Source organism: Clarias gariepinus, chromosome 25 (genome assembly GCF_024256425.1).
Source record: "Clarias gariepinus isolate MV-2021 ecotype Netherlands chromosome 25, CGAR_prim_01v2, whole genome shotgun sequence".
NCBI classification, from domain to species: domain Eukaryota; kingdom Metazoa; phylum Chordata; class Actinopteri; order Siluriformes; family Clariidae; genus Clarias; species Clarias gariepinus.
The window spans coordinates 1,340,116-1,412,204 of record NC_071124.1 but is presented as its reverse complement, the minus strand read 5'-3'; the positions used below and the strand labels follow the sequence as shown (position 1 = coordinate 1,412,204).

Here is a 72,089-nt window from a genome sequence, read left to right as displayed (position 1 = left end):
CAATCTCCGCCACCACTGGTGATTCAGGGAATAGGGGTCTCTAGCGGAATGTTAGGTATTCGATTGCCTCCTGCCATGTTTCAGGACGCCGAACATCTAACACCACCCTCCAACCCTCCGAACTCCTACGTCTAGTCGATCCAATTCTAAATTCTCGCAGGTGGAACTGCTATTTAAATGTTTCAAAATGTTGACATTCAAGATGATTGTTTCTCAAATCCAATCAGAGGATTGGTTTGTGACAATCGACCTGAAGGACGCATATTCCATATAGATATACTGCCACAACACAGGAGGTTCCTGAGGTTTGCTTTCGGGGGCGAAGCTTACCTGTATCGGGTTCTTTCATCCGGCCTAGCAACCCGCACATATACAGGAGATACGAATGCAGCTTTGATTTCTATATGATTCCAGGGCATCCGTAATCTAAATTATATACACGACTTGGTCAATCTCTGGAGCTAGCGATTCGACATCGGCATGTTGTCCTAGATCATCTCAAATCTCTAGGGTTGAGACTCAACGCCAAGAAAAGCGCTGTCTCTCCCGCTCACAGGACAACGTATTTGAAGATCGTATAAGATTCAATCAGAATTCAATCAAGCACAACTGTCTTCTGTATGTATCAAATCCATTTTAAATACCATAAGGAACATCAAGCTAGGCCAGAAAGTGACTGTTCATTACTTTCAGAAAATCCTAGGTCTCATGGCAGGTGCATCCATGGTGATACCCTTGGGCCCTCTGCATATGAGCCAGGGGATTTCATTTAAGGGCCAATCCCCTGAGGCAAACAGGGGATTGGATAGAACCCGGTTTCTGACCTTGGGTCCCACTCTAGGTCTGTGTTGTCATCGCAAGATGCTAATGACAGACGTTTTCCTTATGGTTTGGGGTGCGACCTTAGATGGCCGTCCTGCCCAAAGGATCTGGAGAGGTTATCTTCTCGCATGACACAATGTCCCCTGAATCCTCCGATAGCTCTGCTCCCCGGAGTCCTAGCGAATGTCTGTCAACAGGGACATCGCCTCTTATTGATAAAGCCTCGTTGGCTGAACAGAATATGGTTCTCAGATCTAATATCCCTCCTCGACGGCTCATCATGAGCAATTCCGGTCAGGAAGGATCTTCTGCCTCAGGCGCAGGGAACAATGTTTCTTCCCCGGCCTGAGCTCTGAAACCTTTACGTTTGGCCCCTGAGGGGGCCCAATTAGGAGATGCTGGTCTTCCAGCCAATGTAATAGAAACTATTCTTTGTGCTAGGCTCCCTCTACTAGAAGAACCTATGCCCTCAGATGGAATGGTTTTAAAAATTGGTGTATGGCAAACCATGTAGACCCAGTCCACTGCCAGATTGTTTCAGTGCTGGAGTTTCTGCAGGAGAAACTGTCCTCAGGCATATGTCCTAGCACTCTCAGAACATATGTGGCCGCCAGGGCGGCTTACCATGTTCTGATTGATGGGGTTTCTGTGGGAAAGCACCAGTTAGTTGCCCGCTTTATTAGTGAAGCTAAACGGTTGGGTCCGCCAACTTGAACAACAGTCCCTTCATGGGACCTAGCTATTGCGCTTGAGGGTTCGGCAGAGACCCCTTTCGAACCTCTAGAGTCAGCGCCTGTTAGGGTTCTGACCTTTAGGTGGTTTCTTTAATAGCCATTATTTCTCTTAAGAGGCAGGCTCTGTCAGCCTCGTCATCCTTGCCCCTAGGCTGGTCAAAGCTATTCTGCATCTTCATCTGAATTATCTTCCGAAAGTCGTTCTCGAAGCCTTCTGTCCTCCGCCAGTTAATGCTCCACAGCAGAAAAGACTTGACTTACTGTGTCCAGTATGTGCTCTACAGATTTACGTCCACTGCAATAGTCAGTGGCGCAAATCGAAGCAGCTCCTTATAGGTTATGGGGGGACTGCAACCAAGGGGGACGGTAACCCTGTTCCCTAAAAAAGCGGTAGCGAGATGCTGCACTCCAATGCCGCACTGTACACATGACTGGATGTCCTTTCAGACAAAATTGACCTAAGGATGTTTGCGGTTCATGCCTATTTATGACCTCCAGGTTAACCTAATCAAAGCATGTCACCTGACCGAGGATATATAAGCCAAAAATTTTGGCATGTTTGACACACATGCTTCAACAACCGGTCATGCAGAGAGCGTTTCCATAGCGTTTTCACACATCTCATTCCCGCTTTTTCAGGAAACAGGGTTACAGCAAAGTAACCCGAGACGTTTTTTTATATTGATTTTTTTTTGCCCAAATCCAAATATTTTAACATTAAATAATAAGAATAAAGTAATAATGAATTCTGACTTTAGGTTTTTGTTCAAGCATTTAAATATAAAAAATTATTGAATAAAACACTGCTGTAGTGAAGATGTACGAAAATTATTTTATTAATATATTTACATGTCAGTGTTACATGATCATGTGTGTGTTAAAGGGGTTAAATGTAAACATTAAGACTCCATTCAGCAGGGAGCACCTCATCAGGTAAGACTGCAGCACTGTACATGCACGTTATTCACAAGTTCTGACGCGTGTCTTTAGTTACACAGTGTCACTGACGACATCAGACGTTTCGTTGATTTCTTTGTCTCTTGTTTATTTTCAACATCAAAAACAACGGTTGTTACAGTTTCTTGCATAAATCCACTGTAGTCACGACAAGTCGCTTGCTGTGTTCTGTAGCTTCGATAGATTACAGTTATGACAACTTATTTTACTGTATTCCTTTTAGCTTACTGTCTCACGGTCCAAAGCTTGTGTGCTCCACACCTTTCTGTATCCTTCCGTGTCTTAACAACAACTACAACTAACGTGCGTGATAGACATGGAACTGCATAACTGTGGGATGATGTCACAGAACCATTCATGAAATGATGTCACAATACAAATTATAAGTATGATACTTAATGCTTAATGCTTAACTAATAAACTGAAATAAGATAAACATAACAACAAATCACAAGAATGAAATATGGCCCTTACATTTCCAGCCCCTAATTGACAGGCAGGAAGACTGACAATTACACACATTTTTTTGTTTTGTTGTTTTTTCTTTTTTTTTTTACAATAGGGCCACAACAAAAAAAAAAGAATTAATTCGAATTAACTTTCTTAACACTTTAGAATTAACTTTCTTAACACTTTAGACATTTATTAACGGTTTAACTTAAGGTATTCATATCGCTGCGTATCAAATGAAAGGAACATGACTACTTTATAAGGTAATTAACAGTCCATTTTACATATCAGGCACAGCTTATCGATGGGTCTTTCCAGGGTACTGGTTTTAGTTTTGACCAGTACACGTCTCACAAGTCCTTTTTTATCAGGGAACACTTTCGTGATCCGTCCGATGACCCATGAATTTCTTGGAGAAGACTCATCAATTATTAGAACTACGTCTCCAATCGAGAGTTTTTTTCTCACCTGAGACCATTTTTGGCGCTCCTGAAGCAAGGGCAAGTATTCACGCACCCATCGTGAATAGGTGAATAGGTCAGCAAGGTACTGAATTTGCTTCCACTTGCGACGTGCGTAAATGTCCTCTTTTTTGAAAAGACCAGGAGGCAAGTTTGGCTGTTTTTTCATCAGCAGCAGGTGGTTAGGTGTCAGGGGCTCCAGGTCTGTGGGATCATCGGTAGCGGTGGTAAGGGGACGGTCATTCATTATAGCTTCCACCTCACACAGGAATGTGTGCAAGCTCTCATCGTTTAGTGTTTGTTCTTTTAGTACAGACCTCAAGATTTTTTTAACTGACCTTATCTGCCTTTCCCATATTCCACCGAAGTGAGACCCAGCAGGAGGATTAAATATCCATTGTATCCCCTTTTGCATGAGGACGCCTTCAATTTTTGACTGATTCCACTGTTGGATAGCTTTACGTAATTCAGTCTCAGCGCCTATGAAGTTTGTTCCATTATCACTTCTCATAACTGACACCTGGCCTCTTCTGCACATGAAGCGTCGAATAGCATTTAAGCAGGAGTCTGTATCTAATGACTGCGCGACTTCAATGTGCACGGCTCTTGTTGTCAGACAAGTAAACAATACGCCATATCTTTTAACATTACTTCTACCCCGTTTGACCTCGAAGGGTCCAAAATAGGCTTCCCCTACGTTAGTGAACGGTGGGTTATCTGGTGTTATTCTATCGCGTGGCAGTTCTGACATTTTTTTTTCACTATTCTTCGCTCTGATCTTTCTGCATGTCACGCAACTGGACAGAAACTTTCTCACAAGGGAATTTGCTGTCGGAATCCAGTATTTCTGCCGCAATTTTGAAAGCATATAATTCCTTTCACAATGTCCGACCTGTTCGTGAGTGTTTCTTAAGATTAGAGTTGTAATGTGTGAGTCTTTGGGTATAATGACAGGGTGTTTTGCATGCTCAGGCATTGCAGAGCTACCAAGACGTCTTCCAACTCTTAGCACTCCATCCTGCAGTACTGGATCTAGTTTGAAAAGACAACTGTTTCTTTTTACGGAAGCATTACCTTTTTGTAACATGGAAATTTCGTCTTTGAATTTTTGGTTTTAAACGAACTTAAAGGGGTCATACAGCACTACATGCACTATTTTAAGCTGTTTGGACTAAACTGTGTGTTAGGAGAGTGCGTACACAACCACTCTACGATGATAAAGAGCCGCCCATTGGTTTTCTTTTCGTTTATTACAGTAACATCCCCCTTCTGAAATCAGGCCAATCGCAAAAGCCTTGCCTTGTGACGCCACACCACAAGAGGGCGTTCCTACACAAGTTGATTGACACTGGTGTTTTAGCAAAGACCCGCCCCGAGTGAGAAGACGCTGTCGGCCATTGTTTTTTCGCCGCTGGAGCAAAATGGCGCCTAAGCGAGTGTTGTGTACAGTTGTTGGGTGTAATAGCGAACACAGCAGTCATTCACTACCTAGGGTTAGTGACCTAGGGTACCTACATAGGGTTAGGTATCTGAGCCACTGAGGACGCAGTGGCTGAATTTAGTTTTTAAAGCTAACGTCCCCGCTGATTTACCTAAATGCGTTCATGTTTGCGATAATCATTTTTCACCAGACTGCTTTATAAACGCGGGTCAATATAAAGCAGGTTTTACTAGGAAGCTGCTCCTAAAAATCGGATCTGTACTAACGCTTCGTGTTCCTGCTTCATCTTCACCAGGCTCGGTGAGTGTAATTTATTTTACTATGACTCTTTGCAGATCGCCTTTTCTAATAATCACGATAAATGCGGAGTGTAAGTTAACTTATACTCTCATAGAACATGGTTATGGCTTCTTCTCTGTGTACATCCGTCTCTATATAATCCCTAATTGCCTGTTTATAATAAACAATGCATTAAGGTGATTGTCTAGTTGCAAACTGTGTACGTAGTCGGAAAACTATATTATGCTTAGCTTTGTTACTTTAGATGGTTTATAACGATGTCTGTCGAAGATTAAGAAGTCATGTAAACACATCAGTAAACACATCGCGTCCGTATCTCTCTCAGTAAGTTTCTCCGCTTTTGTTGTTGTTGTTGCTCGCGGCAGCGCAACAGCCCGTTAATTCATGCACATGCAGTGATGAGAAAGACAAACGGGTCGATGCATGTCCATTCTTTTAATTTCTGCGTTGTCAGGCGATATTACAAACTTCCGCGTAGGTTCCGTACTTAAATCAAACCAAAAACGACTGCAGAAAACAGGCTCGGGCTCTATAATCCATAGTTTTCCAGTTTGGACTGCATTACCCACAAAGCACTGCGTTGTGGCAATGCTTTGTGGGTAATGCAGTCCAAAGCATTGCCCGCACTGGACTACACTTCCGTCGCTATACCCTACGTGTCACGCCCCACAGAACGGGGGGGGCGGGCTCAGCAGAGGTCATGAGCATTTAAATTAGCATGTACTGAAACAGGTTGCTGAGAACAGAGCTAGTTTTTACCAGGTAAAAGTAGTGTTTTTTTTTACACAATCCTTTTAAATTTTTAATTAACGTATAATACAAACTTTTCATTAGGACCCTAAAGATCATATTAAAATTTAAATGAAAAATATAATGTGTAGGACCTTTAATGACTTCGTTTTCTGCCCTTGGGTCAGACAGGTCCGGAGGGCAGAGGGAGTCTGGATCACTGGCAGCTCAGGAACGACATGTGTAGCTCGACAGAGAGAGAGAGAAAGAGTGAAAGAGGGGGACAGGAGGAGAGAGGAAAAAGAAAGAGGGGGGGAATGAGAAGAAGAGGAGAGATGGCAGTTAGGTATGGTCACAGTCACACAATGTATAATGTGAATGTATATTAACTGTAGAGTGCAAGCAGAGACTCCGGCAAGCAGAGACATTAAAGGATATATGTGCTTACTGTTTTGTTTCAAGCATTAAACTACTGTAACCTGCATGGAAGTGAATAACCTTGGCAAAAAAAATATTTCCGCACATAAAATTATTTTCCCACATTTTGCTGCTTCCACTTGTGGGCTTTTGTGTCTTTTCTCCCGCAGCTTCTCTGCACCCCCCTTGCTCTTTTCTGTCTGCCCCACTCTCATGTCAGGACTGATTATCTACCTGTACATCCCTCACCACTAATTAAACTTTTGGATGAAATTATTTTCTACCCTCCACTGGATCCCTGATGAAATGCAATGGATTGAGGATGCAGGAAAATCACTGATCACTGATTAGCCTTAGAGGTCAGGAAGAACATGAACTGATGTTATTTTGGAAAAGACATTGTATTAGATAGTGAAGATTTCTAGAAAAAAGTCTACAAGGACGTTGGCTCGTTGGCTCACTAATGAACAGAGGAACAAAATGGTCCTAGACATATACTGTAAGAGGGCTAAAAACACAACTTTAGTTAAGTTCAGCAGCTGGACCTGAAGTTTCATCTGGCTCAGAAAACCGACTTCTTTTTATGCGTTATGACTCAAATAGTGTGGGAGACGTATTACACACCTGGCTCTGGGGTATAACCTTTACAGGTCTTTAAACCATTTTTGTTGTAAGAAAATAAGGGGGTCCAACTTGTTTTCTTATATAAACTCCCCAACAAAACATTTGAATAAATAACTTCCCAAACATTCACCCTCTCAATTGCTACACAAAACCAAAAAGTAATAGAAAGATAGGCATCAAACTCACAGCTGAGCAGCAAACGAATCAGGATCGTCTAGAGAAGCAGCAGATACCATGAGCTAACTCAACTAGTGATGGGTCGTTCATTAACGATTTGTTCTTTTGGAACGAGTCTTTGAAGTGACTCAGAAGAACGAGTATCTCAGAGAGTGATTAATTCATGTTCTACTAGACGCGCATCCGCAAAGCACCGCAAAACCTCCGTAGGTTATGTACAGGAAACAGAATTGAGCGATTCTTTCTCAATGATTCTTCTACTGCGAGTCGTTCGTTCTTTTGTCACGTGACTCCCATAGACGCTATGCGGTGCAATAGATTCGAAAGAAGGAATGACTTGAAGATATAAGAGCTGAGATACTCATTCTGTTTATTATAATTATAAATGTCCTTAGCTGCATTGTAATATTTTCATTACTGGAACTATAGACAAAAGTTGTGTATACTTGTGCATAATTTGTGTAAATTATGTAGACGTGGTGGGGGTCTGTTTACTGAAAATGTTACATTTTATTTGATTTCTGATCAAAAGAACGAAATGAACTAAATTACTCAAAAAGATTCGTTTATTTTGATAAACAAGATTCAAATAACCGAGTCACTAAAATAATTCAAACTTCCCATCACTAAACTGAACCTTCCTCTCATTCTACTACTTCCTCATTTACTTAAAAGAGCGAGTTGCTATTGGTGCCCCTAGTGGTCAGGATGAACAAACCACTTGTACGCATCGAACCATGTAACAAGATGTGACTGTTACAGGGGGAAGAGTTAAAAATGAAAATAAATTTTATTCTTTATTAAAGTTTTTGTCCATTGCTTGAACACATTTTGCAAAACTTGGCTCATGGTGCCAAAACTCTACACACAAGGAAGTAAGGAAAAACACTGGGAAATAAACCATTCACATGTATGCCAAATACAAACTCTGCCATCAAAACTGAACAATCCTTTGTCAAAACCTCACTTTGATGACTAAATGATGCCCACTTCCACATGTCAATACACTCTCATATCAGCGGCAACACACTAGTCTACTTTATATAAAACACTGCAGTCTTTCACTTTTACTGTTTTTATTCAGTTACAATTCCAAATGTTTCACATAATTCCAAAAATAAAATACTGAAATCAAAATACTGCAATTACATTACAGTAGTGAAATTTATATGACAGGAAATTCAGTTAAAGCAAAAATAAAACAAACTGAACTTCACACAAAAGAAGTTACATGTATGGATCCTGCCGTCTGTCGGGGTCGGGCCACAGGACCTCGTCCACATCGCAAGCAATATTTTCTCTGGCTAAACATCGGGGAAAAAAATCCCCTTGTGTGTCTAATCCATCCCTGAATTGACCTGATTTCAATATCTCCGCAGGCCTGTTCCATTGCTTGTAAAAGTGGCATTCGGGCGTGGGGTTGGCGGTCATATACGCGCCATCTCCATGCTGAAAAAAACTCCTCTATAGGATTCAAAAATGGGGAGTAAGGGGGCAAGTACACCACTTCAAATCCTTCATGATTAGTAAACCAGTCTTGGACCAGAGCAGCCCGGTGGAAACTAACATTATCCCACACAACAACAAACCTGGGCTGCTCTGGTCTATTCTGTATGACTATGTCATGAAGACCATCAAGAAATGTGAGTATTTCCTGTGTATTATAGGGCCCCAATTTGGCATGATGGTGCAGTAGCCCTTGAAGGCTAATGGCAGCACACAATGTAATATTTCCTCCATGTTGCCCAGGGACGTGCACAATTGCCCTTTGGCCAATAAGATGACGCCCCCGTCGTCTGTTTTTTGTCAGATTGAATCCAGCCTCATCGATGTAAATACACTCATGAGGCTGAGCAGCTCCATCCATGGCGAGCATTCTCTGCAAGAAAAAGTACATATTACTGTACTGTACAGTACTGTATGGATGGCATTACTCAAAGTACACAACTACACTGATACACATACAGAATTGAACCACCTCATCACACAGGGGCCTGTTTAGCTTTCTGAATATACAGTGTCAATGTGGTACTGATCCAATGGTACAGACTCAGCTATTTGACTGCTCCTCTTTTGTATTGTAAATGTAGAGGACTGAAACACTTACCTGTACTTATTCACGTCGAAGTTCCTTCACTCTGGCATTGTTCCTCTGAAATGGAACCCTGTACAGTTGTTTCATTGTAATATGGTGCTTTGTCAAGATGCGTCTAATGGTGGTAATGCTTACTGTATTTATATTGCCAAAAACCTGTCTATCTGCAATTATGTGACTCTGTAGCTGGTGGAGACGGATCGCATTATTTGCCCTGACCATGTCCACTAATACAAGTTCTTGTTGTTCAGTAAATAGGCGTTGACGTCCACCGCCAGTAGGTCCTCTAATCATTCTGTAGAAAAAATGCAACCAGAATTTGTAATTGTTTTCTTCTATTTTTCAGTACTGTACAAACTGTATTTTACTGTATTTACTGTACTTGTATTACAGTACTGTAAAACATCTCAAGACATGTTTATATGTTTCACAAAACAAGGAGCCACCCTTCAGTACAGTACTGGTGTAACAGTACATGTACGTAACATATACATGTAAGATGAGACAGTACTGTAAATACTCAAGCTACATTACTGTAGTAGAGGAATTGAAGACATACCTGTTTTCCTGTCGGAATGTCCTTATGATGGATGCGACCGTGAAACGGCTAAGATTGGGGTGGACTCTCTGTCCAGCTTCCCTCATAGTCAGACCATGGTTTATGACATGGTCCACCAAAGTTGCCTTAATGTCATCAGAAATTATGGTCCTTGCACGGCCTCTTCGTCCACGTCCTCCTCTGCCTCTAGCTTTCCCTCCCTCCATGCTGGCAAGTTCTCCAAAATGGCTTAGCTAAGGCCTTTTTGTAGCTGACTGATTGGTGTTCAGTTTTGTTAGTAAATGTTTTCAGGTGTGTGTCTAATTGTTTTCAATGACAGACTGTGTTTTGTATTTTGAATAGATGTGTTTTCCCAATGGTACTGCGAGAATTCATTTTTGAACAAAGTGTCTTATGTATGAAATAGTGTGTTGTGAGCAGGAGCAAGTGTGTTGTAGAAAGGAGCTAGTGTTTTGCAGAATTGCAACCAAAGTGCAAAGCAGCACTTTTGTTTAAGGTATGGTTACACTTTGTTTAAGGAACAGCCACAACAACTTCAAGTTGGGTTCCTTTGGTTTTAGCATCTGTCAATAGTGTTTAAGCAATTGGTAAAAACTGTAAATATACACTGAATCCTGTACTGTGTAACCACATAATGAACGTACAGTGTAGCTCTCAGTCATATTTCCGTACTCCATTGAACACATAAAGTCTGTGTTCCACAGCAGGAATGTAAATATGGATGATTTCCTCAACAGAGCTCCAGCATGCAGGACATGAAGTGATGGAGAGAACAGAAGCTGCAGCACAAACCACATGCAAATGTTTCTGTATGAAAGCAGACGAGCTGCTGGAGAGAGACGCCGTGTGGATCATAAACACAGAGACATTTACATCATGGACATCAGAAATGAAATTGATTTCGTGTTCAGGACTGTGTTTATAATCCCACTGTTATTCCCTGTTTTTATCATCACACTCTTATTCATTTAGTTTGTTCCCGCCTGTAATATATTATAAGTTCTGGGAAAGTTTAGTAGCTGAACTGAATAAAAGTGTTACACGCTGCTACTTGTGTGTTGGAGTTATTGGTCTTTGTATTTGTCCCACGGGCTTCATCTGCCTCCTCAGTCGTCTCACATCAATGTAAAAGCTCCTCTCGAACAGTTTTTACACCTCTAACCTCAACCAGGGCAACATTTTTACAAGAATTGTTAAAACAAAAATAACGTGAACAGTGACGTCTTGTTCATATCTGTAGTTGTGTTGGATTAGAACAGCGAAACATACGAGTGACTGTATTTATAATAAATAAACCTAAACACTGTATAGTGTACAGAAGTGTGTGTGTGTGTGTGTGTGTGTGTGTGTGTGGTGTGTGTGGTGTGTGGAGCGTGTGGTGTGTGGAGCGTGTGTGGGTGTGTGTGTAGTGTGTAAAGTGTGGAGTGTATGCGGATTGTGTGTGTGTGGAGTGTGTGTGTGTGTGGTGTATGTGTGTGTGGAGTGTGTGTTTGTGGAGTGTGTGTGTGTGTGTGTGTGTGTGTGCAGAGTGTGTATGGAGCGTGCGTGTGTGAAAACGAAAACGTTAAGGAACATAAATGTGATATGTGGCACAGAGAGTGAGAGAGTGGGTGAGTGGTTGAGTTAGTTAGAGTGTAAGAAAGTGGAGGACTTGACTTTTAGGTGTCTTTTATTTTGAACATTTATGGCTTGTCTACCTTCAATACATAACTAAATTAATAAAATAAATGTAAAAAATGTTTTACTTTTCACATAAGTAGATATAGTTAAGTAACACAAATATAAAACCGAAACATGATAGAGAAAAGGTAGATACTGATACATGTACAATCACATAATAGTTAAAGTCCTACAGTAATTTGATTTTACTGTAATAAGTCAGAAAAGAGCTCCAATAACTGATAGTATATAAGACCAGAGAGTCGAATAAAATAACATCATATCATATATAATAAAAAAAGGCTAACAGATGTCTCGAAAAAGGTTACATACTGTCATACACCTATAAAACTTATAATTTAAATAAAGTTTAAAACTTATAAGTCTTCTGTTAAAAGGTTAAAATTAACAGAAAATTTTCCACACAGCATAAACTTTATTAGAAAACCAATACTGCACCTTTTTTTCTCTGTTTGTGGCTGAATATTTTGGGCCAAGAATGTACAAGCTGTCTGTTAAGATTTGGTCAAACCTTGATATCAACTAAAAGACAGCTTCATCACCATCATTATCATCATTATTGTTGTTGAGCTGATGTTGAATACACAGGACATCACCACGGTAACAGTGTCAGTCTTGCTCCTCCTGCTCTCAGGTAAGCTTTAATTATTCATTAATAAGATTTATTATAATATAATATAATATAATATAATATAATATAATATAATATAATATAATATAATATAATCAAAAGTTTGATCACTTAATCTGTGTGTGTGTGTGTGTGTGTGTGTGTGTGTGTGTGTGTACAGTTAAAGTCCAGACGGTGCATACTGAGTCTGTACTGTACATGGTCAGGGTGTTTCTCAGCTTTGTGTCAGTCATCGTGTTCAGATAGTCTGTTACACTTAAGTTAACGAACATTTCCTCAGGTCCCCCGCAGGGGGAGGAGGAACAAAACACACATTTAACTTTGTATAGCAGTGCAATTAGTAACATCACTCACACTATGAAACGTCACCAAATAAACTATAAACCATTCATAACTGTGAATAATTCAATTTCAAGTCTATTTTATTTATATAGCGCTTTTAACAATTGACATTGTTGCAAAGCAGATTTACACAATCAAAAGAATTATTTAAGTTTGTATGGAATGTGAATGAATCAAAATAATCAGTTTGTTCCTGATGAACAAGCCGAGGGCAACGGTGCTGAGGGAAAAACTCCCTGAGATGGTAATAGAAAGAAACCTTGAGAGGAACCAGACTCAACAGGGAACCCATCCTCATCTGGGTGATAACGGATAGCAGGGATTGATCTGCACTCATACTGTGTGTTAGGAGGGTGGAAGATCAGTATAACCGGAGATGTGGAGAAGTTCATATGTAGTCCAGTTCTTGTAGGAAATTCCAGTCCTAAACTATCGAGCGACTGAAGTCACAAATCCTCAGAGAACAGCTGTCAGCATCAGCCGAAGACAGGACTGGTTTTATGGTAAAGTGGAACCGTCCATGAGTCCCCCAGATCTGCTCCTTTACCCAAAACAAATGTATTTACGAAAATGCTTGGCTAAATAATTAGGTTTTAAGCCTGGACTTAAACACTGAGACTGTGTTTGAGTCCCGAATATTATTTGGAAGACTATTCCAGCTATTCCCCAGCTGTAGCTTTCATAATACGCGGTACTGATAAGCAGCCTGCATCCTTTGATCGAAGTAGGCGTGGCGGATCGTAAGACACTAGCAGTTCACTCAGATACTGCGGTGCGAGACCATTTATTTCTTTATATGTCAAAAGTAGTATTTTAAAATCGATACGAAATTTCACAGGGAGCCAATAAAGTGAAGATAAGATAGGGGTGATGTGCCTATTTATACACCTTAAAGCTTATTTATACACCTAGTTGATCCACCAGACAGTAAGTTATTACAATAGTCCAACCTAGAGGTGATAAAAGCATGAACTAGTTTTTCTGCATTGTTTAGTGACAATATATTTCTTATCTTGGCAATATTTCTGGGGTGAAAGAATGATATGAATAAACACAGTAATGTACAGTTTCGCAGGAATACTATATTATTCTGTTCTGTGTCAAATCATTATTAATTAAGAATGATATATAACCAGTCTACACACACCCAAGAGAAAGTGGTCTTTGACTTTTAATTAGGAGTGTGTAATGTCCTGATACTCGTCAAATTAAATAAATATATAAATAAGAAAAGTCATTAGGTGCCCAGTTTACGAAAAGGTAAAAAGATAAGGGTACACAGCTGTGTTCTTGTTATGAGAATAATATAGTGGGTGTAGTAAAAAAGGCATTAACACTTACGTTACGTTTGTTAACATGTCTTGCGGTGTTCCACACTTATAGAACGTTGAATATATTTCTATTAGCAATGTTTTATGTCTTAAAGTTTTTCATGTATTTTGGGCAGCATGCTACAGGGAAATTCACCCAGGGTACCGTACGCACTAGCGCCCCTGCTGGTAAATAAAAATAAAAACACCGAACAGAATTTAAAGCATGTAATCAGGCAAATCGCTCTGTAATTATTGATAGATCCACTGTGATTATTTTACTACAAAACTTTAGGTAATCCGACTGAGTTGAAAATAATATTTACTATTTTATTTATAATACTAAACACAAACCCAAACAGCTTATATAAATATACCATAAAATGTAAATATAATATACAAGGGGGAAAAAGCTGTTTTTGTGGGTAATAGCCCACAAAAAAAACCTACTCCCACCAGATCTTTACCATTTTAATTATACCCCTATCACCTATGCGGTTTGACCCACGGTAAGATGCGATGTTAGGCACCATGAGCCGTCGCAATTGCCCGCTGACGTTGCACAAAGTTCTTTAAGGTCTGCGGGCTTCCGTGAGGGCAGCGTAAAAAATTAAACATGTTTGTGGCTTTGTGGCTGTGGTTATGCAGGAGGGTTTCTTAACTTTGTTTGTGTTTTGATTGTGTGTTTACCCGTAAGTTGGCATGTGCGACAGCTGTTCCTCAGGGATTAACTACACCAGCGGCAGTGTGCACGCGGGACTGAATTCTTGGCCGCCTTGCTTTTGCTTTACATGCGCGCTGTACACACACGCATACAGACACAAAATAAAATGTTTTACGTGCGCACACATGTAGTCATAGTGTTATAGTAAACAGTACACACGTGCACAGGTGTTGATTATACCAGTAAGAGACGCGCACTAAAACCCAGCAGCCTCCGCTATGTATTTTTTCTCTACCTTCGCTCGTTTTTTTTTCTATTTTTGCTCCATCCTGTCTGGCGCCAAACTCTGCTATCATTAGTGCGTAAGACCGAGTGTGCTTACTTTGCTCGGCGCTCAACTAAAGTTTTTTTTTATTTTTTAAATCAAATGTCTCCGTGTCGCGCGACACAATGAATCGATTATGAAATTCATTGCCAACGATTTTATTATTCGATTTTTATCAATTTTATTAATTCGTTGTTGCAGCCCTACGCTAAAGTTTTTTTTTTTTTTTTTACCAAGCAAAGAATTTTGTGATCCTACTCTTTACTTATCTTCTGTGGTCTTCCAGGTCTCCTGGTGTTGCTGAGCTCACCAGTTTGTTCTTTCTCTCAAAGAACATACCAGATTGTTCATCTGACTCCTAAAGTTTCTGCTCTTGTTCTCCGAAATATTGAATATGTACACTACCATTCAAAAGTTTTAGAACACTTTCTAACTCCATAATGGGTTCTGATTTTTATTTTTTTCTACATTGTAAAGGAATGCTGAAGGCGTTTAAAAATGCATTAATCTCCTTTGAACAGTTAATGGTGAGATGTTTCTGCTACTTCTGCTCTGTAAAGACTTCATAACGCCTCTAATCTGAGGTGCTGTTAATTGGTCATTTTTCAGGCTGATAACTCTAAATAAACTTCTCGTCTGCGGCAGAAGTAGGTTTTGGTCTCGCCCTCCTGAAATGGTCTTCATGAGAGCCAGTTTCATTATGGTGCTTGACGGATTTTGCAAATGCACCTGACAATACTGTTCTTGCAAGAACTATTACAGAAAGGCCGACATCTGTGTCTTAAAATAACAACTGTTGTTTTTGTTGTTGTTATGTAATTACCTCATTCCATATGTGTTATTTTACAGTTTTGCACATGCGCGGGTGCGTTACAATAATAATAATAATAATAATAATAAATTCGGAGAACTATTACTACTAATAATAATAATTCTGAATGAAAATGATGAATAAATACATAACAGTTTGAGCTTGACACGTTTATGAGCTCTGTCGCTTGCCGTCAATGGGCGCCTAAGAGACATAACATTTTTCGGCTTCAGTAGACACACAATACTTTAGACTGAAACACGACTGCCCTCTACAGGTATTGAAGGGCATTTTCACAGCTTGCCGCGCGCAGTCGTGGCAAGTCGTGGGATCCCTTTTCCGAAAACGTGCGTTTTTAAAGGCCAGATCTGTACGTGAAATCGCTGACAGCTGTGCGCCAGCCATGCCGTTTCCTGCGTTTTCCAACCTGGGATTCTCATTATTCTCAGCAGTTGGCGCAAGAGATCGCGCATACTACTGTATCTATGCGTCATTTAGTGCATATATGTAACTATTTCAGGTTTCATTCCATATATGCAGTTTATATATGAAATAAAACCTAAGATAGTAGTAAGCATATATATGTAACCCTCTTTATGTGCTCCCAAACGAGTCTCTGCGTTGTGTTGGGTGTATTAAGAAGAAGGGAGGACACCATTTGTGGCTGGATCGACAGCAGGGCAGCTCTCTCTCTTTATTTAGTCGCTTTTTCCCCACACCAGGCCTCGGTTGACAAACAGGCAATCTTCTCATAAGAACAAAAACAACTTCTCATAAGAACAAAAACAACTGAAGCAATTTTCTTTCAATTAAACATAGAATGCAAGTACAACAAAATAGTAAAACAAAATACCACAAATACAGCCACAACTATTCAAATTAAACCACACAGATCTCTCAAAATTATAAAAATAATGCCACATCTCTTTCAATAAACATTCCATCATCAAAATAATTACTTTAAATAATGTAGATGGTTAACCTAGATAGCACAAAGATACAGATTATTATGAGCACAAAAAGAACTGAGGTCCGTTCTTCGTACGTCGCTTGACACATCCGAGATGAATTGACACATCTAAGATGAGATCATCGTGCTAATTACGATCTGGCTAAGTCGGTTCTTCGAGCTCACCTGTTGTTGATGATTAGTATATCTGGACTGAGTTGTCTAGGATTATTGCGCGCTCGTGCGTTGGTTTAAAAGGCGATATGCATCGACAGTAGAAACACTGATCACAACCCATCCGATTGGTTGACGAAATGGAAAAAGACCGGCTCAACTTTTATTTGTAACACGTGTTATGCGCTGAAATGCCCCCCTGCCATGGATTGCCCCCCTACATAATCGCTATCAAATATTATATTAGAACATAAATTTATAGGTTAATGGTTTACAAATTACATGAGACAATAAAATAAAATAAGCAATATGAAAATAAATATGTTGTATATGAAAAAATAGAAATATTATGTATACTTTTATATTGTTTATTTTATAATAAAATTAGTTTCGTCCAATTTATCATTATAAAATATAAATTTTTAATATATATATATATATATATATATATATAAATATTTATTAGCATATTTTTATGACAAACCCCTGAAAAATAAATGTTACAAAATAAACATTATACAAGAATTTGTATTAATGGTCTTGACGGCTGTCTCGTGCCTAGGGTTTATTATAATAGTAATATCATATTTGATAATAATAAACCTATGAATTTATGTTCATATATAATATTTGATAGCGATTATGTGTGTGTGTGTGTGTGTGTGTGTGTGTGTGTGTGTGTGTGTGAGTGGGGGGGAGTCCATGGCAGGGGGCATATACTTTTCTTTTTCCACGGGAGTCGGTCATGCTCTTTAACCAATTAGATGTGACCTCGCCATTTCAACCAATCATAACCCGCCAGGAGCGCAGGCTAAATCCTGTTTACATGAAATAAAGCTGCTCCCGAGCAGGTTCAAGCTTACGGATATGTTGCTATGACAACAAATGCTAGAAGCGCATCGAAGAACGAAACAATCCAAGATCAGGACAAATCCACAACAATCAAATCCAGCTAACTGAGTTAGCGACGTACGAAGAACGGACCCCTGCCATCTCACCTTCTCATAAGAACAAAAACAACTGAGGCTAAACAACAAGCTCAACAATTTAGAGAAGGGGCCTCATCACACCTTTACTTACAAAAAATAAACACAGCTCCCTCTAGTGTGTGGAAGCCAATATTACATCTTCCCTACATATATATATATATATATATATATATATATATATATATATATATATATATATATCCGTGAAATATTGACAATTCGCCATTCATTCTGGCGTTGATAATCAGCGATTTTTTATAAGGAGATTTAGGGGATTTAGCTTTACTTAATTTTATAACGTTTTAAGAAAATGAATTAGTTTGTTCATTCTGTTTAAAAATTTCTGTTGCAATTATCTCCAAAAAATTTAATGGATATAAGATATAAGCAAGGATATAAAGCTTTATTAATGTGTTTGAATAAATCAGAATGTGGAATGTTTTACTGTTTATGCTCACATAAGAACCATGTAATACAAGCGAGGGTAATGTGAAAGTGATGTGTGGCCACTCAATGAGAACTAAACCAAAGATTTTTGGTAACTACACAGTGTAACATCTGCATAGTGACACTAAACAGCTGAACAACTTTACTTGCTGGATCCAAGATGGCGGCGCGGCAGTAGCACGCAGCGGCCGCTCCAGAGCCAAAATGGTGCTACGTTGTTTATGTTGTTTACGTTTTGTGTGTAACGCGTTTATTTAACTTCGTGTATTGATACCTTCGTGTATGGATACATCTTGTTTACACAAACCTCCCCGGCGCATATCGGGCAGAGCCCCGCCCCCACCTCGGCTACTCAGACCACATCACTGTTATGCTAATTCCAGCATACAGACCACTTGTCAGACGCTTAAAACTGGCTCTGAAGCAGGTGAAAACCTGGCCAGCAGGAGGCATCTCTGCTCTTCATCACTGTTTCGAAAGCACTGACTGGAACATGTTTAGGGAGGCTGCAACTTAAGGCGACTTCACTGACTTGGAGGAGTACACGTCATCAGTGACCAGCTACATCAACAAGTTCACCGATGACGTCACTGTTTTCAAAAACATCATCTCACGTTCCAACCAGAAACCGTGGATTACTGCGGAGGTGCGTGCACTTCCGAGGACCCGAGACTCTGCCTTCAAAGCGGGAGACAAGGTGGCCCTTAGAAAAGCAAGGGCCAAACTTTCTCAGGCCATCAGAGAGGCAAAGCGCGCACACGCCCAGAGAATCCACAACCACTTCATAGACAGCACGGCGCATGTGGCAGGGCTTACAAGCCATCTCTCACTACAGGACGACATCACCTGCCTGTGACGGTGACGGCTCCCTCACAGATGCACTGATCAACTTCTACGCTCGGTTCGACAGGCAGAACGACATGGCGGCGAGGAAGACCACCCCCCCTCCGAACGACCAGGTGCTGTGTCTCACCACAGCTGAGGTGAGGAAAACTCTACGCAGAGTCAACCTACGTGAATCTGCTGAACCAGACAACATTCTAGGCAGAGTGCTCAGAGAATGTGCTGAACAGCTGGCAGATGTTCTCACTGTCATCTTCAACATCTCTCTGAGCAGCGCCGTCGTTCCCACGTGCTTCAAATCTACCGTGGCCAAGAAGTCTACTGTGTCCTGTCTCAATGACTACCGTCCCGTTGCACTTACACCCACCATCATGAAGTGCTTCGAGCGGCTCGGCATGAGACACATCAAGACCCTGCTGCCCCCCTCACTGGACCCACTGCAATTTGTTTACCGTCCTAACCGCTCAACGGACAATGCCATTTCCACTACACTCCATCTTGCCCTCACACACTTGTACAAGAAGGACACATACGTTCGAATGCTGTACATAGATTTCAGCTCAGCATTCAACACTATCATCCCCCAACAACTGATCGGGAAGCTGAGCCTTTTAGGCCTGAACACCTCCGTCTGCAACTGGATCCTAGACTTTCTGACCGGAAGGCGTTAGTCAGTACGGATCGGGAACTGCACCTCCAGCACCACCACACTGAGCACTGGGGCCCCACAAGGCTGTGTGCTCAGTCCCCTGCTGTTCACACTGCTGACTCATGACTGTGTAGCAACACACAGTTCGAATCACATCATTAAGTTTGCTGATGACACGACCGTGGTGGGTCTCATTAGCAAGAACGACGAGTCAGCGTACAGAGAGGAAGTGCAGAGGCTAAGGGACTGGTGTAACAACAACAACCTGTCTCTGAATGTTAACAAGACAAAGGAGATGGTTGTTGACTTCAGAAGGACACGAGGCGACCATTCTCCGCAGAGCATCAACGGCTCCTTTGTGGAGATTGTCGAAAACACCAAATTCCTGGGTGTCCATCTGGAGAAGGACTTCAACTGGTCCCTCAACACCAGCTCCCTGCACAAGAAAGCACAACAGCGTCTCTTCTTTCTGAGAAGACTGAGAAAGGCCCAGCTTCCACCACCGATCCTGACCACCTTCTATAGAGGGACTATCGAGAGCATCCTAACCTATGGACTATGATGTTTGCAGATGACATCGTGCTCTGTAGCGAGAGCAGGGAACAGGTGGAGGAAAATTTGGAGAGGTGGAGGTATGCTCTGGAATGCAGAGGATTGAAGGTTAGCCGCAGCAAGACGGAATACATGTGTGTAAATGAGAGGGACCCAGGAGGATCGGTGAAGCTACAGGGAGCAGAGGTAAAGAAGGTGCAGGATTTTAAGTACTTGGGGTCAACGGTCCAGAGCAACGGAGAGTGTGGAAAGGAGGTGAAGAGGCGGGTACAGGCAGGTTGGAATGGGTGGAGAAAAGTGTCAGGTGTGTTGTGCGATAAAAGAGTATCAGCGAGAATGAAAGGAAAGGTGTACAGGACAGTGGTGAGACCAGCGATGCTCTACGGCTTAGAGACAGTGGCACTGAAGAAAAGACAGGAGGCAGAGTTGGAGGTAGCAGAGCTGAAGATGTTGAGGTTCTCTTTGGGAGTGACAAGGATGGATAGGATTAAGAATGAGTTTATCAGAGGGACAACCCACGTTAGATGTTTTGGAGATAAAGTCAGAGAGGCCAGATTGAGGTGGTTTGGACATGTTCAGAGGAGAGATTGTGAATATATCGGTAGAAGGATGCTGAGGTTGGAACTGCCAGGCAGGAGGTCTAGAGGAAGACCAAAGAGGAGATTTATGGATGCAGTGAAAGAGGACATGAAGTTAGTTGGTGTGAGAGAAGAGGATGCAGAGGATAGGGTTAGATGGAGGCAGATGATTCGCTGTGGCGACCCCTGAAAGGGAACAGCCGAAAGACAAAGAAGAAGAAGATCGAGAGCATCCTGAGCGGCTGCATCACTGTCTGGTTTGGGAATTGTGCCATAGCGGACCGCAAAACCCTACAGCGGATAGTGAGGACAGCGGAGAAGATCATCGGGGTCTCTCTTCCCTCTATCGAAGACATCTACACCACACGCTGCATCCGCAAAGCCACCAGCATTGTGGCTGATCGGACACACCCCTCTCACACACACTTCACACTCCTGCCATCTGGAAAAAGGTACCGAAGCATTCGGGCACACACATCCAGACTGTGCAACAGCTTTTTTCCACAAGCAATCCGTCTTCTCAACAAAAAGGGACTGAACTGATAAACACACACACACATACACACACACACACACACACACACAAACATTATCACTCAGCTTAACTCAACTGCATCAATACATCAAAACTCTGAGACTGGACTGACAAATCAACACAAGTGCAGACACACTGACCTACACCACCAAACTATCGTACACACCAACCTGTAAATGCTTCACTGTTTATCTCTTTCTTGCACAATATTTATTACTTTTTGCACTAATTACTTAATTCTTGCTGCTATGTTTACTACCTCAACACCATATTTTATGTTCTGATATGTCGTTGTTGCACTGTCACTTTGTTGTTGCTCGTTTGCACATTTGCACGTGCACTTTATGTTGTCTGTTGTCTGTAAAACCTGTAGATAGTATTCCTTAGTTAGTTAGGTTTAGTAAGTTTTGTTTAATTTATGTTGTAATTTATGTTAGGACTATCTGTCTTGCCTCTGCTAGCCAGCTAACTAGGCCTCTTAGTTAGATAGTTTAGCTTCTCTGTTAATTTATGTTGTAAGTTTATGTTGCATGTAGCACCTTGTTTCGTTTCACTGTGTACTAACTGTATATGGTTGAAGTGACAATAAAGCCTACTTGAACTTGAACTTGAACTTTTCTGTTTTACTTTTGAGAAAAAGCTGTATTTTGTTTGTATATATATTTAGAATTTTTATAACAGTAGAAGCAGACACACACACACACAAACACACACCTCCCCTGAGCCCTCGGTCAACATCCAATCACCGTTGGTATGCAAATGAGTCAAGACGTAGCCTAACGTAGTGTCGTGTCGGATTTCAGCTGTCACAAAGTGAAAAGACTTTGAAGCAGTTGCAGCGTTTTTTTTTTCAGTTACAACGAGCACAGCGATGAGTCCACGTTGTTTCACTGTTTATGACATAGTGACACTAAACAGCTAAACAACTTCACTTTTCTGAGAAAAATAGCTGTATTTTGTTTGTTTATATGAAGAATTTTTATAAGAGTACAAGAGTACAAGAAGGTAAGTGTACAAGAAGGTCTGTGTAGTTAGCGCCCTTGTAGAGCATGAATAAATAAATAACACCTTCATATCCCCTCTCAAGAGAGTGCCATAGTCTATTGTTAGTTTTAATGATTTTGCTGAAAGTAATTACTACATAAGTACCCTAACACCATTGATCATGAGTTTCAGCTGAAACTAATTCTATACATGCAACAGAAAATGTAGATGCAAATTCCAAATGTATAAAGATATATATTGTGGCGTGGGCGGGGCGGCGGCTGATGACCAGCATGCCATGCGGGATGTCTGTGTGTTCACCATGTTGGGGAAGGGTGTTTGGGTTAGTGGCTTCGGCCCTGTTTGTGTGTGGTGTGTGTGTGATGTGTGGAATGTGCTCCGGTTCATGCTTAGGCTGAATTGGAGGTAGGCTTCGTGTGAGTGTGGTGCTCATGATTTTGTATGACTGTGTGTATAAAATAAAGTACTCCCAGCCATTGCATTGGGCAGCAAGTAAGCTCACTTTACGGGCGGTAAAACGCTACAATATATATACAGGCCCGCAGCCAGCCTAGTGCAAGGGGGGGTCTTTTTTTTACAAGTATTTTTTTTTCTCAGTATTTTGTATTTGAGTATTTACTCATTTTGTATTTCATTTTGAGGTTTAAATACTGCATTTTAGTGACATGTGATAGATGTTGACAAATTGCTTATCAAGATCATGTGCGACTTTTTTCACTCCAAACACACACACACACACACACACACACACACACACAGAGTTCAAAAGTTTAAAAACCACACTAACAACAGAATACATTTAAGGAATTTTTACTGGAATATTATTAAACTACAAATTCAACTTCTCTCATCAACATGCTCTCTCATTTCATGGTCTTTGCCTCTTCACTTTATTAAACTTATGGAATAAGAACACTGGTCAGCTCCAGTCTTCTTGGATACAATTTAGAGAATATGTTCACAGCTTCATCCAGGTTGACTGCCATGTTGTAGTGTGTATGAATGAGGGCCAGGACTGCTATGCATGACAGCATTGCCTATGGTTATTTAATAAATTTACTAATTTAATAAAATTATTTATTAATTCAAAATAAAATGTTAATAAATCCTATGCATGGTCTCATGGAGACTTGAGATTGCCTTCCAAGGTGCTTAGAAACTTTTACTCTTGCACCACAGAGAGCATTCTCATCCTCTGGTTCGGGAACAGCACCATGCAGGACAGACGAGCTCTACAGAGGGTGCTGCGGTCAGCCGAGCACATCATCTGCCCTGAGCTCCCTGACCTGCACTCAATCTACAGCAAGCAGTGCTGGACCAAGGCGAGGAAGATCTTGAAGGACCTCAGCCATCCCAGCAATGGACTGTTCTCTCTGTTGCGGTCTGGAAAGCAAGTGCAGAATTGCACTCACTGCACCTCCCTTTCTGTCTAGTGGGACATCCATTTTTGTTCGCATTGAATTTATAAATGAACAGTGACTGGGGAGACAGGACCCTTGAATGGAAAAAGCTGGTAAGACCAACAAAAGTTTTATTATAACCTAAGTGTGGATAATTTTTGACTCACTTATGTATACAGTTGTCACAGCGATCAGCAGCACCATACAAGCTACAACATCTCGTACATCATTTTGCCTTAATAACTTAAGTTTACAAAACTTTTGTTTATTTATTTATTTGTTTTTGTTTTTACAGATAGAAAATATCAATTTTTTTCTTTAAATAATCATTATTACATTAAGAACACATAACTGCTATACTGCTTTTGTTTAATATAAACTCAATTATCTCAGTGTAATGTAATCACTGACCGTATAACACTGACAGCACCCCCCCCCCCATATGTTTAGTCATGAGATAAAGAACAGAATTCATGAGTGTCCGCAAATTAAAACACATTTTTTTTATCCTGAAAACCATGAAGCACAAAGTCTGTTATAGTGACCTGACAAGTTAAATTATTAAAGAATTTATTCATGTCATTACTTTATTACATGAAGTTTTGTTATAATTAAATACGTTTTATTAATTAAAATTTATGCTCTGGATGTTTTGAGGAATGTCCTTGTCCTTATTAAACAATGCTTCATTTGTGCTGATTTTGCTCTCATTTGCATAATGCTGCTTCTGTGGAAGGTGTTTGTTTGTTGTTTGTTTATTTTCTGCTTTATTTTTGTCCACAGCAACATCCGGGTACGAATTCCTCAGTAACACACTTCCCTCTTACTTCACTACTTCTGCTTTTTAAACAATGCTTGTATTACATTTCTACATATTAAAACTGCAGAAAATTAAAATATACAAAATTGTCATAAACACTGAACTCATTAAAAGATGCATGTCACATGTGATACAGTAAGATATAAGTTTAGTCAGTGTCTGTGTTTCCCTGGAGCGATGTTTACATATAATGAACACAATCTCTTCCTGCCACATACATTGTCCTTTAATGTTGATATTATTTCACCCAAATGTTAAACATGTTAATATTAAATAATAAGAATTAAGTAATAAGTAGTAACATTCTGAATTTAGGTTTTGATTTTAGTATTTAAATATAAAAACATTTTGATTAAACACTGCTGTAGTGAAGATGTACAGCATTACATATTAATCTATTTACATGTCAGTGTCACGTGATCATGTGTGTGTGTTAAAGGGGTTTGATGTGAACATTAAGACTCCATTCAGCAGCGAGCACCTCATCAGGTAAGACTGCAGCACTTTACCTGGATCTGTTCACCTCATCACTTTCTCATAGCACTGATTAGTTATTGGCAAATTCACACACTGCTTTTATCATTTACACTTCACACCACACAGCCAGCTGCTCTCACACACAAAGATCTTCTTCTGGACAAAAGGCGGCTTCATCATCATCATCATCATTGTTGCTTTTAGTAGTAGTATTATTCTTACTATTATTATTATTATTATTATTATGGGTTTTTTTTCATGTTTTTTTTGCTGTGTTTGCATTTTCAACATACAGGGCATCACCATGGTAACTCTATCGGTCCTGCTCCTCCTGCTCTCAGGTAAACTTTAATTTTTTATTAATGAACTTTATTTAAATATATATTTATTAACATAAATCTAAAATCCCATAAATGCAGGATTTAAAGCAGCCAAACTCCATAACTTTCTCACAAGTCAGTGCTTTATTGGCATGAGAATAAGATCCACAATATAAAGTGGGCGTGTGTGTGTGTTGGGATTGGGAAGGCCATTGTCATGTTATTAGTGAGAAAATCGTTCCGTGTTTATAGCGACACCCGCGGACCAATTTTGTCATTCCCAAAGTACAAACTTCCTGTTCAGCCATTTGATCACAAGGGTTACTCTGGAAAGCATTGTCTTTTACAATCTCGAATCATCTGCTTGTTTAAAGCCTTCTAGAAGCACTGCTTTTAAGTAATGTAGTTAATCTAAGTTTAATGAATCAGCATTTCCATGTATTGTGTGATTTTGTGCACTTTGTACATTTTGTGAGGCTGTGTACCATAAGCAGCTCACCTGTTATCTTCACTAAGTTGTCAGGTTAACTATGTTAGCTATGTTGTTTCCCTGGTGCTTAAACTTTATATTCAGAGCCTATTCACCTGTTTTGCAGTGTCTCTGTATAAGAATACATTGTTTGTACTGGTAATGGAGTGATTAGACTAAAACAAAACTTTATTGTGTGATTAGATTCACAGATTCAGTAATTAAGAAACTGTCAATTCATCAATTGGATAAATCATATAACCTACAATGAAACATACATAACATTATATCCATTCTTAAAAATTTTATTATGTTAAACAGCCTTGTTAAATATAATAGTCTTCAACCCAGATGCTTTGCGCATTGTGGAGAGTCAGTTGGAGCCCACAAGAGAGGTTACCAGAACCTCATTATGGGCTCGTGCCATGGAAGATATGCTTTAATATATGAACCAATAAAGTCTCTTATTAGAGTTATATATGGGTGAGTTTGGGATATCCTTGGACTGTGTCCAAAAATTCATCCTTGTCTGTTGTTGCTAGGAAATGCTGTTAATTTTAGTAAACCTTTGGTTAAATATAAATCACATTTATAAATTTCGTTAGACACAGTAAAGTCACCCATTAGCTGCTTCAATTAAATTTCTGCATCTGGAATAAAAGAGAACGTTGTTTAGTGGCATTACACATTGTCATAAGTTGTTTAAGGCTTGCTTTCTTCTCGTGCACTTTTTCTGTCAGTCAGTCAGACTCGTTTGTATCAGAAGTGGATGCAGCTCTCAAGCAGATTCTCATACTTAATTTGGAGCAGCTGAGTGTTCAACGCTGCGCAATTTGGTTTTCAACTTAAAAGAGTATCAGCGAGAATGAAAGGAAAGGTGTACAGGACAGTGGTGAGACCAGCAATGCTCTACAGCCTTGAGACAGTGGCGCTGAAGAAAAGACAGGATGCAGAGTTGCAGCTCTGCTACCTCCAACTCTGCATCCTGTACTTCTCTGCCAGCATCCTCAAAGCAAATACTGCATTATGGTTGAAAAATAGTTCTAAAATGAAAGTGGAACAGATGTGTTTGATGTTATCTGATTCAAAACAGCTGTCATCAACCATCATCATCATTCATCTAAATTCAAGTTATTATGAGATGTTTACATGTATGAATCAAAATGATAAGACTGTCCCTGATGAGCAAGCCGAGGATGACGGCGACAGTGGCAAGAAAAAATTTCCTGAGATGGCAATCTGGCATACATGTAACTCATCCCATAACTTCATATTTCGGTACACCTATCCTGAATGGCAACTACGCTAATTCTCTCCATCTGTTCTGTACTTTTCTACCCATCCCGAGGCATCTGGAGATTGTACCAGCTTCAGTAGACAAAGGCCAACCCTGTGAGGATCCTGAGGCATCCAGAGAAGGACCAGCTCCAGCTGGATTCTGCTTTGTGATGGTTGGAGCTACACATGCTGCTCCTGTGCTCCCAGTGATCCAGATCCCATCTGTCCTCTGCACCTACTGACTCGTCCCTATGCTGAACTGGACTTAATGTTAACTTAAAGAATTTCTGTTACTGTATATAACACACATAATGTTATATCATCTCTATCCATTATCACCCAGATGAGGATGGGTTCCCTGTTGAGTCTGGTTCCTCTCAAGCTTTCTTCCTATTGCCATCTCAGGGAGTTTTTCCTTGCCACTGTCGCCGTCACCCTTGGCTTGCTCATCGGAGACATTTTCATTTATCTAATTATTATCTAGACACATTTTTCTCACACATACACACATCCAAATATTTTCTTTTCTAAAAAATTCTTTCATTTTTGTGAAGCTGCTTTGAGACAATGACCATTGTTAAAAGTGCTATATAAATAAAATTGAATTGAATTGAAAAAATAGTAGGAAGAAACCTTGAGAGGAACCAGACTCAACAGGGAACCCATCCTCATCTGGCTGATAACAGATAGCAGGGATTGATCTGCACTCATACTGTGTAAGACTGGAAGTTCAGTATAACAGGAGGTGTGTTTAAGTTAAAATTGAGTCTAGTTTGTTCCTGGAGGCTCAGGTAGACAGTAGGAAATTCCAGTCCTGAACTATTGAGCGACTGAAGTCACAAGTCCGTAGAGAACAACTGTCTACATCAGTCGAGGACAGGACCACCTTCATGGAAGAGTGGAACCATCCCCAGTCACCACACACATCCCAGGCAGACCACACGGGGTGTCCATGTGCGAGATCTCCAACCAGAAGAGTGACACCAGGACAAGTTAGACAGGTCCATAGGGGAGGGGAGGTCTGGATCACTGGCAGCTCAGGAGCGACATGTATAGTGAGAGAGAGAGATAGGAAGAGGAACAAGGAGAGAGGGAGAGAGAGAGGAGTAAGCAGAAGAGGAGAGAGCAAAAGAGAAGGAGAGATGGCAGTTAGGTCTGGTCACAGTCGAACAATGTATAAGGTGAATGTATATTTAGTGCAGAGTGCAAATAGGGACTTGTTATACTAGTAAGGCAAGATTAACTATGACATCTTAACTAAAAAGAAGAGCCAGAAGGAAACACAGACATGAGGGTCTAGAGGAGATGTCAAGCGACCAATCACAAAAAATTGTTTTTATAAATGTTTGCTACAATATATATATATATATATATATATATATATATATATAGAGAGAGAGAGAGAGAGAGAGAGAGAGCGAGAGAGAGAAAGAGAAAGAGAAAGAGAGGGAAAAACATAAAGCCTCTGATTTCTGCTTATCACATGTTTAGCTTTGCAAGCTCATTTGAATATTAGCCGAGTTTTTGTAAAGGGAGTAACTGGAGTAACTATTCCCCTCTCATGTGTAAAGTATGTAACCAAACGGGTCAGTGTGGCATGTGGTCCCGTGGCCGAAGGCCAACCCTTTAGTTTCCATTGGAATGATGACTCTTGTATTTAAGATGAATTTGAAATAATTCATAAATTTTTATGATTTTTTATTTAAAAGCACTTATATCACCTCCATCTTGTGCTCCATCCATAAGTTCAACATGCTTTTATGCTCTGCTGCTTTTAGCCTATTTCAACCTGTTTCACTTTCCTTTTTAGAGGAGATCATTCGCCATATATATATATATTTTCATCCTGTTTCCATTTCTTTTAAAAGTAAAAAATGGTCTCTGTAGAGCTCAAGTCTCACTTAGATGCACGTGGCATTACTGAGGTGTTGCAGTCTGGTTTGAAAGCTCTCCACAGCACTGAATCTGCCCTCTGAAATGTTTTTAAAAATCTCTTAATAATTACTGATCAAGAGAATTTTTCAGGAAAATTCAGCTTTTAGATCTCACAGCTGCATTTGACACTGTGGATCATTCCATTCTCGTATACCATCTGCAGCACAGTGTGGACATTACAGGTTCTACCCTGGACTGGTTCAGATTGTATCTGACGGACAGAAGTTTTTCTGCTGGTCTTAGTATCTGCTTGTATTCTCATCAGCAGTTCTCACATGCGGGGTCCCATTAGGAACATACAAATACAAAAATATTTAACACCACTTTTGGAATGCCTAGGGGATGTTAAAGCATGGATAGCTATACATTTTTAAAGAGTTGATGTGAAGTGCTGGTATTAGGACCTAGTGGAGCCTGTGTTGATCCTTTCACTGAGATGTGTTCCCTTAAATCTTATGTAAAACCACCTGCTAGAAACCTGGGTGCTTTACTGGACAGTGATTTTAAACTGCATAAGCAATTTAACTCTGTTGTCAAAGCTAAGATGTTTTTAACAAAAAAAAAAGATCTTGCAAAGTTTAGTAACATTTTTATTTCCAGTTGGCGTTATGATTGTAATGCCTCTATGTTGGTGTTGGCCAGGCCGCGACTGTACATTTGCAATTAGTCCAAAACACTGCTGCACATTTAGGCATTTGGCAGACGCTCTTATCCAGAGCGACTTACATTTTTATCTCATTACACATCTGAGCAGTTGAGGGTTAAGGGCCTTGCTCAAGGGCCCAACAGTGGCAATTTGGTGGTTGTGGGGTTTGAACCTGGGATTTTCCGAACCGTAGTCCAATGCCTCATCCACTGAGCTACCCCTGGCCCTCATTTTTTAATGGGAACACATAAATGGGAATACATAACGCCAGTCTTGGCATCCTTACACTGACTCCCTGTGCAGTGCAGAGTCAAGTTTAAAGTATTGCTAATAGCCTACAAAGCCCTGAATAATCTAGCACCTCAATATATTTCTGACCTTTTAATGCCACACAGTCCAGCACAGTCTCTCAGGTCCGGTGAGCAGCTTTTTCTCTCAGTTTCTAAATCTAGGTTTTCAGTAGCAAGCCCTAAACTCTGGCATAAGTTGCCCCTGTACATCATGCAGGCCCGACTCTTCCTATTTTTAAATCTCACCTTAAGACGTTTAAGCACATTGGCATTTAATACAAAGTGACAAGGTATTCTTCTTCCTGTTTTTATTCATTGGCCCCATTGATCAAAACTGAATTTGTGCTGCTTGGTGATCTAAACTGGGATATGACTAAACCACCCGATAAAGTCATTCAACAATTTGATGCACTAAATTTACATCAAATTATCTGCTCCCCCACTAGATATGACACTAAATCTATAGACAAGGCTACATTGATTGATATCATTTTAACAAACTCTCCTCATAAGTATTACTCTGGGGTATTTTGTTCTGAAATTAGTGATCACTGTTTTACTGCATGTGTTCGAAATGGCTGCTCCATCAAGAAACCGACTCGATTCTGTTGTAAACGTGCTTTTAAAAAATTTGATCATCCAGCTTTTCTACACGACTTGGTTCCAACTGTAGACAAAGCTTGGTATTCATTTTATATGTTTTTTAGGGCTGTTGTTGATAAACATGCCCCAATGAAAAGACTCAGAGTAAAGGATGGACATAGTCCTTGGTTTACCCCAGAGCTTACTGTGCTTTTACATCAAAAAAATACTCTTTGGCGCAAGGCACAACACTCTAGATCCCCAGCAGATATTCTGGTTTTCAAGCAACTTAAAAATGAATCTTTACAAGCCATTCGCAAGGCTAAAACAGAATATTTTAAGAAGCAGTTCTCTCGTAGTAGCTCTGATCCTAAAAAATTCCATCTTGTAAGCTACCTCCTTCACTCTACTTAGAGAACACTGTAGTATCAGACAAGAGGCATATGTTGGAGCTTCTCAATAAGCATTTTATAACTTCTGGTTTAACCCTTGAATCATCTAATTCTGCTTCATCACCTATAAATCCTATTAATTGCTTTACTGCATCTCCTCCAACTCTCCCTCATCCTACACCACTTCCCTCCTCCTCCCATAGTTTCATTTTGCGGTCCTTTTCAGAGGAGGAGGTTCTGGAGGAATTGCTTAGGCTAGATTCCAAAAAATCTGCTGGGTCTGATGAGGTGGATCTTGTCTATTTTTAAATTTCTGCCTCTATTAATGCTGTTCCCATCACAAATATATTCAATTTATCTTTAGACACAGGGCAAATCCCTCGTGCTTGGAAGTCAGAGTTAGTGTTCCCTCTTTTTAAGGGTGGTGATTGGTCAGATATCAATTGTTACAGGCCCATTTTTGTTTTGCCATGTATCTCTAAGGTTTTGGAAAAACTTGTAAACGGTCAACTCACTGAATATTTGGGAGCACACAACATCTTATAACCTGCTCAATCAGGATTTAGAACTGGGTTTAGGTGTTTAACAGCAACTCTTAAAGTCTTAAATGATATCTATTCTGCATTGGACTCTAAATTGTACTGTGCTGCTATTTTCATTGACTTGGCCGAGGCCTTTGACTCTGTCAATCACAAACGTCTTATTGATAGGCTTTATGATACTGGCTTCTTCGACAAATCCTTGTTTTTGTTTTCTAATTATTTAAGTGATAGAGTGCAGTCTGTGAAATTTAAACAACTTCTTTCCCAACCTCTCCCAGTCATCAATGGCGTCCCACAGGGATCAATACTTGGACCTACACTTTTTTTCTATTCATATTAATACTGTAGCTAATTCTGTTACAGACTCATTTATCCATCTTTACGCTGATGATACAATTCTTTACTCTACAGGTCCTTCTCCTGCTGCAGTTCTGCAGCAACTTCAATTTAGTTTTAATCGATTGCAACAGACCTTTTCCAGTTTGCATCTTCAGCTAAATACTTCCAAAACTAAAGTCATGTGGTTCGGAAAAAAAGGTCATGTTCCATCAAGCTTTCCAAGTATCTGCTCCCTTGATGGGACACCATTGGATCAGACTACTGAATATAAATATCTGGGTATTTGGCTAGATAACACTCTTTCTTTTTCAAAACACATTGATAATATGAAGTCTAAGATCAAATCAAAACTTGGGTTCCTTTATAGAACGCGTTCTGCATTTACATTACCTGCTAGGAAAACTCTGGTGCAAATGACCATTCTCCCCATGTTTGATTATGGTGATGTTATTTATAGATCAGCATCCAAAGGCCTGCTTCAAAAGCTTGATGTTCTCTACCACTCTGGCATCCGGTTTATAACAAATGCTCCTTTCAAAACTCATCACTGTACCCTGTATTCTTCTCTCAACTGGTCTTCATTGTATGCCCGCCGCAAAATCCATTGGTATATGGTCATTTACAAAACTCTCCTCGGTTTGTCCCCTCCTTAATTGTTACACTCTTTTTCTTCTGGGTATAACACTCGTTCTGCTAACCTGATTCTGCTGACAGTTCCAAAGGCTTCTTTTGTATTTGGCTTGTTGTTTTTTCTGAATGCTGCTGCTAAAGATTGGAATGATCTGCAAAAAATGGTAAAACTGGACAATCTCATTCTCAAGTATGTTTTTCAATCTCGGATCTCAGCTCAATTTAAAGACGTGTGTTGCTGTTATTTAGACTAGCTGCTCTTATTTATTGCTGCTCCATTGTTTACTTTGTTCGTATGTGTATGTGTATTGTATGTATATGTGTATGTATGTGTGTGTGTATATATATATATATATATATATATATATTATATATATATATATATATATATATATATATATATATATTATATATATATATATATATATATATATATATATATATATATATATATATATACACACACTCACCTAAAAGATTATTAGGAACGCCCTACTAATACGGTGTTTGACCCCCTTTCGCCTTCAGAACTGCCTTCATTCTACGTGGCATTGATTCAACAAGGTGCTGAAAGCATCCTTTAGAAATGTTGGCCCATATTGATAGGACAGCATCTCGCAGTTGATGGAGATTTGTGGGATGCACATCCAGGGCACGAAGCTCCCGTTCCACCACATCCCAAAGATGCTCTATTGGGTTGAGATCTGGTGACTGTGGGGGCCATTTTAGTACAGTGAACTCATTGTCATGTTCAACAAACCAATTTGAAATGATTGGAGCTTTGTGACATGGTGCATTATCTTGCTGGAAGTAGCCATCAGAGGATGGGTACATGGTGGTCATAAAGGGATGGACATGGTCAGAAACAATGCTCAGGTAGCCCGTGACATTTAAACGACGCCCAATTGGCACTAAGGGGCCTAAAGTGTGCCAAGAAAACATCACCCACACCATTACACCACCACCAGCAGCCTGCACAGTGGTAACAAGGCATGATGGATCCATGTTCTCATTCTGTTTACACCAAATTCTGACTCTACCATTTGAATGTCTCGACAGAAATCGAGACTCATCAGACCAGGCAACATTTTTTCCAGTCTTCAACTGTCCAATTTTGGTGAGCTCATGCAAATTGTAGCCTCTTTTTCCTATTTGTAGTGGGAATGAGTGGTACCCAGTGGGGTCTTCTGCACATGATCCTGGCAAACTCCACAACATCTTCTCCTCACTACTCAACCCACCGACTCCTCCTGCCCCTTCCTCTCTGACTGCTGACGATTTTGCCACATTCTACGATGGAAAGATTGCAGCAATCCGCCAGTCCTTCGCTCTTAACCAAACTCCTACGACAGAACCTCAGGACCTTCCCTCCCCTTCTTTAGCAGAATTTTCCAACTTGTCATCTGACGAGATTCAACAGATCATCTCGTCATCTAACCCCACCACCTGTTCATTAGACCCAATCCCTTCCACAATGCTCCAGGCCATCTCATGAGACCTCCTTCCCTTCACCACAGCCATCATCAACCAATCCATATCATCTGGTCATGTTCCTGCCGCTTTTAAGAAGGCGAGGGTTATTCCCATCCTCAAGAAACCCTGCCTGGACCCATCAGAAGTTACCAACTATTGCCCGGTATCACTGCTCTCTTTTATTTCCAAAATTCTTGAAAGAACGGTTTATAATCAAATGTCTCTTTATCTCTCACAGAACAACCTTAATGACATAAACCAATCTGGATTCAAAGTGGCACATTCCACAGAGACTGCCCTTCTGTCAGTCGCTGAGAAGCTTCATGCTGCTAGATCTGCTAAACTTTCATCTGTCCTCATCCTCCTGGACCTGTCAGCTGCATTTGACACCGTGAACCACAAGATTCTAATATCTATTCTTACAAGCCTTGGAATTTGTGGAACAGCGTGGCAATGGTTTGCTTCTTACCTAAAAGATAGGTCATATGAGGTAACATGGAGGGGATCTACATCTGCCCCACGTAGACTCTCTACTAGTGTTCCGCAGGGCTCAGTACTTGGTCCTCTTCTGTTCTCCCTCTATACCCGGTCTCTTGGTAAGGTCATATCATCGCATGGATTCTCATACCACTGTTATGCAGACGACACCCAACTTGTTCTCTCCTTTCCTCCCTCTGACACTCAGGTTTCCACCCGGATCTCAGCATGTCTGGCAGACATCTTATTTTGGATCTCAGTAAAAACCGAACTGTTGTTTATCCCTTGTGACTCATCTCCAGGTCAAGACCTTGTGATATTCATGGACAACAACCAAATCACTCCCTCAACCACTGCCCACAATCTTGGGATAACCGTGGACAATCATCTGTCATTTTCCCCACACATCTCTAACCTTACTCGCTCTTGTCGATTTCTTCTTTACAATATCAGAAGAATTCGCCCATTTCTTTCTTCACAGGCTACTCAGGTGCTTGTTCAGTCCCTTGTTATTTCAAGACTGGACTACTGCAACTCACTCCTGGCAGGCCTGCCTCTGTCCACGATTCATCCTCTGCAACTGATCCAGAATGCAGCAGCACGTCTCGTTTTTAACCGTCCCAAGTTACCCACACCACCCCACTCCTCCGCTCCCTGCACTGGCTTCCTGTAGCTGCCCGCATCAAATTCAAAACACTGATGCTTGCCTACAAAGCTAAAAATGGCCCAGCACCCACTTACCTCTCTGCGCTAATTACACCACGCACTGCACCATGTTCCCTCCGATCCTCCAGCACTGCTCGCCTCATCCCACCATCTCTCAGGGATCGAGGGCGGCATTTATCCAGGCTCATTTCTGTTCTGGCACCTAGGTGGTGGAATGAACTTCCTCTAGATGTCCGTACATCAGAGACTTTGACTATCTTTAAACGACGACTCAAGACGCATCTGTTTCTCCAGTAATTGGACTAACCCCCCCGAAAAAAAAAAAAAAACTCTTCTCAGATGTGTTGGACTTAGTTATTAACCTAGTTAACCCAGTGTAAGTATGTATCCAATGTTGTAAACATTAAAGCACTTTTTGTAAGTCGCTCGTCTCAAGGTTGTGCGTGTTGTGGCTTCACAAATGCTTTGCTGCATACTTCGGTTGTAACGAGTGGTTATTTCAGTCAAAGTTGCTCTTCTATCAGCTTTAATCAGTCGGCCCATTCTCCTCTGACCTCTAGCATTTTCAACAATTTTCGCCAACAGGACTGCCGCATACTTTTCACACCATTCTTTGTAAACCCTAGAAATGGTTGTGCGTGAAAATCCCAGTAACTGAGTAGATTGTAAAATACTCAGACCGGCCCGTCTGGCACCAACAACCATGCCACGCTCAAAATGGCTTAAATCACCTTTCTTTCCCATTCTGACATTCAGTTTGGAGTTCAGGAGATTGTCTTGACCAGGACCACACCCCTAAATGCATTGAAGCAACTGCCTTGTGATTGGTTGATTAGATAATTTGCATTAATGAGAAATTGAAAAGGTGTTCCTAATAATCCTTTAGGTGAGTGTGTGTGTGTGTGTGTATATATATATATATACATATATATATATATTTCGTTTATATTGTATATATGTATTTTTCTTAAAATGTTTTATTTTTATCAGTTCCCTTATTTCCCCCAAAAGGCTTAGCCTTTGACAGGCCATAGTTGTAAATAAGAAACCTGTTCTTAATCTGTCTTGCCTGGTTAAATAATGGCAAAAAAAAAAAACATTTTTATTTATTATTTATTTATTGTTTTACTGCTTTATTTGCTTATTTTATACAATAAGGATGGACTTTTTATAGTTGTATATTGTTATATATGGATTTTATTTAATTTATTTCATTTTTATAGCGCTTTTAACAATTTACATTGTCGCAAAGCAGCTTTACGTCTTAAACATTTTTACACCTAAAAATATTGAGTAAATATAAAAATTGCTAAATCATATAAATATACTTCATGAATTGAGTAAAAGTCAGTAGAAAAAAATTAAGTAGGCCTGAATAACTCCATTTAGTACAATAATGTACAAAAGTAAATGTAATAAAAAAATTACAAGTTTAATGCAATAATTACCCTAGGTGAGTTGAAATGAGTAAATGAATTAGTATGTATAACTGAAATGGAAGACAGAAGAAAATGTAAATTAATATATTATTTAACAAATTCAATTCAATTTTATTTGCATATTGATTTCAACAACTGTCATTGTTGCAAAGCAGGTTTACACAATCAAAAGGAATTATAAAGGTTTGTATGAAATAAAAAAAAAATGTGTAGGAATCAGAATGATCAGATTGTCCCTGATGAACAAGCCAAAGGCGATGGTGCTGAGGGAAAAACTCCCTGCATTGTGAAGGCTGGAAGTTCAATATAACAGGAGAAGTGTTTAAGTTAATATGTTCAATTTGTTATTAGAGTCTTAGGTAGAATGTAGAGGGTCAGAGAGGGTCTTGATGACCTGCAGCTCAGGAGCAACATGTACAGCTCGACAGCAAGAAAGGGAGAGGAAAATAGAGAGAGAGAAGAGGAAAGAACAAAAGAGAAGGAGAGAAAACAGTAAGGTCTGGTCACAGTCACATAATGTATAATGTGAATGTATATTAACTGTAGAGTGCAAGCAGAGACTCCGGCAGGACTAACTATGACATCATAACTAAAAGGGAGGAGCCAGAAGGAAACACAGACATGAGGGGGAACTGAGATGTAAAGCAACCAATCACCTCACCGTCAGCAAACCTGAGTGATCAATGAGAGTGAGGAAGACAGCATCCAAACATACCAGTTCACCATCATACTCTACGTCCATGAGTCCCCCAGATCTGCTCCTTTACCTATGGCAAATCTATTTATAAAAATGCTTGGCTAAATAAATAGGCTTTTAGCCTGGACTTAAACACTGAGACTGTGTCTGAGTCCCGAACACTATTTGGAAGACTATTCCATAATTTTGGGGCTTTGTAAGAAAAAGCTCTGCCCCCAGCTGTATTTTTTTTATAATACGCGGTACTGACAAGCAGCCTGCATCCTTTGATCGAAGTAGGCCTGGCGGATCGTAAGACACTCTAGCAGTTCGCCAGATACCATTTAATGCTTTATATGTCAAGAGTAGTATCTTAAAATCAATACAAAATTTCACGGGGAGCCAATGAAGTGTAGATAAGGTAGGTATGATGTGCTCATATCTTCTGGTTTTAGTGAGGACTCTCGCTGCTGCATTCTGGACTAGCTGAAGCTTGTTTATGTATCTAGTTGAACAACCAGACAGTAAGGCGTTACAATAGTCCAACCTAGAGGTGAGAAAAGCATTTCTTATCTTGGCAATATTTCTGAGGTGAAAGAATGCTATCCTGGTAATATTATCTACATGAGCTTTAAATGAAAGGCTGGAATCTATAATCACACAAGGTCTTTCACTGTTGCACTTGATGGAACAGAAAGGCCATTTAAGGCAAGGCAAGGCAAGTTTATTTGTATAGCACATTCCATACACAATGGTAATTTAAACTGCTTTACATAAAAGAAAATAAAATAATAGCAATTAAAACTTTTTGACAATTTTTAAATTTAAAGTTACAGAATGATCTAGAATCTTACGTCTAGCTGTATGCGGTCCTATGACTAGAACTTCTGTCTTATCAGGATTAAGCAGAAGGAAGTTAAATAAGTTGAGCAATGTGTGCAGGACATAAGGGACTGGATGTTAATTATCTTCCCTCTTCTTAATCCTGATAAGACAGAAGTTCTAGTCATAGGACCACAAACAGTTAGAAGTAAGATTTTAGATCACTCTGTAACTTTAGATGGCCTTTTTGTTCCATCAAGTGCAACAGTAAAAGACCTCGGTGTGATTATAGATTCCAGCCTTTCATTTGAAGCTCATGTAGATAATATTACCAGGATAGCATTCTTTCACCTCAGAAATATTGCCAAGATAAGAAATGCTTTTATCACGTCTAGGTTGGACTATTGTAATGCCTTACTGTCTGGTTGTTCAACTAGGTGCATCAACAAGCTTCAGCTAGTCCAGAATGCAGCAGGGAGGGTCCTCAATGGGACCAGATTGTCACAAACACATTCAAACATAGTATGATATTAAGTCCAGACCACATTTAGAATAAAAGCTTTACACAGTGGTCTGACTCTCCCATTATCAGTATTAGACCTCAGAGAGAAATTAATGTTGACTCTGGATAGAAAAACTGTTTTGACATTGCTCATGCTTATCAAAATGATGTCAAGAAAGGCCTTTTTTGTTGCTTTTTTTGTTCATCTACATCTGTATTTCTATATCTATACACCTATATTTGCATATCTATCTATCTATCTATCTATCTATCTATCTATCTATCTATCTATCTATCTATCATAATTAATTTTTACAGCTTGGTGTTTACAAGTTGTAAGCTGGATTCAAACAGGTTATTTTGATGTTTAAAAAATTTAAGTGCAGTTACGAGAAGTGTAGAGGTGAATAGGGAACAAATGAGTTAGAATAATAGTCACAAATTCCTTCTTGTATGTGAAATATGTCACCAAACCTGCTGGAGCAGTGGTTCCTGAGCAAGCCTGATGTGTGAGTTAAAATCGTTTTAATCTGGTGATGAATGAATTCAGTCTGATCAAGAAAAGATTGATATTATTTCTACACATCTTACGAGCAAACTACTCTTTCTTTATTTCTTTCTCTTTTATTTCTTAAACACAAAATGCATGTGGAAACCTGACCCTTACCATTATTTTGGGGTTTAAAGGATAAGATTCACTAGATGGGTGAAAAGTAAATGGACAAACTGAGTGCAACAGAATATCCAACTAGTAAAAAATCTAAAAACATCTATGACACATGCACGCATGCATGCACGCACACACACACACACACACGCACGCACGCACACACTCACACACTGTGTGTGCCCATTGAAAGTCAATTAAAAGTCAATTAATTTGTATTTCTAAAGCACATTTAAAAGCTTTAGGTGTCCAAAGTTGAACAGCTAAGAGGAAAAAAAAGAAAAAAAAAAGTACAAAATTACAAAACAACAGCACATTCAACATTACAACAGCACAAAACAGGGTCACATAAAGCAAAACTCTCAAAAAGATAATGCAAAACATAAATCCCCTTAGTGTAGGTAAAATAAGTAGGTACAGTCTGAGACTGTGTCTCACTAAAATATTCAGTTGTATCAGATTTGTTAATGATGTCATCGTGAACAACATTTCATTTCCTCTATATCTGCCCCTGAGTCATCCTGCATTGCCTGTCCGGGTGTTTCAATCTTTCACTTTGACACACAACCCCGGTTAAGATCGTAGTCATGTATTTTTTCTTGCATGTAAAATATGTTACCAAACCTGCTGGAGCGGTGGTTCCAGATCAAGGCTGATGTTTGATGAATAGAAACAAATTGTTTAATTAGGTGATGAAGTCGCTCTGGTCAACTAAAGAATGACGTTCTCACAAAGAAACTTTAAAACGTACACCAAAAGCACATGGCGACCTGACCCTCACTGTTATTTTGGGGTTTAAAGGATACGTTACAGTAAATGGGTGTTTGAAGGTTAATGTGAAGAGACATAATACTCTACGTCCATGAGTCCCCCAGATCTGCTCCTTTACCTAAGGCTAATCTATTTATAAAAATGCTTGGCTAACTTATTACAGTTTTTCTCGATTGCTAAGACACACTCCAGGGGCCATGGGTAGCTCAGTGGTTAAGGCCTTGGACCATGGTTCGGAAGATCCAGGTTCAAACCCCACAACCACCATGTTGCCACTGTTGGGCCCTTGAGCGCGGTCCTTAACCCTCAACTGCTTAGATGTGTAATGAGTAACAAAAAATGTAAGTCGCTCTGGATAAGAGTGTCTGCTAAATGTAAATGTGGAAAGCTGCTCTCCTTTTCCCTAAACTGTGAACACAAAACCCAATTTTCAAGCTACATTCACAAAACCTCTGACTCTTCTTTCCAAACTTTCACCCCCAAACAGTTCAATCTGTGCTCAAAACTGAACTTTGCTGTCAAATCATGCCTCAAGTCAATATAAATTGAATACTCTACTGAGTAGTCACTAAACACTACATAGAAAAAAGGAAAACACAATGCTCAGGACATGAAGCGGTAGAAATAAATGTTTATTTAGGCTAAATGCATGTTGCAAAACAAAATACCTGGGCATTTTAACACTTGCACATAGAAAAAAGAAGGAGGGAACTTAGGAGGATCAAAGCCAGGAAGGCTGCAGGTCCAGACGGCATCAGCTCAAGAGTTGTCAGGTCCTGTGCAGATCAACTGTGTGGGGTGGTGGAGCTCATTTTCAACATGAGCCTAAAGCTGGGGAGAGTTCCAAAGCTCTGAAAAACCTCTTGTGTGGTACCAGTGCCGAAGACTCCACATCCCATGGACCTAAACAGCTACAGGCCGGTGGCTCTGACATCCCATTTGATGAAGACCCTGGAGCGACTGGTCCTGGCTCAGCTTCGGCCCCTGGTGAGCTCATCACTGGACCCACAGTTTGCTTACCAGCCTGGCACTGGAGTAGAGGATGCCATCATTCACTTACTGCATCGTTCCCTCTCTCTCTCACCTGGAGACTGCTGGGAGCACTATGAGAATCATGTTCTTTGATTTCTCCAGTGCCTTCAACACCATCCTTCCAACAATCTTGAGGGACAAGCTGGAGTACACAGGAGTGAATCATCACCTCACAACATTGATACTGGACTACAAGTTCAAGTTCAAGTTTCAAGTTTATTTGTCACATGCACAATCATACAGAGTACAATATGCAGCGAAATGATTTTTGCGACCACAGAGTCGCGACGGCAGCCACCTAGGGTGCCATCATAGAAACTAAGGAATAAGATACATTAGGATAACGAGGGTAAAAAATCCCCTCCCAGGCTGTCCTTCGAAAAGGGCAGTGTGCAATCAGGGGTACAAAAAATACCTCAGCAACAAGCACATAAAAACATGTAATCACAAGACATAAACATTGCAACGATGAGGGTACAGGGGATAGGAAATGTCCAATGTAGGCAAACAGCTCCAGTCCCTGCAGCTAAAGAGCGCTGGTCCCGATTCCGCCTGCCCACACTAAGGGAATAAGCACACGAAGGCGTTGGATATGGGGAAGGTAGAGTGTCTATCTGTAGCTGTTCTGTGAGTGCGTGCGTGTCAGTTGTAAGCCTGTAACATTCCGTAATAGTCTGCGCCAGGTGTCCTTGAAGGGGGGGGGTAGGATTCCAGAGCGTCTCGTTATCTTGGTCTTCGGGGAGTTTGTTATGTCTCCAGCCACGGCCTTGAAATGCAGTAGCTGGAAAGAAAAAAGGCAGCCGAAAAAGAAAAACATATTTTCCAGGTTTCAATCAATATCGGCCAATTTCACAAATATTTAATGTCCATCACTGGTCTCCAGGTCTGTCCAAATAACTTTGCATAGCTGCTAGTCTCACCAAGATGTTATCCAATTTGCGGTCCAGAACCACAGTCTGACTACTGACAGCTCTCGTCAGCACTATTTTCCAGCCAGCCAGTCTCTTGGGGTTGAGACTGACTGCTTTTAAGATTTTTCGATATCCAAGTATCCCACCTAATCCAATCAGCAGAATCCCAGTTATCAGAGTTCCGAATAGGTAGATATCTTCAACGTCCTCCAGAGACAGTGCGGCCAGGCACACAATGCGCCACTTCTCCCAACCGTCCATCGTGTATCCAGCAGCAAACGTCCCAGCAGGACAAGTAGGTTCCCCAGAACCCACATGTCTCGTCAAGAAGATCGTGTCAATTGCATTCAGAGACCACTTGATCAAATCCATATTCCTTTTTTATTTTCAAGAGCAAGACGAGGAGAGTCTCTGAATAGTATTTACAAGACAGACAAGAGAAGCAAGCGGGGAGAGATAAGGGAGGAAGAGCAGATGCAACCGCCTTCGTCAAGAGCAAGAGAGGAAAAAAAAAAAAAAAAAAAAAAACTTGCTATGTGCTATGACTACCTCACTAACCGACCACAGTACGTGAGATCTCAGGGCTGTGTGTCGGACATGGTGGTCTGCAGTACGGGGGCTCCACAGGGAACAGTTCTGGCCCCATTCCTCTTCACCATATACACTGCAGACTTCACTCACAGCCATCTTTTATGGTGTGGTCTGCTGGGGCAGCAGTATCTCTGCTGGGGACAGAAAGAGACTGAACAGGCTGATTCAGAGGGTCCAGCTCTGTTCTAGGATGCGCTTTGGACCCAGTGGGGGTGGTGAGCGATAGGAGAATGGTGGCTAAGTTATCATCCCTGTTGGATAACATCTCCCACCCCATGCAGGAGTATTTGGCAGCACTGAGCAGCTCCTTCAGTGGCAGGCTGCTGCAACCACGATGTGGGAAGGAGAGATTCCACAAGTCTTTTTTACCAACTGCTGTCAACTTAGACTCTGACCACATACGCACAAGCAAACGCACAAACGAACAAACACACACATCAAATACACCATTGTAGATATGTGCAATATTATGACGGAACATTTTAAACTTTATAGTGATGTGCAAAATCTCCAGTCATGTGCAATACTCTGGTGGAACGTGCAATTTTTCTTTCTGTCTCGGGGAACCACCATAACAATTTAAAACATTTAAAACATTTAGAATATTATTGTAAATGCCTGTCATTCACTCTCTGTATGTATACATATATTCATTGAGTACAAACATATTACTTAGTGAACTGTGTTTACTTATAGTCTAAATATATATTTATGTAAATATTTTTTTTTACTACACAGATGTCCATATTTTATAGCCAGGTTGTATAGTATACATTTATACTGTTAGTATTCGTTATTTAATTTTATTTCCCCTATTTTTATTTTATTTGACTTTATTCTGTTTCTTAATTTTTAACTTTGTACTGTCCACTTGCTGCCGTGGCAAAACAAATTTCCCACTTGTGGGACTAATAAAGGTTTATCTTATCTTATCTTATCTTATTTTATCTTATCTTATCTTATTTACATACTATAATGTCAAAAAAAGTAACTACCTATTCTCTTCTCTAAATCTTCGGATTGTGGTGGACACAGTGAATCTACTGATGTTTGGTTGTACCCTTAGTCCGGCCTCCTTCATTGTCACACCATGGACAAGAACATGGTCAATCACAGTAGCTCTGATTTCATCTGATATTACTGTTCTTTGTCCTCGCTGACCACCTCGACCACCTTGACCTGCTCGACCTCCTCTCACACGAACTCCTATTCTTAGATTTCTATCCATTGTAGTGCCTCACACACCAGTGCTCTGGCTTATATGTACCCTTACATCATTAGCCACAAGTGTTATAAAGTTTGAGTTGTTGTGTTCAGCCGGTGACACCAGAGCTTTAATTGTGTTTGACTTTTGCCACCTGTGCTCACCATTATGCAACACAGGTGCATCACAATGATAATGTGTTGACAAGGTGTGTCTAAACAGGTGAAAAGTGCTTATGGTTTTGCCAAAAGAGTGACTGATTGAATCAGGGGGTTCAGACAACTGAGAATTTGGTTCAGACAATAGGGTTTAGTGTTTTAGCAATCAAGAAAAACTGTAATAAGGGGAAAAGAAACAATTGAGAGTGACATCCAAAGGTTTGAAGACATCACTGAACCTGGAAACTGGCTAACATCTGTGTTTATAAGTCTACAGTGCAAAAACTTTGAACGAGTTGTTTATGGTAGGACACCACATAGGAAGGATAAGTGATATAGAAATGTTTATTATTTCTTAGCTTTGGTAATATGAATGTAAATTTTTGTCTCACCAATAAAGCAAATTTCACGCTTCAATCTAGATAATGTCTGCCACAGAGAATAATGAGATCATTTGGGATTAGAACAAATCATTTTATTTAATTAATAACAGTTAAACTGAGTAAAATCCTTTACCTAATAAATTACTAATGTTTAAGTTTTGCAACTAGCAGATATTGTCATGCGCCAGCCTGATCAGCCAAGTACATCCAGGGCATGATTTCACCTAAGAAAGTCCCGCCTCCCTAATCAATTACCTTCGCACACCTGCAACCCATCAGCAATCCACCTCTGCCTTTAAAAGAGAGCTTAGAAGTTCATTCAGTGCCGAAGTATCTTACTTGCGCGCCTCTCGTCTCGTCTGTCTGTGATTTTCTCATTTGGATTCCACTACGTGTATGACCTCACCTGTTACTCGACTTTGAACTTGGATCGCGCTACTGGATTTCATCTCACTCGCTGCTGGATAACTGTTACCGACCCTGCCTGTCCCTTCGACCTCGACTCGCGCTGTTTCCCGCAACCTGCGTGCGCTTGCGAGCACTTCCGCATTCGCGGACATCGCACAAGAGTGTTTTCGTCGATATCCACATTCACTCTCGGACGAATTCCCACTTCAAACATCGGGCGCCGCGATCACGCATACTCTGCCTTAGTCAAGGACTCACGCTCTACTTCCGGGGTTGTGGAATTCCCCCCACGTCACCGACACGCCTCCCCTCTGTCACAGGGGATTTCCCCATTCATTCTGCTTATTCACATGCGCAGCCTCTCTCCCTTCTGCTCCTGCCACATAGTGAAGGATCCTTTGTGCCTTTCTGTTAACAAAGCTGTTAGTCTGCAATTGGGTTCACTTCCGTTCAGTCACGTCCCTGACAGTATACTTCGGCCATGTCGGACCCAGTGGACTTGGATCAGTTAAGGCAGGCACTTTCACACCAGGGGGCGATGCTGAGCTCTCACCAACAAAACATCCAGCAGGTAAATCAGGCTCTTTCCTCCATTACCACTTAGCTTCAGAAACTTATTGATAACCCGATCCTAGCGCCAGTGCACACCTCACTTCACGAACCCCAGCTTCCGAACCCACAACCGTACAACGGGGAACCCAGAACCTGTCGCTCTTTTTTGTCCCAATGCTCCTTGCTGTTGGAGCTCCAGGCGTCCTCCTTTCCTACTGAACGCTCGAGGGTGGCTTATGTTATCACTCTCCTCACCGATCGTGCACGTGAGTGGGGAACTGCTGTTTGGGATGTCAATGACCCATGCTGCGCGACCTTCAGAACATTCACTGAGGAGATGAAGAGGGTTTTCGACCGCTCCCACACTGGCAGAGACGCAGCCAGACAATTACTGGAGCTCCGCCAAGGCCCCCGTTCTGCATATGATTATGCTATAGAGTTCCGCATGCTGGCCACATCGGCAAACTGGGACACCCAAGCCCTCTACGATGTCTTTCTTCACGGTCTGTCTGAAGATGTCAAGGACCAGTTAATGGGGCAGGAGCTCCCCTGTGATTTCAACGGGCTTATAGAATTAGCGGGCCGTGTGGATGCTAGAATAACTCAAAGACGCCGCATTCGATCCAAGCTCTCTTCCAGTTCTGGACCCTCAGATCTACCACTGTCTTCTCCCAGTTTGCACACAGTGTCCAGGCCGAATCCCAGTTCGAGCCCAGAGTCTATGCAGGTAAACAGAACCCGGATCTCCTTAGGAGAGCGTCAGCGGAGACTCCAATCTGGCTCTTGCCTTTATTGTGGCCAGCTGGGTCACTATGTTCCCCAGTGCCCTTTTGAAAGCAAGAACTCCTCCAGTGAATCTAGGAACTCTGGAGGGGTCAGCCATCAACCAATCTCCTAGCTCACGACCACTTCTGCCTACCATCATTGTCGCACTAGGCAGACCTCATGTGGTTCCTGCACTAATAGACTCTGGCTCAAAATCTGATGTCCACCTCCATGGTTAAGGATCTCCACCTCTCAACCCAAGCTCTTGAGTCTCCGTTAGCCGTTCGAGCCCTCGACGGCACTTCTCTGTCTTCCATTACTCGACGTACAGAGCCAGTAACCCTTCGAGTATCTGGTAACCATTTTGAGGAAATTTATTTTCTTGTCATGCATGATGCCCACTCTCCCTTGGTTCTCGGTCGCCCTTGGCTGATCCGTCATAACCCACACATTGACTGGACTAAGAACACGATCCGAGAATGGAGTCCCTTGTGCCTAGCATCCTGCCTGAAGTCTGCTCACTGTTCCACCGTTACACCACCTGCCACGGAGGAGTTCCCTGACCTCTCAGCCGTCCCACCTGATTACTCAGACCTCAAGCAGGTCTTTAGTAAGTCACATGCTCTCTCACCTTCCCCCCACAGACCCTACGATTGTGTCATCGATCTCCTTCCAGGCACGACTCCTCCCCGGGGGCGATTATATTCATTATGCTCAACTGAGAGGGAAGCCATGGACAAATATATTTCTGAGTCCCTCGCTGCTGGCATCATCCCCCCCTCTTCATCCCCCGCTGGGGCAGGATTCTTCTTCGTGACCAAGAAAGACAAGACTTTACGTCCATGCATCCTTGCTGCTTCTTCTCTCACCGCCTTTCGGCCGCTGAGAGGAACTATGGTATCGGAGATCGGGAGCTGCTCGCAGTAAAACTGGCGCTGGAAGAATGGAGACACTGGCTTGAGGGCACAGAGGTCCCGTTTCTCATCTGGACAGATCATAAAAACCTTGAATATCTCAAGTCAGCCAAACGCTTGAACTCTCGCCAAGCCAGATGGTCATTGTTCTTTTCTTTTCTCATTTTAAGTTCTCCCTAGCTTATCGACCAGGTAACAAGAATACCAAGCCCGATGCCCTCTCTCGCCAGTTCATTTCGGTCACGGATGATTCTCCCCCACCGACTATTCTGCCGCCACAGTGTCTCATAGGCACGACCTTGCTAGAGGTGGAGGCTCTTGTCAAGCAGGTGTTAGATGGGGAACCGGGCCCACCAGAAACACCACCTGGTAGACTCTTCGTGCCACCACTAGCACGCCCGCGAGTCCTAGAATGGGGACATAGTTCGAGATTGGCCTGTCACCCCGGAGGAACCCGTACTCTCGCACTAGTCCAACAGCGCTTCTGGTGGCCCTCTATCAGACAAGATACTCGACAGTTTGTTTCTGCTTGCGATGTCTGTACTCGCAATAAAGCCATCAATAAACCCCCAGCAGGCCTCCTGAGACCACTCCCAATTCCCCACAGACCATGGTCTCACATAGCTCTAGACTTCGTTACTGGACTCCCGGACTCACATGGCTACACCTGCATTTTAACCATCGTCGATCGTTTCTCCAAGGCGGTTCACTTTGTTCCTCTGTCTAAACTCCCCTCAGCTAAGGAAACGGCAGAGTTACTCATCCTGCATGTATTTCGCCTTCACGGTATCCCTGTAGACATTGTTTCTGATCGCGGACCCCAATTCTCCGCCCAATTCTGAACAGCATTTTGTAAACTCATTGGTGCTACCCCCAGCCTCTCCTCTGGTTATCATCCACAGACCAATGGCCAGACTGAGAGAGCCAATCAAGACCTCGAAACAGCGATTCGATGTATGACCTCCCAAGACCCACACTCCTGGAGCCGGATGCTACCGTGGATTGAATACGCACATAATTCACTACCAACATCTTCCACGGGCCTCTCACCCTTTCAGTGCTGTCTCGGCTACTAACCCCCTTTGTTTCCATCCCAAGAGGAGGAAGTGGCGGTCCCCTCTGCCCAAGCTTTCATTCGTCGCTGTAGAAGGACCTGGCAACGTGCAAGAGCTAAGCTTCGCCATGCTATAACCCTATTTAAGCGCCAAGCAGATCGCCGCCGTTCAATCGCCCCAACCTACCGCGTTGGGCAGAGAGTCATGGTCTCCACCCGTAATGTCCCCATTAAAACAGTTTCCCGCAAGATATCTCCAAGGTTCATTGGGCCCTTCACCATCTCCAAGATTATCAATCCTTGCACAGTCCGGCTACTCTTGCCAGCCACAATGCGTCGCATCAATCCCTCGTTCCACGTCTCCCAGATAAGACCAATAGTTTCATGTCCTTTAAATCCACCCACCCGCCCTCCTCCTCCTCCCCAACTCATTGATGGTGGTGAGGCATTCACCGTTCGCAGGCTTTTAAAAGCACGACGACGCGGTAGAGGGCTTCAATACTTAGTGGATTGGAAAGGTTATGGTCCCGAGGAGAGAAGCTGGGTGCCATCCAGATTCATCTTAGATCCTTCTCTCATTATCGAGTTTCATCGAAAACACCCAGAAGCCCCATCAGTAACGCCAGGTGGCGTCCGTAGGAGGGGGGGTACTGTCATGCGCCAGCCTGATCAGCCAAGTACATCCAGGGCATGATTTCACCTAAGAAAGTCCCGCCTCCCTAATCAATTACCTTTGCACACCTGCAACCCATCAGCAATCCACCTCTGCCTTTAAAAGAGAGCTTAGAAGTTCATTCAGTGCCGAAGTATCTTACTTGCGCGCCTCTCGTCTCGTCTGTCTGTGATTTTCTCGTTTGGATTCCACTACGTGTATGACCTCACCTGTTACTCGACTTTGAACTTGGATCGCGCTACTGGATTTCGTCTCTCTCGCTGCTGGATAACTGTTACCGACCCTGCCTGTCCCTTTGACCTCGACTCGCGCTGTTTCCCGCAACCTGCGTGCGCTTGCGAGCACTTCCGCATTCGCGGACATCGCACAATGAACAGACAGATACCAAAGATTAGAGACAAGAATCCAAAGCTAAACACACCATCCAGCACGATCATGCACATGTTAAGGTGGTATTATAAACCTCATTCCTCCACATTTCATTTATTATAACTTTAATACATTCACATTGTGTTATTTTAACCTGGATCTAATCCAATTTCCTTAATGAGAATTCTTTGGGTTTTTTTTTTCTAGCAGTGGAGGGTACTACGGCTCAAACAACAGGTACATTTATATCATTTTTTACTATTTAGGTTTCTTTACCCCCGCAGCTCAACACACTCAGCCACAGATACCCCGCAGCTCAACACACACTCAGTTACTAATACCCTACAGCCTCAGATACAAATAAAGGAACAGCTACCTTTAAATGAACCACAAAAACCCAGAGCTAAACACAGAGTATATTATATTAATGTGAAACTTAAGCAGACACTATTTGGTATTATAAACAAATAATAAATACTACGTATTTCATAGCAAGAAATATAAACTCATTAATACAAAAGTTATTATTTGATTATTAGGGATGCACCGAAATGAAATTCTTGGCTGAAGCCAAATAATAATGAAATGCTTGGTCGAAGGCCAAATACTGAATGCGGTGTTTCGCTTTTTTTTTCATTTATTTTGCCAATTTATATTAATTATTTATTAAATATAAAAAATTTGCTTTTTACTATTTGTGTTGTTTTTTAGAAAAATAAATTAAATAACAAAAATACAATTTCATAATATTTATTTAACACTGAACCTTTTTTTTTTTACATTCCAGCAGATATTATACAAACAAAGCACAATATAACTTAAAATAAATAAATTAGTAAAATAAAATAAATATATATATATATATATATATATATATATATATATATATATATTTTTTTTTTTTTGTCCATCTTTGAAGCCCCCCTTCTTGAATAGCCTATGTTAGGGCTATAACTGACTGCTGAAAGAATGTAACTCTGTATGTCTACAACAACAAATGTGCATTAAATAGTGCAAAAAAATGTGGATTCGCTGCTGCTGTTGCCGTAGCCGCCGCCGTGTCTTTCTCGTACTCTGCATGATGTTCGGGGTGTCTTGATTTTAAGTGATAAACTTACGTGCTGTACGTTTTTGCAGATGCACCCCCTCTGGACAATTCAGCAGAACAGTGTCTGCAAACGGCCGTTTTTGCCCCTTCTTCTGACACTTTAAAGTGCTTCCACACTGCTGACATGTTTGCTGCATAAAGCGCGCGCCTCTCACTTTACGCGGGTTACTATTTGATCGCGTCATTAAAAACATCATTGTTCGGCAAAATTTATTCAGCCTTTTTAATTATTTTCGGTTGCCGAACATTTAGTGCATCCCTATTGATTATATTAATTTAGGATATTGTTGGTGTAATCTTTGTTGAGCTGTGGGGGTGTTTGTGGTTAAACATTGAGATTTTACAGCTCAAAACACGCTTAGCCATGTCATGATTCAGGTGTTACTGGCTGTTGTTAACACCGTGGGCTTAAGAAGGCCAGGCGTGGACGCAGAGGGTTTTTAAAACAACAAAAGTCTTTTATTCGGAACAAAACAAACAATAATTAAACAAAACTAAATAAAACACACTGGCTCTTTAAACAGAACCGACATACAGACTCTTTTAAGCATGACACTCCAGATCTTCTAAACCTGGCACACAGCCTTGTGCCCCTACGAGCAGTATACCTCACACCCGCGCTCCTACGAGCGGTATACCACACACTCACTTCCACTCACTCTTAGGGCATACCCAGGTTTAGAGCATACACAGGCTTAGAGCCTGGACTAAAGACAGAGAGAGAGAAACACTAGGAACAGGGGAGAAGCACTAAAGACTAGAGGGAAACAAGAACCAAGAGGAAGAAACAAAAAACATGAGTAACTTGGAACAAGAGGACAAGAGACACACTAAACAATACTCACATAATATTAAGGTCAAACTAAAGATACACTTAACTACATACAACACAGAAAACAAGCCTTCAGAGCCAGCTTAACACAAAACCCAATTTAAACAAAACAAAAGCCCACTAGACAGTGTTAATGCTCGACCCAGTTTCCCAGAACTAACAGCTTTTTATAACCCTCTAATAAACCTCCTCGGTTCAGGTGAGCTCCATCATCATCTGACCGAGGTGCCTTCTGGGAAACTGAGTCTACAAACAGAACTACACAAACTAAAACATGATCATAGCCACAGTGCCCTCTAGGGGCGGTCCCTTACAAACCACGAGTACCCCAAGAGCTACTCTTATAAAAATGCACTTACTATATGCCACTTGTGTTAATTCCTATCATGCCAAACCATGCAGTGTTTGCTTACCAAGTGTATTTGCAGCCAGACTTATTTTATTTTGAAACAACTAATTTGTAATAAGCATTTGTAAGTTATAATTACATTATTCAAAAGCACTAATTAAGATGTATTTTTATGTGAAAAAGTGGAACAACTTCAATTATACCTACATTTACATTTACATTTAAGCATTTGGCAGATGCTCTTATCCAGAGCGACTCAAGGGCCCAACAGTGGCAACTTGGTGGTTGTGGGGTTTGAACCTGGGATCTTCTGAACCGTAGTCCAATGCCTTAACCACTGAGCTACCATATACTTTAAGTGTACTTAGTACACTTAAAGTATATGGCTGTGTATGGACTAATATACATACTGGACACTGATTAATTAAATTAAAGTATATATAATGAATTTTGTTGTGTTAAAAATAAACAGGTAATATACCAAAAATATATTCTTATTGCATAAGTAGCATGCTGTTATACCTCGGAAGGAGTCCAATTACCAAAAAAACAACAAAAAAAAAATTTTAGTTAATAAAAATGCACACATATGGTGTATCATATAGTACATACAATATTTTTAAATACTGTACAGCAAATGTTACCAGTACACTAAAGGGTTTTAGTGTCAGGGTCTTAAGCGAGGTCAGGCAGGCTGATAGGACCCAAGTGCAGACACCACTGTGGAATGACACTTGAAAAACTTTACTAATGAAAATGTAGGAGATAGGGGGAGTAGTGCTTGGTGTCACTTTATCACGGATACCACTGAATAGTGAATGTGGAACTGTAATGGAGGGTAGAGGTGCAGCTCTGCAGTAAAGCTCTGATGTTTAATTAAAGTGAGGTCCCACAGTTAATCTTAACGTGGATGATGGCTGCTGGATGTCGTTTATGCCGTGGAGAAAACAGAAGTGGATGCAGATCCACACGGGGCAGAAATAGAGAAGAGCAGAGTCGTTTCACCTGTTGGTGTCTTGAAGTGTGAGGAATCCGGAAGTGATAACAATAGCGTAGTCGAGGGGTGAAGCGTGAGTCGGTATCCGTGAGAGCAATCAGAGCCAGATCAAACAAATCCGAAGCGAGGGACGATAGCAAGAGTCGAGGGGCGAAGCGTGAATCGGTGTCCGTGAAGCAGATAACAGGTCTAACAAATCCGAGGCGAAGAGCAATAGGCCAAAACCGTTAAACAAAACACTTGGTCGAAAATACATATGAATCTTAGAACAATAACCGCGAGAAAAACTGGGCTGTGGAGCACGCAATGATTCGGCAGCAAGGAAGCGCGCTGCGCTTCCTTAAATGCCGGGAGAAATTATTTGTGAATGGGGAACCGGTGTGTGTGGGAGGGGCGGTACGGAGGCGTGAGAAGAGACGTGACAGTCTAGAGAAAACATGACCGCGTGTAGAGAAATCTGACAGCGTGGGAAAAAAACAACACCACAAACCAAAAAGAGAGGAGTAACCGGGGTTCGTGACAGTACCCCCCCCCCTTTACGAACGCCTCTGGGCGTTTGGACGGAGCGCCTCCGGGCAACGTTTGTAAAAGTCTGTAATCAATTTGGGGTCCAAAATAAATCTTGCAGGAACCCAGCTTCTCTCCTCAGGTCCATAACCTGGACTAAGAACACGATCCGAGAATGGAGTCCCTTGTGCCTAGCATCCTGCCTGAAGTCTGCTCACTGTTCCACCGTTACACCACCTGCCACGGAGGAGTTCCCTGACCTCTCAGCCGTCCCACCTGATTACTCAGACCTCAAGCAGGTCTTTAGTAAGTCACATGCTCTCTCACCTTCCCCCCACAGACCCTACGATTGTGTCATCGATCTCCTTCCAGGCACGACTCCTCCCCGGGGGCGATTATATTCATTATGCTCAAATGAGAGGGAAGCCATGGACAAATATATTTCTGAGTCCCTCGCTGCTGGCATCATCCGCCCCTCTTCATCCCCCGCTGGGGCAGGATTCTTCTTCGTGACCAAGAAAGACAAGACTTTACGGCCATGCATCCTTGCTGCTTCTTCTCTCACCGCCTTTCGGCCGCTGAGAGGAACTATGGTATCGGAGATCGGGAGCTGCTCGCAGTAAAACTGGCGCTGGAAGAATGGAGACACTGGCTTGAGGGCACAGAGGTCCCGTTTCTCATCTGGACAGATCATAAAAACCTTGAATATCTCAAGTCAGCCAAACGCTTGAACTCTCGCCAAGCCAGATGGTCATTGTTCTTTTCTTTTCTCATTTTAAGTTCTCCCTAGCTTATCGACCAGGTAACAAGAATACCAAGCCCGATGCCCTCTCTCGCCAGTTCATTTCGGTCACGGATGATTCTCCCCCACCGACTATTCTGCCGCCACAGTGTCTCATAGGCACGACCTTGCTAGAGGTGGAGGCTCTTGTCAAGCAGGTGTTAGATGGGGAACCCGGCCCACCAGAAACACCACCTGGTAGACTCTTCGTGCCACCACTAGCACGCCCGCGAGTCCTAGAATGGGGACATAGTTCGAGATTGGCCTGTCACCCCGGAGGAACCCGTACTCTCGCACTAGTCCAACAGCGCTTCTGGTGGCCCTCTATCAGACAAGATACTCGACAGTTTGTTTCTGCTTGCGATGTCTGTACTCGCAATAAAGCCATCAATAAACCCCCAGCAGGCCTCCTGAGACCACTCCCAATTCCCCACAGACCATGGTCTCACATAGCTCTAGACTTCGTTACTGGACTCCCGGACTCACATGGCTACACCTGCATTTTAACCATCGTCGATCGTTTCTCCAAGGCGGTTCACTTTGTTCCTCTGTCTAAACTCCCCTCAGCTAAGGAAACGGCAGAGTTACTCATCCTGCATGTATTTCGCCTTCACGGTATCCCTGTAGACATTGTTTCTGATCGCGGACCCCAATTCTCCGCCCAATTCTGAACAGCATTTTGTAAACTCATTGGTGCTACCCCCAGCCTCTCCTCTGGTTATCATCCACAGACCAATGGCCAGACTGAGAGAGCCAATCAAGACCTCGAAACAGCGATTCGATGTATGACCTCCCAAGACCCACACTCCTGGAGCCGGATGCTACCGTGGATTGAATACGCACATAATTCACTACCAACATCTTCCACGGGCCTCTCACCCTTTCAGTGCTGTCTCGGCTACCAACCCCCTTTGTTTCCATCCCAAGAGGAGGAAGTGGCGGTCCCCTCTGCCCAAGCTTTCATTCGTCGCTGTAGAAGGACCTGGCAACGTGCAAGAGCTAAGCTTCGCCATGCTATAACCCTATTTAAGCGCCAAGCAGATCGCCGCCGTTCAATCGCCCCAACCTACCGCGTTGGGCAGAGAGTCATGGTCTCCACCCGTAATGTCCCCATTAAAACAGTTTCCCGCAAGATATCTCCAAGGTTCATTGGGCCCTTCACCATCTCCAAGATTATCAATCCTTGCACAGTCCGGCTACTCTTGCCAGCCACAATGCGTCGCATCAATCCCTCGTTCCACGTCTCCCAGATAAGACCAATAGTTTCATGTCCTTTAAATCCACCCACCCGCCCTCCTCCTCCTCCCCAACTCATTGATGGTGGTGAGGCATTCACCGTTCGCAGGCTTTTAAAAGCACGACGACGCGGTAGAGGGCTTCAATACTTAGTGGATTGGGAAGGTTATGGTCCCGAGGAGAGAAGCTGGGTGCCATCCAGATTCATCTTAGATCCTTCTCTCATTATCGAGTTTCATCGAAAACACCCAGAAGCCCCATCAGTAACGCCAGGTGGCGTCCGTAGGAGGGGGGGTACTGTCATGCGCCAGCCTGATCAGCCAAGTACATCCAGGGCATGATTTTACCTAAGAAAGTCCCGCCTCCCTAATCAATTACCTTCGCACACCTGCAACCCATCAGCAATCCACCTCTGCCTTTAAAAGAGAGCTTAGAAGTTCATTCAGTGCCGAAGTATCTTACTTGCGCGCCTCTCGTCTCGTCTGTCTGTGATTTTCTCGTTTGGATTCCACTACGTGTATGACCTCACCTGTTACTCGACTTTGAACTTGGATCGCGCTACTGGATTTCGTCTCTCTCGCTGCTGGATAACTGTTACCGACCCTGCCTGTCCCTTTGACCTCGACTCGCGCTGTTTCCCGCAACCTGCGTGCGCTTGCGAGCACTTCCGCATTCGCGGACATCGCACAATGAACAGACAGATACCAAAGATTAGAGACAAGAATCCAAAGCTAAACACACCATCCAGCACGATCATGCACATGTTAAGGTGGTATTATAAACCTCATTCCTCCACATTTCATTTATTATAACTTTAATACATTCACATTGTGTTATTTTAACCTGGATCTAATCCAATTTCCTTAATGAGAATTCTTTGGTTTTTTTTTTTCTAGCAGTGGAGGGTACTACGGCTCAAACAACAGGTACATTTATATCATTTTTTACTATTTAGGTTTCTTTACCCCCGCAGCTCAACACACTCAGCCACAGATACCCCGCAGCTCAACACACACTCAGTTACTAATACCCTACAGCCTCAGATACAAATAAAGGAACAGCTACCTTTAAATGAACCACAAAAACCCAGAGCTAAACACAGAGTATATTATATTAATGTGAAACTTAAGCAGACACTATTTGGTATTATAAACAAATAATAAATACTACGTATTTCATAGCAAGAAATATAAACTCATTAATACAAAAGTTATTATTTGATTATTAGGGATGCACCGAAATGAAATTCTTGGCTGAAGCCAAATAATAATGAAATGCTTGGTCGAAGGCCAAATACTGAATGCGGTGTTTCGCTTTTTTTTTCATTTATTTTGCCAATTTATATTAATTATTTATTAAATATAAAAAATTTGCTTTTTACTATTTGTGTTGTTTTTTAGAAAAATAAATTAAATAACAAAAATACAATTTCATAATATTTATTTAACACTGAACCTTTTTTTTTTTACATTCCAGCAGATATTATACAAACAAAGCACAATATAACTTAAAATAAATAAATTAGTAAAATAAAATAAATATATATATATATATATATATATATATATATATATATATATTTTTTTTTTTTTTTTTTGTCCATCTTTGAAGCCCCCCTTCTTGAATAGCCTATGTTAGGGCTATAACTGACTGCTGAAAGAATGTAACTCTGTATGTCTACAACAACAAATGTGCATTAAATAGTGCAAAAAAATGTGGATTCGCTGCTGCTGTTGCCGTAGCCGCCGCCGTGTCTTTCTCGTACTCTGCATGATGTTCGGGGTGTCTTGATTTTAAGTGATAAACTTACGTGCTGTACGTTTTTGCAGATGCACCCCCTCTGGACAATTCAGCAGAACAGTGTCTGCAAACGGCCGTTTTTGCCCCTTCTTCTGACACTTTAAAGTGCTTCCACACTGCTGACATGTTTGCTGCATAAAGCGCGCGCCTCTCACTCTACGCGGGTTACTATTTGATCGCGTCATTAAAAACATCATTGTTCGGAAAAATTTATTCAGCCTTTTTAATTATTTTCGGTTGCCGAACATTTAGTGCATCCCTATTGATTATATTAATTTAGGATATTGTTGGTGTAATCTTTGTTGAGCTGTGGGGGTGTTTGTGGTTAAACATTGAGATTTTACAGCTCAAAACACGCTTAGCCATGTCATGATTCAGGTGTTACTGGCTGTTGTTAACACCGTGGGCTTAAGAAGGCCAGGCATGGACGCAGAGGGTTTTTAAAACAACAAAAGTCTTTTATTCGGAACAAAACAAACAATAATTAAACAAAACTAAATAAAACACACTGGCTCTTTAAACAGAACCGACATACAGACTCTTTTAAGCATGACACTCCAGATCTTCTAAACCTGGCACACAGCCTTGTGCCCCTACGAGCAGTATACCTCACACCTGCGCTCCTATGAGCAGTATACCTCACACTCACTTCCACTCACTCTTAGGGCATACCCAGGTTTAGAGCATACACAGGCTTAGAGCCTGGACTAAAGACAGAGAGAAACACTAGGAACAGGGGAGAACCACTAAAGACTAGAGGGAAACAAGAACCAAGAGGAAGAAACAAAAAACATGAGTAACTTGGAACAAGAGGACAAGAGACACACTAAACAATACTCACATAATATTAAGGTCAAACTAAAGATACACTTAACTACATACAACACAGAAAACAAGCCTTCAGAGCCAGCTTAACACAAAACCCAATTTAAACAAAACAAAAGCCCACTAGACAGTGTTAATGCTCGACCCAGTTTCCCAGAACTAACAGCTTTTTATAACCCTCTAATAAACCTTCTCGGTTCAGGTGAGCTCCATCATCATCTGACCGAGGTGCCTTCTGGGAAACTGAGTCTACAAACAGAACTACACAAACTAAAACATGATCATAGCCACAGTGCCCTCTAGGGGCGGTCCCTTACAAACCACGAGTACCCCAAGAGCTACTCTTATAAAAATGCACTTACTATATGCCACTTGTGTTAATTCCTATCATGCCAAACCATGCAGTGTTTGCTTACCAAGTGTATTTGCAGCCAGACTTATTTTATTTTGAAACAACTAATTTGTAATAAGCATTTGTAAGTTATAATTACATTATTCAAAAGCACTAATTAAGATGTATTTTTATGTGAAAAAGTGGAACAACTTCAATTATACCTACATTTACATTTAAGCATTTGGCAGATGCTCTTATCCAGAGCGACTCAAGGGCCCAACAGTGGCAACTTGGTGGTTGTGGGGTTTGAACCTGGGATCTTCTAAACCGTAGTCCAATGCCTTAACCACTGAGCTACCATATACTTTAAGTGTACTTAGTACACTTAAAGTATATGGCTGTGTATGGACTAATATACATACTGGACACTGATTAATTAAATTAAAGTATATATAATGAATTTTGTTGTGTTAAAAATAAACAGGTAATATACCAAAAATATATTCTTATTGCATAAGTAGCATGCTGTTATACCTCGGAAGGAGTCCAATTACCAAAAAAACAAAAAAAAAACATTTTAGTTAATAAAAATGCACACATATGGTGTATCATATAGTACATACAATATTTTTAAATACTGTACAGCAAATGTTACCAGTACACTAAACGGTTTTAGTGTCAGGGTCTTAAGCGAGGTCAGGCAGGCTGATAGGACCCAAGTGCAGACACCACTGTGGAATGACACTTGAAAAACTTTACTAATGAAAATGTAGGAGATAGGGGGAGTAGTGCTTGGTGTCACTTTATCACGGATACCACTGAATAGTGAATGTGGAACTGTAATGGAGGGTAGAGGTGCAGCTCTGCAGTAAAGCTCTGATGTTTAATTAAAGTGAGGTCCCACAGTTAATCTTAACGTGGATGATGGCTGCTGGATGTCGTTTATGCCGTGGAGAAAACAGAAGTGGATGCAGATCCACACGGGGCAGAAATAGAGAAGAGCAGAGTCGTTTCACCTGTTGGTGTCTTGAAGTGTGAGGAATCCGGAAGTGATAACAATAGCGTAGTCGAGGGGCGAAGCGTGAGTCGGTATCCGTGAGAGCAATCAGAGCCCGATCAAACAAATCCGAAGCGAGGGACGATAGCAAGAGTCGAGGGGCGAAGCGTGAATCGGTGTCCGTGAAGCAGATAACAGGTCTAACAAATCCGAGGCGAAGAGCAATAGGCGAAAACCGTTAAACAAAACACTTGGTCGAAAATACATATGAATCTTAGAACAATAACCGCGAGAAAAACTGGGCTGTGGAGCACGCAATGATTCGGCAGCAAGGAAGCGCGCTGCGCTTCCTTGAATGCCGGGAGAAATTATTTGTGAATGGGGAACCGGTGTGTGTGGGAGGGGCGGTACGGAGGCGTGAGAAGAGACGTGACAGTCTAGAGAAAACATGACCGCGTGTAGAGAAATCTGACAGCGTGGGAAAAAAACAACAACACAAACCAAAAAGAGAGGAGTAACCGGGGTTCGTGACAGTACCCCCCCCCTTTACGAACGCCTCTGGGCGTTTGGACGGAGCGCCTCCGGGCAACGTTTGTAAAAGTCTGTAATCAATTTGGGGTCCAAAATAAATCTTGCAGGAACCCAGCTTCTCTCCTCAGGTCCATAACCTGGACTAAGAACACGATCCGAGAATGGAGTCCCTTGTGCCTAGCATCCTGCCTGAAGTCTGCTCACTGTTCCACCGTTACACCACCTGCCACGGAGGAGTTCCCTGACCTCTCAGCCGTCCCACCTGATTACTCAGACCTCAAGCAGGTCTTTAGTAAGTCACATGCTCTCTCACCTTCCCCCCACAGACCCTACGATTGTGTCATCGATCTCCTTCCAGGCACGACTCCTCCCCGGGGGCGATTATATTCATTATGCTCAAATGAGAGGGAAGCCATGGACAAATATATTTCTGAGTCCCTCGCTGCTGGCATCATCCGCCCCTCTTCATCCCCCGCTGGGGCAGGATTCTTCTTCGTGACCAAGAAAGACAAGACTTTACGGCCATGCATCCTTGCTGCTTCTTCTCTCACCGCCTTTCGGCCGCTGAGAGGAACTATGGTATCGGAGATCGGGAGCTGCTCGCAGTAAAACTGGCGCTGGAAGAATGGAGACACTGGCTTGAGGGCACAGAGGTCCCGTTTCTCATCTGGACAGATCATAAAAACCTTGAATATCTCAAGTCAGCCAAACGCTTGAACTCTCGCCAAGCCAGATGGTCATTGTTCTTTTCTTTTCTCATTTTAAGTTCTCCCTAGCTTATCGACCAGGTAACAAGAATACCAAGCCTGATGCCCTCTCTCGCCAGTTCATTTCGGTCACGGATGATTCTCCCCCACCGACTATTCTGCCGCCACAGTGTCTCATAGGCACGACCTTGCTAGAGGTGGAGGCTCTTGTCAAGCAGGTGTTAGATGGGGAACCCGGCCCACCAGAAACACCACCTGGTAGACTCTTCGTGCCACCACTAGCACGCCCGCGAGTCCTAGAATGGGGACATAGTTCGAGATTGGCCTGTCACCCCGGAGGAACCCGTACTCTCGCACTAGTCCAACAGCGCTTCTGGTGGCCCTCTATCAGACAAGATACTCGACAGTTTGTTTCTGCTTGCGATGTCTGTACTCGCAATAAAGCCATCAATAAACCCCCAGCAGGCCTCCTGAGACCACTCCCAATTCCCCACAGACCATGGTCTCACATAGCTCTAGACTTCGTTACTGGACTCCCGGACTCACATGGCTACACCTGCATTTTAACCATCGTCGATCGTTTCTCCAAGGCGGTTCACTTTGTTCCTCTGTCTAAACTCCCCTCAGCTAAGGAAACGGCAGAGTTACTCATCCTGCATGTATTTCGCCTTCACGGTATCCCTGTAGACATTGTTTCTGATCGCGGACCCCAATTCTCCGCCCAATTCTGAACAGCATTTTGTAAACTCATTGGTGCTACCCCCAGCCTCTCCTCTGGTTATCATCCACAGACCAATGGCCAGACTGAGAGAGCCAATCAAGACCTCGAAACAGCGATTCGATGTATGACCTCCCAAGACCCACACTCCTGGAGCCGGATGCTACCGTGGATTGAATACGCACATAATTCACTACCAACATCTTCCACGGGCCTCTCACCCTTTCAGTGCTGTCTCGGCTACTAACCCCCTTTGTTTCCATCCCAAGAGGAGGAAGTGGCGGTCCCCTCTGCCCAAGCTTTCATTCGTCGCTGTAGAAGGACCTGGCAACGTGCAAGAGCTAAGCTTCGCCATGCTATAACCCTATTTAAGCGCCAAGCAGATCGCCGCCGTTCAATCGCCCCAACCTACCGCGTTGGGCAGAGAGTCATGGTCTCCACCCGTAATGTCCCCATTAAAACAGTTTCCCGCAAGATATCTCCAAGGTTCATTGGGCCCTTCACCATCTCCAAGATTATCAATCCTTGCACAGTCCGGCTACTCTTGCCAGCCACAATGCGTCGCATCAATCCCTCGTTCCACGTCTCCCAGATAAGACCAATAGTTTCATGTCCTTTAAATCCACCCACCCGCCCTCCTCCTCCTCCCCAACTCATTGATGGTGGTGAGGCATTCACCGTTCGCAGGCTTTTAAAAGCACGACGACGCGGTAGAGGGCTTCAATACTTAGTGGATTGGAAAGGTTATGGTCCCGAGGAGAGAAGCTGGGTGCCATCCAGATTCATCTTAGATCCTTCTCTCATTATTGAGTTTCATCGAAAACACCCAGAAGCCCCATCAGTAACGCCAGGTGGCGTCCGTAGGAGGGGGGGTACTGTCATGCGCCAGCCTGATCAGCCAAGTACATCCAGGGCATGATTTCACCTAAGAAAGTCCCGCCTCCCTAATCAATTACCTTTGCACACCTGCAACCCATCAGCAATCCACCTCTGCCTTTAAAAGAGAGCTTAGAAGTTCATTCAGCGCCGAAGTATCTTACTTGCGCGCCTCTCGTCTCGTCTGTCTGTGATTTTCTCGTTTGGATTCCACTACGTGTATGACCTCACCTGTTACTCGACTTTGAACTTGGATCGCGCTACTGGATTTCGTCTCTCTCGCTGCTGGATAACTGTTACCGACCCTGCCTGTCCCTTTGACCTCGACTCGCGCTGTTTCCCGCAACCTGCGTGCGCTTGCGAGCACTTCCGCATTCGCGGACATCGCACAATGAACAGACAGATACCAAAGATTAGAGACAAGAATCCAAAGCTAAACACACCATCCAGCACGATCATGCACATGTTAAGGTGGTATTATAAACCTCATTCCTCCACATTTCATTTATTATAACTTTAATACATTCACATTGTGTTATTTTAACCTGGATCTAATCCAATTTCCTTAATGAGAATTCTTTGGGTTTTTTTTTTCTAGCAGTGGAGGGTACTACGGCTCAAACAACAGGTACATTTATATCATTTTTTACTATTTAGGTTTCTTTACCCCCGCAGCTCAACACACTCAGCCACAGATACCCCGCAGCTCAACACACACTCAGTTACTAATACCCTACAGCCTCAGATACAAATAAAGGAACAGCTACCTTTAAATGAACCACAAAAACCCAGAGCTAAACACAGAGTATATTATATTAATGTGAAACTTAAGCAGACACTATTTGGTATTATAAACAAATAATAAATACTACGTATTTCATAGCAAGAAATATAAACTCATTAATACAAAAGTTATTATTTGATTATTAGGGATGCACCGAAATGAAATTCTTGGCTGAAGCCGAATAATAATGAAATGCTTGGTCGAAGGCCAAATACTGAATGCGGTGTTTCGCTTTTTTTTCATTTATTTTGCCAATTTATATTAATTATTTATTAAATATAAAAAATTTGCTTTTTACTATTTGTGTTGTTTTTTAGAAAAATAAATTAAATAACAAAAATACAATTTCATAATATTTATTTAACACTGAACCTTTTTTTTTTTTACATTCCAGCAGATATTATACAAACAAAGCACAATATAACTTAAAATAAATAAATTAGTAAAATAAAATATATATATATATATATATATATATATATATATATTTTTTTTTTTTTTGTCCATCTTTGAAGCCCCCCTTCTTGAATAGCCTATGTTAGGGCTATAACTGACTGCTGAAAGAATGTAACTCTGTATGTCTACAACAACAAATGTGCATTAAATAGTGCAAAAAAATGTGGATTCGCTGCTGCTGTTGCCGTAGCCGCCGCCGTGTCTTTCTCGTACTCTGCATGATGTTCGGGGTATCTTGATTTTAAGTGATAAACTTACGTGCTGTACGTTTTTGCAGATGCACCCCCTCTGGACAATTCAGCAGAACAGTGTCTGCAAACGGCCGTTTTTGCCCCTTCTTCTGACACTTTAAAGTGCTTCCACACTGCTGACATGTTTGCTGCATAAAGCGCGCGCCTCTCACTCTACGCGGGTTACTATTTGATCGCGTCATTAAAAACATCATTGTTCGGAAAAATTTATTCAGCCTTTTTAATTATTTTCGGTTGCCGAACATTTAGTGCATCCCTATTGATTATATTAATTTAGGATATTGTTGGTGTAATCTTTGTTGAGCTGTGGGGGTGTTTGTGGTTAAACATTGAGATTTTACAGCTCAAAACACGCTTAGCCATGTCATGATTCAGGTGTTACTGGCTGTTGTTAACACCGTGGGCTTAAGAAGGCCAGGCATGGACGCAGAGGGTTTTTAAAACAACAAAAGTCTTTTATTCGGAACAAAACAAACAATAATTAAACAAAACTAAATAAAACACACTGGCTCTTTAAACAGAACCGACATACAGACTCTTTTAAGCATGACACTCCAGATCTTCTAAACCTGGCACACAGCCTTGTGCCCCTACGAGCAGTATACCTCACACCCGCGCTCCTATGAGCAGTATACCTCACACTCACTTCCACTCACTCTTAGGGCATACCCAGGTTTAGAGCATACACAGGCTTAGAGCCTGGACTAAAGACAGAGAGAAACACTAGGAACAGGGGAGAACCACTAAAGACTAGAGGGAAACAAGAACCAAGAGGAAGAAACAAAAAACATGAGTAACTTGGAACAAGAGGACAAGAGACACACTAAACAATACTCACATAATATTAAGGTCAAACTAAAGATACACTTAACTACATACAACACAGAAAACAAGCCTTCAGAGCCAGCTTAACACAAAACCCAATTTAAACAAAACAAAAGCCCACTAGACAGTGTTAATGCTCGACCCAGTTTCCCAGAACTAACAGCTTTTTATAACCCTCTAATAAACCTCCTCGGTTCAGGTGAGCTCCATCATCATCTGACCGAGGTGCCTTCTGGGAAACTGAGTCTACAAACAGAACTACACAAACTAAAACATGATCATAGCCACAGTGCCCTCTAGGGGCGGTCCCTTACAAACCACGAGTACCCCAAGAGCTACTCTTATAAAAATGCACTTACTATATGCCACTTGTGTTAATTCCTATCATGCCAAACCATGCAGTGTTTGCTTACCAAGTGTATTTGCAGCCAGACTTATTTTATTTTGAAACAACTAATTTGTAATAAGCATTTATAATGTAATAAGTTATAATTACATTATTCAAAAGCACTAATTAAGATGTATTTTTATGTGAAAAAGTGGAACAACTTCAATTATACCTACATTTACATTTAAGCATTTGGCAGATGCTCTTATCCAGAGCGACTCAAGGGCCCAACAGTGGCAACTTGGTGGTTGTGGGGTTTGAACCTGGGATCTTCTGAACCGTAGTCCAATGCCTTAACCACTGAGCTACCATATACTTTAAGTGTACACTTAAAGTATATGGCTGTGTATGGACTAATATACATACTGGACACTGATTAATTAAATTAAAGTATATATAATGAATTTTGTTGTGTTAAAAATAAACAGGTAATATACCAAAAATATATTCTTATTGCATAAGTAGCATGCTGTTATACCTCGGAAGGAGTCCAATTACCAAAAAAACAAAAAAAAAACATTTTAGTTAATAAAAATGCACACATATGGTGTATCATATAGTACATACAATATTTTTAAATACTGTACAGCAAATGTTACCAGTACACTAAACGGTTTTAGTGTCAGGGTCTTAAGCGAGGTCAGGCAGGCTGATAGGACCCAAGTGCAGACACCACTGTGGAATGACACTTGAAAAACTTTACTAATGAAAATGTAGGAGATAGGGGGAGTAGTGCTTGGTGTCACTTTATCACGGATACCACTGAATAGTGAATGTGGAACTGTAATGGAGGGTAGAGGTGCAGCTCTGCAGTAAAGCTCTGATGTTTAATTAAAGTGAGGTCCCACAGTTAATCTTAACGTGGATGATGGCTGCTGGATGTCGTTTATGCCGTGGAGAAAACAGAAGTGGATGCAGATCCACACGGGGCAGAAATAGAGAAGAGCAGAGTCGTTTCACCTGTTGGTGTCTTGAAGTGTGAGGAATCCGGAAGTGATAACAATAGCGTAGTCGAGGGGCGAAGCGTGAGTCGGTATCCGTGAGAGCAATCAGAGCCAGATCAAACAAATCCGAAGCGAGGGACGATAGCAAGAGTCGAGGGGCGAAGCGTGAATCGGTGTCCGTGAAGCAGATAACAGGTCTAACAAATCCGAGGCGAAGAGCAATAGGCGAAAACCGTTAAACAAAACACTTGGTCGAAAATACATATGAATCTTAGAACAATAACCGCGAGAAAAACTGGGCTGTGGAGCACGCAATGATTCGGCAGCAAGGAAGCGCGCTGCGCTTCCTTAAATGCCGGGAGAAATTATTTGTGAATGGGGAACCGGTGTGTGTGGGAGGGGCGGTACGGAGGCGTGAGAAGAGACGTGACAGTCTAGAGAAAACATGACCGCGTGTAGAGAAATCTGACAGCGTGGGAAAAAAACAACAACACAAACCAAAAAGAGAGGAGTAACCGGGGTTCGTGACAGTACCCCCCCCCTTTACGAACGCCTCTGGGCGTTTGGACGGAGCGCCTCCGGGCAACGTTTGTAAAAGTCTGTAATCAATTTGGGGTCCAAAATAAATCTTGCAGGAACCCAGCTTCTCTCCTCAGGTCCATAACCCGCCCAATCTACCAGATACTGAATGCCTCGCCCTCGGCGACGGGCCTTGAGGAGTCGACGGGCCGTGAATGCTTCGCCACCATCTATGATCCGGGGAGGAGGAGGCGGGCGGGTGGGCGGACATAGCGGATTGGGAATCAGACGTTTGATTTGGGATACGTGAAAGGTTGGGTTGATGCGACGCATGGTGGAAGGTAGAGCTAATCTTACAGAAGAGGGATTGATGATTTTAGTTATGGTAAACGGTCCGATGAATCTGGGTGAGAGTTTACGAGAGATTGTTTTTATCGGTACATCCCTTGTGGACAACATGACTCTCTGGCCGATGCGATATCTTGGGGCTGCAGAGCGATGTCGGTCCGCTTGTTTCTTATAACTTTTGACAGACCGGAGGAGTTGTCTTCTGGCTTGTAGCCAGGTTCTTTTGCAACGGCGAACAAAAAGCTGGGCAGAAGGAACTGTTACCTCTTCCTCCTGAGAAGGAAACAAGGGTGGCTGGTAGCCCAGGCAGCAATGGAACGGGGACAAGCCCGTTGAGGAGGTTGGGAGAGAGTTGTGGGCGTATTCGACCCACGGGAGAAATTTGCTCCAAGAGGTTGGGTTCTGAGAGGTCATGCACCGCAGAGTTGCCTCCAACTCTTGATTCATTCTTTCTGTCTGGCCGTTTGTCTGTGGATGATAGCCTGAGGATAGACTTGGAGTGGCCCCAATGAGTTTGCAGAACGCTTGCCAAAATTTTGCTGTGAATTGTGGACCTCGATCTGAGACGATGTCCGTGGGGAGACCATGAAGGCGAAAAACGTGAAGAATAAGTAGCTCTGCTGTCTCTTTGGCGGAAGGGAGTCCAGGGAGCGGCACGAAGTGGGCAGCTTTGGAAAAGCGATCGACGATGGTCAGGATGCAATTGTCATTATTGGAGTTGGGTAGTCCAGTAACAAAGTCGATGGCAATGTGGGACCAAGGGCGGTGAGGGACTGGGAGTGGTCTAAGGAGACCCGCCGGGGGCCTATTGCTGCCTTTGTTCCTGGTACAGGAGTTGCAGGCTGCCACATACCTGATGACATCCTCCTTTAATGTGGGCCACCAAAAACGCTGTTGTATCATAAACTGGGTACGTTTGCCCCCAGGGTGGCAAGCAAGCTTGGAGCTGTGTCCCCATTCCAAGACCTGAGTGCGCATGGTTGCGGGGACAAAGAGACGACCTTGGGGAACATTACTTGGGGTAGGGCCTTGGGCATGGGCTTGTCTTACCTGTTCCTCGATGCGTAGTAATGTGGCTGCCACTAAGCACCGAGGGTGGAGAATGGTCTCTTGGGGCGAGGAGACTTGGTCTGAGGAAAACTGCCGGGACAGGGCATCTGGCTTTGAATTCTTGGCTCCAGGACGGTAAAATAGGGTGAAATTAAACCTGGAGAAAAACAAGGACCACCTGGCCTGTCGGGCGTTAAGTCTCTTAGCTGTTTTCAGATACTTTAGGTTTTTGTGATCCGTCCAGACGAGAAAGGGGTGTTCAGTTCCCTCTAGCCAATGTCTCCACTCCTCTAAGGCTAATTTTACCGCTAGCAACTCTCGGTCTCCAATGTCATAGTTTCTCTCAGCAGGCGAAAGGCGATGAGAAAAAAAAAAACAGGGGTGCAGCTTGTTGTCCTTGGGAGTTCTCTGAGACAGTACTGCCCCCACCCCTGTTTCAGAGGCATCAACTTCCACGACAAATTGTATGGCGGGATCAGGAGCAGTAAGGATAGGGGCCGATGTGAACCTGTCTTTGAGTCTTTGAAAAGCCTCCTCTGCCTGTTCGTTCCAATGGAAACGGAGTCTTGAGGAGGTTAGGGTTGTGAGTGGAACAGCAATGGCGCTGTAGTTCCTTATAAACCGTCTGTAAAAATTAGCAAACCCCAGAAACCGTTGGAGATCACGTCTAGAAGTGGGGGTAGGCCAATCAGTGACAGCTTTTACCTTGGTGGGGTCCATCTGGATCATGGATGGCGAGATAATGAAACCAAGAAAAGTGATGGTGTTCTGATGAAATTCACACTTCTCGGCTTTAACGAATAGTTTATTCTCAAGGAGCCTTCGCAGTACTAGGCGCACATGGTTTTTATGTTCTTCAAGGGAACGTGAAAAAATTAAAATATCATCTAGGTAGACGAAAACAAAGACATTCAGAAAATCCCTGAGAACATCATTAACTAAGGCCTGAAAAACTGCCGGGGCTTTGGTAAGGCCGAAAGGAACCACGAGGTATTCATAGTGTCCTGTAGGGGTGTTAAATGCTGTCTTCCATTCATCCCCCTCCCTTATTCGGACAAGGTGGTAAGCATTTCGTAGATCCAGTTTTGTGAATACTTTGGCCCCTTGAAGGAGTTCAAAAGCCGTGGTCATGAGTGGGAGCGGATACCGGTTCTTGACCGTAATTTCATTAAGGCCTCTATAGTCAATGCAGGGCCGAAGGGAATTGTCTTTTTTCTTGACAAAGAAAAATCCAGCGCCTGCAGGTGAGGAGGACGGTCGAATGATGCCCGCGGCGAGGGACTCTGTGATGTAATGGTTCATTGCCTCTCTCTCTGGTGGGCTAAGTGAATAAAGTCACCCCTTGGGGGGTGTGGTGCCTGGGAGGATGTCTATTGCGCAATCATAAGGTCGGTGAGGAGGAAGTGAGAGTGCTCGTGCTTTGCTAAAAACCAGTTTGAGGTCAGAGTAATCTGATGGAACGTTAGAAAGGTCAAGATGTTCGTTGACCATGGTGGGGGGTGGAGAATGGGTAGCAGCCGAACGAAGGCAGGATGCGAGGCATGAGGGACTCCAGCCCAGGATAATGTTCTTAACCCAGTCAATGTGGGGATTGTGGAGAGTAAGCCAGGGGCGGCCAAGCACGATCGAGGAATAAGGGTTGTCAAAGACAAAGAGGGATATGTCCTCCACGTGGTTCCCAGAAATACGTAGAGTCACTGGAGTTGTCTGGTGTGTGATGGGGGGGAGGCTGCTGCCATCTAGGGCTCGCACAGAGAAGGATGGGTTCAAAGAATGTAAGGGGATTCCCAAATCTCTGACTGTGTTGAGGCTGGTCAGGTTCCGATCTGCCCCGGAATCAATCAGGGCTTGCATGGCATGAAGTTCATTGTCATGGATGAGGGTAACAGTAAAACATGAACGTGTGTCAGGGAGGTTTTTGTGAGTGGAGCCCTCCAGAGTTCCCAGTTTAACTGGAGGGCTTACCTTTTTAGCGGGCAGTCCTTGAGAAAATGGCCCGCTTGCCCACAATAAAAGCACGCCCCCTCTGTTCGTCGCCGCTGCCGCTCTTCTAAGGAGATGTGGGTCCGACCTATCTGCATGGGTTCCTCAGGAGAAGGGTGCGGGCATGGACGAGAGGGTGGGCATGGAGGCGTAGGTGGGCGTGGAGAAGTAGGTGGGCGTGGAGTGGTAAGAGGAGACAGAGAACTCCTGACTGTCTGTGTTCGATCGCGTCGGAGGCGAATACGAGCATCGACCCGTCCGGCGAGGTCCATGAGCTCGTCCAGATCAGATGGTAACTCCCGGGAGACAAGCTCGTCCTTGAGGGTTTCGGAAAGTCCTTCGAGAAAGGCATCAAACAAGGCCTGTTCGTCCCAATTGCAGGAGGCCGCCAGGGTGCGAAACTCAATGGCATAGTCGTAAGCCGAACGAGGTCCTTGGCGAAGCCTTAGTATTCTCCCAGCCGCCTCTCGGCCAGAGGATGAGCGGTCGAAGACTCTCCTCATCTCCTTAGTGAACCTGTCAAAGCTAGAGCAGCAGGCATCCTGAGCATCCCATACTGCTGTTCCCCACTCCCTTGCTCTCCCAGTCAGCAGAGTAATGACGTAAGCCACTTTCGAACGCTCTGTGGGAAAGGTTGAGGCCTGCAGTTCCAGCACCAGCGAGCACTGGGAGAGGAAGGAGCAGCAAGTGCCTGGTTCACCATCATAAGCCTGTGGCGGAGGAAGGCGTGGTTCAGGTGGTGGGATGACAGTGGCAGCCAGAGAGGAGGTCGTATGGAGCTGTTGTACTTGGGTCGTGAGCTTAGCAAGGGATTCGGAAACCGATGTCAGGGTCTGAGTGACTGACTGGAGATCACGCTGGTGTGAACCAAGGAGGGCGCCCTGATTCTCCAGTGCGGCCTTTAAACGGCCAAGGTCCGCTGGGTCCATCGTCTGGCCGAATCATTCTGTCAGGGTCTTAAGCGAGGTCAGGCAGGCTGATAGGACCCAAGTGCAGACACCACTGTGGAATGACACTTGAAAAACTTTACTAATGAAAATGTAGGAGATAGGGGGAGTAGTGCTTGGTGTCACTTTATCACGGATACCACTGAATAGTGAATGTGGAACTGTAATGGAGGGTAGAGGTGCAGCTCTGCAGTAAAGCTCTGATGTTTAATTAAAGTGAGGTCCCACAGTTAATCTTAACGTGGATGATGGCTGCTGGATGTCGTTTATGCCGTGGAGAAAACAGAAGTGGATGCAGATCCACACGGGGCAGAAATAGAGAAGAGCAGAGTCGTTTCACCTGTTGGTGTCTTGAAGTGTGAGGAATCCGGAAGTGATAACAATAGCGTAGTCGAGGGGCGAAGCGTGAGTCGGTATCCGTGAGAGCAATCAGAGCCAGATCAAACAAATCCGAAGCGAGGGACGATAGCAAGAGTCGAGGGGCGAAGCGTGAATCGGTGTCCGTGAAGCAGATAACAGGTCTAACAAATCCGAGGCGAAGAGCAATAGGCGAAAACCGTTAAACAAAACACTTGGTCGAAAATACATATGAATCTTAGAACAATAACCGCGAGAAAAACTGGGCTGTGGAGCACGCAATGATTCGGCAGCAAGGAAGCGCGCTGCGCTTCCTTAAATGCCGGGAGAAATTATTTGTGAATGGGGAACCGGTGTGTGTGGGAGGGGCGGTACGGAGGCGTGAGAAGAGACGTGACAGTCTAGAGAAAACATGACCGCGTGTAGAGAAATCTGACAGCGTGGGAAAAAAACAACAACACAAACCAAAAAGAGAGGAGTAACCGGGGTTCGTGACATTTAGGACCTTTTACAAATGCTGAATGCATTTTCTACATTATAGCATGTTTTTAAAAAACATTAAATCAAAGACAGTTGAAACATCTTACAGCAGTAATGACGAGGCAGATGTCATTCATAACTTCAACGGATTCATCTGTACAATGTTTTAAAATAACAATAATAATAAAGATAGTTGCAAGCACCGATAAGTACCTGTGCCATCACACCCGGGCGCACCACATGATCTGTGTGACCTCTGAGCACATTAAGACCCGGACGCTGATGTCACTGTATATAACATAAGATGAAGGCATTGTCAAAGCTGGACGCGGCTTTCAGGTGCGCCAGGGTGGCGATGGCGCAGGTGCGTGTGTGTGTGTGTGTGTGCAAGCGTGTGCACGATGTGTAGTGTGTGTCTGTGTGTTTTTGTGTGTATGTAGGATAACTAGTGTTTGTGTAAGATGTGTTTAGAGTGTGTGTGTGTAGTGTGTGTGCATGCGCGCACGCACGTGTATGGTGTGTAGTGTGTATGTGTGTGTGTAGAATATGTGTGTAGGACCGTCTTTAGAGTGTGTGTGTAGTGTGTGTAGGATGTGGTGAGTGTGTGTTTGGGATGTGTAGTATATGTGTGTAGTATGCGTGTGTCTAGTGTGTGTAATGAGTGTAGTGTTTGTGTAGTCTGTGTATAGTGTGTGTGTAGGAGATCTAGAAGTTTACGAAGTTTGACACAATGAGTGACTGTGTGAGCTCTACTTGAAAATCTCCTGTGAAGTCTCGGACATATTGATTGACACACACTCAGTTACTAATACCCTACAGCCTCAGCTATAAATAAAGGAACAGCTACCTTTAAATTAACCACAAAAACCCAGAGCTAAACACAGAGTATATTATATTAATGTGAAACTTAAGCAGACACTATTTGGTATTATAAACCCTGTTAACACAGTGCATTCTTTATAGCCATCATACACTCACAATGTCTTATGTGTTCATTTCTTTAATGTCAATTATTTATGATGTATTTTTCTGCAGTGGTGCCTACTGCAACAGGTAAATTAATTTCAATTCCATTTTATTCATGAACAAATAATAAACAATACGTATTTCATAACAAGAAATATAAACTAATTAATAAATACATTTTTATTATTTGATTGATTAATTAATTTAATGATAAAACTAATAAGTTATAACAATGACTTAAATAAAGCTTGACAAAAACATCACATTTCACACTGTTATACTGTTTGTGTAAATTTTATGCAATCAGAATATATTA

At 42.3% G+C, this 72,089-nt stretch overlaps 1 protein-coding gene across 1 annotated transcript in view; it reads left to right on the top strand.

Annotated features, from left to right (window-relative positions):
- The first annotated feature begins 70,608 nt into the window (after positions 1-70,608).
- LOC128513418 (alpha-tectorin-like) overlaps positions 70,609-72,089 on the top strand; it is an 18,236-nt gene continuing 16,755 nt past the window's right edge. The window contains exon 1 of the mRNA XM_053487170.1: positions 70,609-70,720. Within this exon, the coding sequence (XP_053343145.1) occupies positions 70,609-70,720 (112 nt within the window). The remainder of the gene's footprint in view (positions 70,721-72,089) is intronic.